Here is a 72,089-nt window from a genome sequence, read left to right as displayed (position 1 = left end):
TCTATCTGTTTTAGCCTAGAGAGAGAAAAATATTCTAGAGAGAGAATATTCAGATTTTGAATATTTTTGGATAGAAAAATATCTCTTCTAATTCAGATGAGTTCCCCTGAAACAGAAATTCAAAAAGAATTTTCCAATGTGCAATTGGAATTAATTGAAAATAGCTATAAAGAACCTTAGCTTAAGGGTCTAGATTTTCAGAAATCTTTAGACTATGGTCCAATTAAGGTTCCTATGGACCAATAGCATCAATCCATGTGTAGGGAGGAGATAAATCCAACTTGTAAAAAGAAAATACCCAAAAATGAGTAAATGCTCACATGAGGTGAAGAGTTGAAAATGTACAAGGTTTATTAGTAAAAAATTATGAGCAATATTAAAAGTATGACATATGTAAGGAAGAGGAGTTCTTTAAAGGAGGTGCATATTTCACATAAGATGAAGAGTTGAAAATGTACAAGGTTTATTAATAAAAAATTATGAGCAATATTAAAAGTATGACATATGTAAGGAAGGGGAGTTCTTTAAAGGAGGTGCATATTTCACATAAGATGAAGAGTTGAAAATGTACAAGGTTTATTAATAAAAAATTATGAGCAATATTAAAAGTATGACATATGTAAGGAAGGGGAGTTCTTTAAAGGAGGTGCATATTTCACATGCTTGAATGAGTTTTAAACTCATAAAAATTGAGATATTTCATCTCTCCTCTCTCCTCATTCAAGTCTAGTTCCAAAAAGTTAGCTTAACTGACCTAAAAATGATCAAATATTGACCAAACTGATTTAGAAAATTCTAGAATCAGTTTGTTTGGTTAGGAGCTCAATTTTTCCTATAAATAGAAGCCTCACCCTTGTTGAAAAATATATAGTGTTTATGCATCGTTACTCTACTCCACCTAAGCCAAGAACTGTGAATTCATTTAATAATTCACTAGTTTTTGGAGCTTCCCTCTTTCTTCAATCCCCATTAGTGGCTCCATCAACATACTTAACCAATTGATTGGTTGGGGGCCTCTACCGTGAACAAAGAATCAAGCAACTTGTAAGGTAATTAGTGAATATTCATCTTTCTATAATTTCTCAATGTTTCTCTCTTCTCAACCCCTCTCAAGCTTGAGAAGTTTAATTGGTATGGTTTTTTTAAATGCTATTGAAGTTTGAATAGTAGTGAAGAGTTACATAATTTAATAAATGCTATTGAAGTTAATTTTCATTTATGTTTAAATTCTAATGATTCTTATGTAAATTCTCTCTCTCACTCAAGAAATGGTCATACTCATGACCCATTCTCAATCCAAATCAAGCTTTTCATAAAGCTTTTCCTTAACCCAAGATAAAGCTATGCTTCAGGCCAAATTAATAGCTTTTTCTTATGCTTTTAGTTTATGTATATTGATGATTCAATCCATTATGGATTAAGGATCCAATTAGAGAATCATTTTAATTATTTTCTTAATGATAAGCTTTATCCCTTAGAAAAATTGAGATTTATCAGTCATAGCAGCGGAGCTATGGCAAAATTTTTATAAAAATTATGCATAAAAAATTTTCATTCAAAGCATAAAAAGAGGACTTCCTACCATATTCTAGGAATCATCATCCTAGATTAATTGAAAGAATTTCATTATAATCATGGAGAAATTGAATTTTAATATTATGCATAAAGGATAAATTTTTATATCAAAAGTGTTATTTTTACCATTTTTATTTTCATGCATAGAAGTATGCATAATGGATAAATTTTTATATCAAAAGTGTTACTTTTATCATTTTTATTTCATACATAAAAGTATGCATAAAAGAAAATTTTTATATCAAAAGTGTTACTTTTATCATTTTTAAATTTCATGCATAGAAGTATGCATAAAGGAAAATTTTTATATCAAAAGTGTTACTTTTATCATTTTTAATTTTCATGCATAGAAGTATGTATAAAGGAAAATTTTTATATCAAAAGTGTTACTTTTATCATTTTTAATTTTCATGCATAGAAGTATGCATAAAGGAAAAATTTTTATATCAAAAGTGTTACTTTTATCATATTGGATTTCATGCATATAGGTATGCATAAAAGATATTCTTTTTATACTAAAAGTATGATTTTCCTCATAAATGGATTTTATGCTTAACTTAGATGCATAAGAGAAATTCTTTTATTCTAAAAGTATAATTCCCTACCAAATTGAAATCATGCATAAGAAGATGCATAAAAGATTGATTTTAATTTCGAAAGTGTTAGTCTCCTTAAATGGAATTTATGTATAAATAAATGTGTAGAGAAATCTTATATCAAATAAAAGAATTCTCTTTTAAAAAAAAAAAAGATATGAAATGTGATAAGATGTGATAAGAGGTGTATGAGATGTGATAAGAATTGATAAGATGCGTATGGAAAGTGATAGGATGTGATAAGAGGTGTGATAAGAGGTGATAAGATGCTTATGAAATAAGTTAGGATGTGATAAGATGAATTAAGATGTGTATGGGGGGATGAGGTAAGAAGTGTATGTGATAGGATAAGATGTATATGGGTTGTGATAGGGCGAGAATGGATGTGATGTAAAAGATTAGATGTGAAAGTATATGGGGTTATATAAATGGGAATGTGAAAATGGATGTATGTATGTGGATGTGTGGATATGGAGATGGGAGTGTGGATGTATGAACATGAAAATGGATATATGCATGAAGATGTATATGCATAGATGTAAATGTGGATGTAGATGTGGATGTAGATGTGAATGTGGAATGTGGATGTATAGATGTGGATGTATGGGAATGTGGATGTGGATGTATGTGAATGTGAATGTAGATGTGGATGTATAGATGTGAATGTGAAATGTGGATGTGGATGTATGTATGTATGTGGATGTAGATGTGGATGTATGGATGTGTATGTATGAATGTGGATATGGGATGTGGATGTATAAATGAGGATGTGAAAATGGAGGTAAGCATGTAGATGTGGATGCATGTATGTGAATGTGAATGTAGATGTGAATGTGGAATGTGGATGTATAGATGTGGATGTATGGGAATGTGGATGTGGATGTATGTGAATGTGAATGTAGATGTGGATGTATAGATGTGAATGTGGAATGTGGATGTGGATGTATGTATGTATGTGGATGTAGATGTGGATATATGGATGTGTATGTATGAATGTGGATATGGGATGTAGATGTATAAATGAGGATGTGAAAATGGAGATAAGCATGTAGATGTGGATGTATGGATGTGAATGTGGATGTGGATGTGGATGTATGGATGTGGATATGGATGTGAATATATGATATGTGATGTGAAGGAATCTGAAGTGAAGAGATGGAAAAGGAGGTGATTGGATGAGTACACATATACATGGAATGTGGAATAAGTAATGTGGATTAATGAGGGATAATGTGGAAAAATGAGAGTTAATATAGAAACTGTATTTGTAAACTGTTTGTAAATGCTGTTTGTAAATGGCTGTTTTATGTCAAGAATGCTGGGGAAGCATTTTGACCGTCTTGTGATTAAGGTCGTGGAGACCTAACTGATAAAGTTGCAACTGCTGACGGAGAGTCAATGGAGGACGTCTCGCGTAGCAAGGTCGACCGAGGTCTTGACCAGCCTCGGTTCGATTAAAATGGTGAGCTTCCGGTACGGTGGATGAGGGACCAAGGAAGCGGCCTATGAGTGAAGCGCTAGGTCACCTGCGAAGGATCCTAGAGGGTGCTGACCATACGGTGCTCGGGCTCTGGGTCGCCTAGGATACCCACGCGTGCGTCGAGGAAGATATTGGAACAAGGAGTATGAGTTGTTTTCTGGAACCGGGCATGGATCTGGTTGACTGACCTTGCTGGTCCTCAACGGATGAGTCCATGGCTCTTTTATATGGATCTGTTGGTTGATCTTGCTGATCTTCAACGAGAGTCCATCTTGATAAGTGATTATATTGTTGAGTATTATGGGCTAGGAACTATTGAAACGGCCCCTGTGTGGACAGGTGGTGAGCGTTCTAGTTGCCAATGATGCCATAGATACTCTGATGAAGGAATGATGGGAAATTATGAATCAACTGGATAAATTGGGAGATTGTGATCAGTGGTACTATGGTTTCATTAAAGGATTGTTTTAAAGTTAGCTGATGCTAAGAAAAAGGCAATTTTCATATTGGGTGTGTAAGTGGTGTGGCTAGTTTTATGTTTGCATGAAATTCCGGCTAGGGAGCCTTGGAACTCTTTTCCTTGGTACCCGGGACAAAACCTAACCAAATTCCAAATTGGATCCCATCACTACAGTGGTTGGGCGGTTGGCTAACCCATGGGATCGGATGGGGTTAGGCTGGACTGATGGATCCGTAAATTGAGACTCAATTTCTGTTATTACGATAGATAAAGTAAATCCCGGATAGTAATTGTTCTATGGATAGGAATCAACGGCTGTGCCTCCTTGGTGGGGAAAAAAGCGTTGATCCCAATGATCCAAGTGCAAGTTTCTTCCTTGATCTTACCAAGTATCTTTATAGATACAGTCGGATCTGTTTGATCAGTAAGGGTTTTGACTACGTTAGAGTAAAAATTATCCTGGTGGAATCGCCCGTGCTTTCCGGATAAGGGAAGTTTTTCCGGGTCTGGTTTTGGAAAAACCGACAGATTAGTCTTTTGTCCGGATATCCGTGGACGAGGCCCCGAGTGTGGGACCCTACCTTGCGCAAGAAGTGCTACTTCCGCTGCTAGTACCCCGAATCCGTTGCGCGGTGGGAACAGGGATCTCACAATTTTAAAGACAAGTGCAGGTTGGTTGCAAAAGGCAACAGAGTGGGCAGAATGTTTACGTTGAATGTAGACATGCCTGAAATGAGTGCTGCAATGTTTGCAAATGGTTCAGGAGTTGTTGCAGACACAGACATATGGCATAAAAGAATTGGACATGTAAATGTGCAGAGATTGAAGTCTATGCAGACAAAAGGAATTGTGACAGGGCTGCCAAAATTTAAAGTGGAAGGTATGCAGAAAATATGTGAAGCATGCCAATTTGGGAAGCAAACAAAGCATGTGTTTCCACGTAACAGATATGTGAGCAGAAATACACTAGATCTTGTGCATTCAGATGTATGGGGTCCTACGAAGACCATATCTATGGGAGGCTGCAGATACTATGTCCTTTTCATTGATGACCACACAAGGAAAGTGTGGGTATATTTCATGAAAGAGAAGAGTGAGGTGTTCACTCACTTTCAGAATTTCAGAGTTTTGGTTGAAAAGCAAACAGGGAAATATGTAAAGTGCCTAAGATCAGATGGAGGGGGAGAGTACTTCTCCAATGAGTTCTCTGAATTTTTGAAGAAGAATGGTATTCGGAGACAGTTTACATGCAGATACACTCCGCAGCAAAATGGAGTTGCTGAGCGGAAAAACAGGCACATTGCTGAGATTGCACGAGCATTGATGGAAGAGAAGAATATGCCGCATTGCTATTGGGCTGAGGCTGTTTCTACAGCAGTATACATCATGAACAGGACTCCAACTGCAGCCATACATGATGTAACTCCAGAGGAGAGGTTTACTGGCAGAAAACCAGATTTATCTCATCTGAAAGTCTTTGGATGCATTGCATATGTGCATGTGCCAGATGAGCTGAGAACTAAGCTGGATCCGAAAGCTGAAAAATGTGTGTTTATTGGATATTCCCTTGAGCAAAAGGGATACAGGTGTTATAACCCTGCTACACGTGAGTTGAGGGTAAGCAGGGATGTTGTATTTGATGAGATGAGCAGTTGGTATGCTGCTGAAAAAGAAGCTGTTGGGGCTGATTTGAGTGGAAGTGTGGTTGCACAGAATGCAGGTCAGCAATCACAGTCTTTGAGTGGACCAGGAGAGTCCTCATCTAGTGGGTCTGTTGATAGACCATGGAGTGGCAGGCTGCGTCATAATACCAGTCCTGCAAATGTGATTAGTAAATCACATAAAGGCAAAGAGAAAGTGATTGAGCCCCTTAGTATGCCTTACATTTCTGTAGGGCATTCTCATGTTGATGGAGAGTCTAGTGGCTCAGAGATGAGCCTTGATGGGATCTTGGGATACCAGCTATGAGAACACCTGTGGTGTAAAGAAGGCTATGGAAGCCATGAATGAAAAGCTGCGAAGATCAGGGAGAGTGAAGAACCCTGTGCAGAGATTTACATATGATGGTTATGTGGCACATCACTATGCATATATGGCAAAGGTTGTGCAGGTTGTTGAGCCCACATGCATTGATGAGGCTGTTGGAAATGTGTGTTGGGAGAAAGCTATGGATGAGGAGATGGATGCACTATATGGAAATGAAACTTGGGATTTAGTACAATTGCCTGAAGCTCAAGCTCTCTTCCCCCCTGCATCTTTTCAATTCTCCACCTATAAAAGGAGCCCTCCTCTCCATTTCAAATCAATGAATGAAGCCTCCTCAATTGAGCATTTTGTGTCATTGCCATTCTCTTATCTTCAAACCCTGATTCAAACACTCTCTTTACATGTGAATTTCTCATTTAGCATTAGCTCCTCATGCTTAACCCAATTTTGGACCTCTTTGATGATTCATGATAAGTGGGATAAGAAGTTATTATCTTGGTGGGGCTGTGACTTCTCAAGGTAGCCCTTGCCTTATTGTCGCCCTCTTTTGGAGGTACCACTGGTTTTAGCGGTAATGAGCATGTGGAAAGACTTTGGGGACCATAGGTAAATCTTTACGATTGTCCACAGCAATGTTAACCCTTACCCTCTAGCTTGAATCATGAAGGAGATGAGAGGCAAGAGGCTATGTGAAAATTGAGGTTTCATGCAGAGAGGGAAGTGCAGTTTTTGTGGTCTAATACCCAGATTTCAACCAGTAATTACTCATCACTCGAGTATTGGTTTCTAAAATTGATCATATGGCTAGGAATCTCTTTATATGCACTTTCCACTCATGTAACTAATTTCTTAATTATTTACTTCATTGATGATCAGAATTTCTCCCAAAGTTGCTAACTTTCTCCCATGTGTCTTATCCTCTTGTAAGTGATTGCTATATTCTTTTACTTTAATATGTTCCGTCCAAATCACCCAATTCGAACGGATGAACCTTACCAACATTCATTAGGAATTTTTGAGGTCATTTTTGGGCCTTGTAAGGAAGTTTGACCGGAATATTCCCTCCGAAAAGGGGCATCGGATAAAATTTTTACAAACGAACTCCAAATTTGTCGGACCTCACATATTTAGATTCTACTCTTCAAAAGCTATCCATTGAGATATAACACGATAGGGTTCGGAGAAGGGACAAGATAGATACCTAGAAGATTCCTTTTTACCTGGGGAAGATTCACGTAACATCCATTGAGATATAACACGATAGGGTTCGGAGAAGGGACAAGATAGATACCTAGAAGATTCCTTTTTGCCTGGGGAAGATTCATGTTAGACTCTTCAAAAGCTTTCCATTGAGATATAACACGATAGGGTTCCGAGAAGGGACAAGATAGATACCTAGAAGATTCCTTTTTGCCTGGGGAAGATTCACGTAACGTGAATCTTCCCCAGGCAAAAAGGAATCTTCTAGGTATCTATCTTGTCCCTTCTCGGAACCCTATCGTGTTATATCTCAATGGAAAGCTTTTGAAGAGTAGAATCTAAATATGTGAGGTCTGACAAATTTAGAGTTCGTTTGCAAAAAATTTATCCGCCGGTGCTCCTTTTTGGAGGGAATATTCGGGTCAAACTTCCTTACAAGGCCCAAAAATGACCTCAAGAAATTCCTAATGCCCCATATGTTTCCGTTCACATAATCCTGAGTCGGAAGATTTTCTTCCAACAAAGAATTGCCCTCTTGTTTGGAGCTGCAAGACTGGTAGAAATTCTTGCTTCTCCTGAGCCTTTCATCTTTCCTTCCATGAATTATGATCTCACCTTTGATGTGTTTATCTTTATCTTAACCTAGGGAGAGAAAGGGAGGTGAGGAGACTGTAAGGTTTTATACAAGTGTGTTTTGATTCTAAGAAGTGACCCAAGTCAAAACCCCAACTTTGTGTCACAATGTGAATGGATAAGATGTGATGTGGATAGAAATGGATGGGAATGAATGGATGGATGTGAATGAATGTGATGAGATATGGATGGATGTAAATAGATGTGATGTGATGAGAGGTAAATGGATGTGAATGTGATGTGATGAGATGTGAATGGATGAGATGTGATGTGATGAGATGTGGATTTGAATGAATATAAATGGATGTGATGTGATGTGAATGGATGGATGAGATGTAAATGGATGTGAATGTGATGTGATGAGATGTGAATGGATGAGATGTGATGTGATGAGATGTGGATTTGAATGAATATAAATGGATGTGATGTGATGTGAATGGATGGATGAGATGTAATGTGAATGGATGGATGAAATGTAATGTGGATGAATGTGATGTGGATTTAGGTAGATGTGAATGAATGAGATGTGATGTGGACAAATGTGATGTGATGTGATGTGGACCTGGATAGATGTGAATGGATGAGATGTGCTGTGGACGTGGATAGATGTGAATGGATGAGATGTGCTGTGGATGGATGTGACGTGATGTAATGAGGATAGATATGGATGTAATGAGATGTAATATGATGTGATTGGATAAGAATGGATGAAGGACGATGGGAATAGATATGAGTGGATATGGAATAAGCAATGTGAGTTGATGTGGAATAATGTGGAATAATGAGAAATGATGTGGAACAATGTGGAAAGATGAGAGTTCGATAGAAACTGTATTTATGAAACCTATTTTTATAAGACTGTTTTATGTCAAGAATGCTGGGGAAGTATTTTGACTATCGACGATTATGGTCATGAGTGACGACCTAAGTGAAAGTTACAAACAGCTGACGAACGGAGAGTCAGTGGAGGACGTCTCGCGTGGCAAGGTCAGCCGAGGTCTTGACCAACCTCGGTTCGATTTAAATGGTGAACTTCTAGTACAGTGGATGGGGGACCAAGGAAGCAGCCTATGAGTGAAGCGCTAGGTGACCTGCGAAGGAGCCTAGAGGGTGCTAACCATATGGTGCTCGAGCTCTGGGTCGCTAAAGATACCCATGCGTCCGTCGAGGAAGAAAATGGAACAAGGAGTTATAGTTATTTTTTGAACACGGGCATGGATCTGGTTGATTGACCTTGCTGGTCTTCAATGGATGAATGCATGGCTCTTTTATATGGATCTGTTGGTTGATCTTGCTAATCTTTAATGGAGAGTCCATCTGGATTTTCTTATGTGATTATATTTTCGGGTACTATGAGCTAGGAACTATTGAAAAGGCTCCTGAGTCAGCAAGTGGTGAAAGCATTCTGGTTGCCAATGATGCCATAGGTACACCGATGAAGGAATGATTGGAAATTAGAATTCAAGCTAGATATTTTGGAGGATTATGATTAGTGATACTATGGTTTCATTAAAAGATTGTTTTAAAGACAGTTGAATTTGTGAAAAAGGTAATTTCATATTGGGTGTGTAAGTGGTGTGACTATCTTAAAATTTGCTTGAAGCGCCGGCTAAGGAGCCTGGGAACTCTTTTCCCTGGTACCCGAGGCAAAACATAACCAAATTTCTAAATGGATCCTATCAATACAATGGTTGGTGGGCGGTTGTCTAACCCATGGGATCGGATAGGGTTAGGCTGGACTGATGGATCCCTAAAATAAGACTCAATTCTGTTAAGTTATGCTAGTTGAAGTAAATCCCAAATAATCCTTGTTCTATGGAAAAGAATCAACGGCTGTGCCTCTCTTGATGAGGAAAAAAGCGTTGGTCTCCTATGATCCAAGTGCAAGTCTCTTCCTTGATCTGACCATAGGACTTACAGGTTTGGTCGGATCAGTTTGGTTAGTTAAGACCTTGACTCGTTAGATTAATTCTCACGTTAGATGATTTTTATGGTGGAATTGCCCATGCTTCCTGGCGAGGGAAGTTTTTTCTGGGTTCGGTTTTGGAAAAATCGAGGGATTAGTCTCTTGTTGTCCAGATATTCCTGGGCGAGGAAAGTTTTTTCTGGGTTCGGTTTTGGAAGAATCGAGGAATTAGTCTCTTGTGCGGATATTCCTAGGCGAGGCCCCGATGGGAGACTCTGCCACCTTGCGCAAGAAGTGCTACTTCCGCTGGTAGCACCCCCGAATTCGAGTGGGGGAAGGGATCTTTCAGAGGCTCTAAAAGAAGATTTCAAGGTAAGGTACTCTCGTCAAGGTACCGAATGGAGCCCTATTGAAAAGCTCAATAATGGCAAATAGAATGAGGGTGAGACCATCAGAGATTACTCAAATAGAGTTAGATATCTCCACTCACGGTGTAATACCACAGTTAGATATCTCCACTCATGCTGTAATACTCAAACAGAGTTAGATATCTCCACTCACGGTGTAATACTCAAACAGAGTTAGATATCTCCACTCACGCTATAATACCATAGAAAACTTCTCTGATGAGAGACTAATTATTGGGAGATTTTTGGAAGGACTGGAAGATATTCCCCTACACAACTCCTTATTCTCTTTGGGTCACACCTCTTTTGAACAATGCTACAGGAGTGCTCTAAAGTTTGAGGACAAATTTAAGCGAACACATTCTCGACAGCTCCACGAAGGTGCATCAAAAGCCTCCTTCAAGACCACCAGCACAAAGTCTCGTGAAAGGGTAAGGAATCCACTTTTGGACAAAGTGTGGAGCAACTAGCCACCACTCTAATGAAATAGATGACCCAGTAATGGAGAATCAACCACCAAGGCCGGGATCGAGAGGGCCATCCACATAACTATCCTAGAAGGGAACTCGTATGGTGCCCGACCTGTTGAGAAAACCATACTGGCACTGAATGCCCTCACATCTGATACCCTGCCCAAGCCTCTATTATACCTACTGTGTGAAATGGATCAACCACGAGATCTCTAATTGCTACCATCACAAAGGTGCCTTGGCTCGAGCAATGCCTCATGTACTACCTTCAAACCCTAGGCAACCGCTGGCTTTGCCAGCCCCTGCACACATCACAACTGACCCCAACCTGCGGCCCCCAACCTGGCCACAAAGTGGCCCAAAGAGGAATCCTGAGAGTCCCTGAGATGCCCCTACCACCCCTAGTTCTCCCACCACAGCCTCTGTTACCCAGAGTTGCACCAGTTTCTCAGATAACCCTGACAGAACTCTTCGAGGATGGGAACAAGGGAGAAATCTTAGAGACTCCCACCTATGAAACCCAAGAGCCCATGAGTCCACCCTCACAAATTCTCAGTCACACTATGTTATGGAGGGGGATCAAATGTATCCAATATACCTTGCAACCTTGATATCGCGAGCTAGGGATATGAATTAAACAATAAAAAGACTGCCCATAAAGTGTTATAATTGTGGTGGACCTCACCGAGAGTGGTAGAGTGTCCCAATAGGAATAGAGCAGCGAGTGCCCGATCAGGTGCCCCAGCCTTGACACCCACTGTGCATTGGATGTGGTATCAACCATATGTACAAAGATTGCTCGCTAAGACCCACAACAACACAAAAGGATCATAAAGCAAATCCCAGCACGAGCCTTAACCTGATGAGTGTGAGAGATGGTTTCATTTAAGCGGTCCCCCTGAATGTAGTAACCAAATTACAGAATAAGCAAAGGGATGCAGCACATGGTGCTTTGCAAAGGCATCAACCTCTCGAAGTCAGGACCAACAATCTTTGAACAAGCCTGAATATCTCAGCCCTCACGGAAGAAGGCCACCAAGGTTGGGAAGGGAGAGAGCCGATTGATTATCAAAAGCGGTTCTGACTCAAGCACAAAAACTCATCCTTCGACTTCTTCATCTAAAGAAGAAGATTTGCTACATGCAGTCGCCTGCACCACCCGAGAACCCATTGACCATTGGTGAATAGTAGTGAAGAGTTACATAATTTAATAAATGCTATTGAAGTTAATTTCCATTTATGTTTAACCGTGACCTATCTAAAAAAAGCTTAAGGATTATCCAAATCCTATTGAGGTAAAAAGAGAGGCTCCAAGCCGCCCAAGAGTTAGTTCGTGAGTGCCAAGCTTAGATGGAAGCTGACCCCCCTACTGCTGCCTACCTTGAACCATGCCTATCAGCCTCAAGCCAGAAACCTGTGCAGCATGAGGCGGCTCAAGTTTATCCTTGTGAGCTTCTAGACCAAGATCTCCCGCTAGAGCTTACAAAAGAAGAAGCTACCTCCCAACTAAAAGAAAGGGTGGCAGAATATATTGGAGGCCTAGGAGATGAACACCATAGGAGAACTAAAGCAAAAATCTGTGTTCCCATCCCATACACCTCAAAAAGCTGAAGACAATGCAGACCTAACCTTCCTCTCACAGGACGGCCTTTGCCCCAACAGACATTACAAGCCTCTCTTTATTCCTCTCTTCTTAGGTCCAGATCCCAATCTACACCTTGCTTCCAGGGTAGCCTAAGCTTATGGAATGACCTGAAAGACTCGATGGAAGGACGTCTCAGGGCAGGCAGGCATGAGACCATGGAGCCTGATAGCTTTGATGAATTTGAGAAAGAAGAATTTCACATACCTCTTAAGGTAAAAGGGACTCCTACCGTTTGGGTGAACAAGCTCGGATAATACTTTGAAGGCGATGAACTTCATGGAGCCTTGCCAATAGCCTTTGATGGCCACCAAGTTACAACAATCTTGGATGGAGGAGCTGGAGTGAGCATTGTGACTAAACAATGCTAGGAAAAATGGGGAGCACCTGCCTTGGACAACACCAAATTATTAGTTAAACTCGCTGATGGAGCCACCGCTAGACCCATTGGTCTATTTAAGCATCTTAAAATTAGGATTCTGGGAACCACCTACCGCCACACCTTTGTGGTGAATGAATTTTAGACGTCAACCAGTTTCATACGACTGCATCCTTGGAAGACCCTTTATGCAAGATTCCAAAATGATCCATAACTAGGATACTCACCATATCTACATTTGGAGAAAAGATCTCACCTTCAAGATAAATCTACACACATGGCAAGTGCACCCCATGAGTAGCAAACCATTTTCAAAGGACTCAGTCACAACTACATAAACTACAAAAGTCTGTCTATGCTAGACATGCCATAAAACATTGGAAGATGAAAAGGAGAGTGAGGATTATGCACCACTCCTAGAGTCGAAAGACTTTAAGAACTGGATGCATATCCTCGCTACACTGAACATCTTGCCTAGAAAACCTGGTACGCGATTTGCCATGGCAAATGGGCAAGAGCTTTCATCGTTATATATGCTTAGTTCAGCATATTTTCCCAGTATAGCCATGCAAGAGTTGGATCAGGTTGTTCTAGCTAAGCCATCAAGGAGTACACACTCACATAAGACTCACAGGGGCCGAAAGGATTTCTTAGGTCAGAGTGGTACATCTTCCTAGACAGCTCTGAAACACATTGGTTGAAATATGTGGGAGCCATGGAATCCCATGAGCATTTTAATGACATATGGCAAATAGAGTTTACAAACAACTCTCTTCTGGTACACTACTATCCCACAACCGGTTGAACCCACTCAACTAGAACCAATCTCTAAAAATCTTTACCTCTCCGCAAAGCACATAAGAAAAAGTTAGCACTCGCCAAAAAAGAAGCCAAAAGGCTAATTGATGAGGAAAGTGCTAAAGCAGAAGAAACACGGCAGGTGCCCAAGCACTTTAAGACCTTCAAAATGAAGGACCGTTTTGTTTTAATATGATTTGGCTCAAAGGTCTAATAGTGGGCAACCTGGGACCTCATATGAAGGTCCAACCAAGGTTAAGGAAGTAAACTTGTTGGCAGGCCGAGGCGAAGACCCGAGGCCCGTGTGTTCATTTTAGAAGACATTACAAAGGAGAAGAAGAAGCAGAGAGCTCATTGCTCTTCTAAGTGAATTCCAGGACTGCTTTGCTACTGGGAAGTACACAGATATGAAGGGCGTACCTCCAGAAGTGGTACAACACACCATTCCCATGGTTGATGGAGCTAGGCCATTCAAGAAACGAGCTTATCCAATGAACCACCCCAAATATTCTAAGATGGTCTATCAAGAGATTGAACGACTCATTGACGCTGGATTCATCTATGAAATTGAACATACAAAGTGGGTATCACCGATTGTGATAGTACCTAAGAAAAACGAAAAAGCCAGGGTGTGCACGTCGACCTCAAAAAGGTCAATGCCACCACCACCATAAGGGACCACTATCCTTTCCCATTCACTGAACACTTGGTAGAAAGAGTAGCGGGAAAGGAAGCCTATAGCTTCCTAGATGGATTCTCAGGATACAACCAGGTGTTGATTGACCCTAAAGATCAACACAAAACTGCTTTTGCTACATACAAAGTCATTCCCTTTGGATTGACCAATGCCCCTGGAACCTTCCAACTCTTAATGTGTATGGCTTACAAGGAATATCTCTGGAAATTCGTAGAAATATTCATGGACAACCTATGTGTCAATACTTCTTGGAAGGAGCACCTCGCATGTTTTCATAGATGCGATACAAACTGTATCGCATCTCGCTGAACCCTCTTAAATGCAATTTTAGGGTTCGACATAGAGTGATCCTCAGACACATCATCTCAAGAAATGGAATATCAAAACTGATGACAGCAAGGTGCGGCTCATTCTCAAGCTACCACCACATACCAACTTCAAAGGCGTCCAATGCTTCATGGGACATGTCGGCTATTATCAGCAATTCATTTTTATGTAATATGCTGATATTTCTAGACCCCTTTATGGACTCCTTATAATTTTTAGTGTGGATAGAAGAATGCCACAGAGCTTACACTACACTCAAACAATCCTTGGCCAGAGATCCAATCCTTAGATCCCCCAACTGGGATCTCATCTTCCATGTCCATGTTGACGCCTCAGCATTTGCCATAGGGTGCGTGCTAGCCCCAACCCGGGGAACACAAGATGGACTTCCCCATTAGTTTTGCCAACCGCCAACTCAATGAAGCTGAGAGGAATTACACCATAATAGAGAGAGAAGGATTAGCTATTGTATAGATGGTTAAGAAGTTTCTCCATTATCTTTTGGCGACCAAGTTCGTCTTCTTTGTAGACCATCAAGCCCTCTTGTACCGGGTTAATAAACCATGTACGACATGGCAGAATCACCAGGTGGCTGCTTATCTTACTAGAGTTTTATTTCACCATTATGGTGAGAAAAGGCTCTCAGCATGTTCTAGCATACCACATGTCAAGGATTCCCAATGGCGAATAACAAGTGAGAATAGATGATGATTTACCAGATTCCAACTTATTCCAACTTTGCATAATTCCTAAATGTGGTGAAGAAGTGGCTCACTTTTTAGCCACTAGCTTACCAATTGATCCTCTCCTCTAAATAAGGATCATGCCCGTTGCTTAATCAAAAAAGCAGACCCATACCAACTAATCACACGTCAACTTTACAAGCAGGGTAAGGACAAAATCCTAAGATGTTGCATTCAAGAAGACGAATATGTCTTCCTCCTTAAATAGGCTCACTCTCCCTGTGCTGGTGGGTACTTTGCCGCAGACATCACTACTCTTGCAAGATTCTCATAGCTGGGCTATGGTGGCCCGCCTTAATGGCTGAGTACATGCCTGAGTATGTCAAACGATTTGATAAATGCTAACGCATAGAAATCCCTTGTTTTAAGGAACACATGCCCCTCAACCCCATTGTGTCCTTATAGCCATTTGAAAAATGGGCATAGACTTCATAGGACCCATCAATTTGGCAGCCAAATACACTCAAGCCAAATATATAATTGCTGCCATGGACTACTTCTCCAAGTGGGTAGAGGCTCGCACCACCCGCAAGGTCGATGCTTGATCAACGGCCAAATTTCTCTATGAGTCTATAATCACACGCTTTCGGTGTCCTCTCGAGCTTGTAAGCGACAATGGAATGCATTTCATCAATGAAGTAATCAAATTCCTTCTACAAGAGTTCCTTGTTACCCACAAGAAGTCCTCCCCTTAATATCCTCAAGCGAATGGCTAAGCCAAAAGTACAAACAAAATCCTATGTGCCATTCTCATCAAAACAGTGGAGGCAATGATTGGGAACAAAAATATCTGGCTACACTTTGGGCTTACAGAACTTCATATAAGGCAACTAACGCTACCCCCTCAGTTTAACCTATGACATTGAAGTAGTCATGCCCATGGAGTTCTTAGTACCAAGCCTACGTGTTGTAGTGCACAAAAAACTCACCAAAAATGTTTTAAGTTGTTTCCTCTATTCGAGCTTGAAATACTTGATGAATGTAAGATCCCTGTTCCCACCGAGCAACGGATTCCGGGTACTGGCAGCGGAAGTAGCGCTTCTCGCACGGGACAGGGGTCCCACACTCGGGGCCTCGCCCACGGATATCCGGATAAGAGACTAATCCGTCGGTTGTTCCAAAACCGAACCCAGAAAAACTTCCTCTACCGGAAAGCACGGGCGATTCCACCAGGATAACTTTTTACTCTAACGTAGTCAAGATCATTTCTGATCGAGATGATCCGATTACATCTATAAGATACTTAGTCAGTTCAAGGAAGAAACTTGCACTTGGATCATTGGGATCAACGCTTTTTTCCCCATTCAAGAGGCACAGCCGTTGATTCCTATCCATAGAACAGTTTCTGTCCGGGATTTATTTTTTTTTTCTATCGTAAAAACAAAAGTTTGAGTCTCGATTTACGGATCCATCAGTCCAGCCTAACCCCATCCAATCCCATGGGTTAGCCAACCGCCCAACCACTGTAGTGATGGGATCCAATTAAAAATTTGGTTAGGTTTTGTCCCGGGTACCAAGGAAAAGAGTTCCAAGGCCCCCTAGCCGGATGTTCATGCAAAATAAAACTAGTCACACCACTCACACACCCAATATGAAATTGCCTTTTTCAACCAGATTCAACCAGTTTAAAACAATCCTTTAATAAAACCATAGTATCATTGATCACCATCTTCTAATTTATCCAATTGATTCTTAATTTCCCATCATTCCTTCATCAGAGTATCTATGGCATCATTGGCAACTAGAACGCTCAGGAGCCGTTTCGATAGTTCCTAGCCCATAATACTTGGCAATATAATCACTTAACAAGATGGACTCTCGTTGAAGATCAGCAAGATCAACCAACAGATCCATATAAGGAGCCATGGACTCATCCATTGAAGACCAGCAAGGTCAATCAACCAGATCCATGCTCGATTTCAGAAAACAACTCCAACTCTGTTCCAATGTCTTCCTCGACGCACGCGTGGGTATCCTAGGCGACCCAGAGCCCGAGCACCGTATGGTCAGCACCCTCTAGGATCCTTCGCAGGTAACCTAGCGCTTCACGCATAGGCCGCTTCCTTGGCCCCTCATCCACCGTACCGGAAGCTCACCATTTTAATCGCACCGAGGCTGGTCAAGACCTCGGCCGACCTTGCTACGCGAGACGTCCTTCATTGACTCCCCGGCAGCAGTTGCAACTTTCTCATCACGACCTTAATCACAAGACGGTCAAAATGCTCCCCCCAGCATTCTTGACATAAAACAATCATTTACAGACAGCATTTACAAACAGTTTACAATACAATTTCTATTTTAACCTTCATTTTTCCACATTATCCCTCCTCAATCTACATTACTTATTCCATATTCCATTTATATGTATACTCATCCCATCACATCATTTCCATCTCATCACTTCAGCTTCCCTCACATCACAATCGTATATTCACATCCATACATCCACAACTATATGCGTACATTCACATCTACATGCATACATCTACATCCCTATGCATACATCCACATCCACATTCACATTCACCTCCATACATCTACATCTACATGCATACATCCACTCCACATTCACATCCACATCTATACATCTACATCTACATGCATACATCCACCTCTACATCCACATCTACGTCTATACACCTACATCTACATGCATACATCCCCATCCACATCCACATCTACATCTATACATCTACATCTACATGTATACATATACATCTCCATTCACAACTACATCTACATGCATACATCCATATCTCCATTCCCATCTACATCTATACATCTACATCTACATGCATCCATCCACCTCCACATCCACATCTACATCTATACATCTACATCTACATGTATACATCCACATCTCCATTCACATCTACATCTATACCTCTACATCTACATGCATCCTTCCACATCTCCATTTACATCCTCATCTACACATCTATTTCTACATGCATACATCCACGTCCCATGCATACATCCACCTCCACATTCACACTCACATCCATACATCTACATCTACATGCAACACCCACATCTCCATGCATAATAAAATTCTTTTAATTAATCTAGGATGATAGTTCCTAGAATATGGTAGGAATTCCTCTTTTTATACTTTGAATGAATTTATTTTATGCGTAATTTCTATAAAAATTTTGCCATAGCTCCGCTACTATGACTGATAAATCTCAATTTTTTTCTAAGCGATAAAGCTCATTATTAAAGAAATATTTAGAATGGTCTCTAATTGGATCATCAATCCATAATGGTCTCTAATTGGATCATTAAGAAAACAATTAGAATGGTCTCTAATTGGGTCATCAATCCATAATGGATTGAATCATCAATGTGCATAAACTAAAAGCATAGCAAAAAGCCATTAATTTGGCCTCAAGCATAGCTTAATCTTGGATTAAGGAAAGGCTTTATGAAAAGCTTCATTTGGATTGAGAATGGTTCATGAGTATGACCATTTCTTGAGTGAGAGAGAGAAATTACATAAAAACTATTAGAATTTAAACATAAATGGAAATTAACTTCTATAGCATTTATTAAATTATGTAACTCTTCACTACTATTCACCAATTAACTTCAATAGCATTTAAAAAACCATACCAATTAAACTTCTCAAGCTTGAGAGGGGTTGAGAAGAGAGAATCATTGAGAAATTATAGAAAGATCAAAATTCAATATACTTACCTTATAATTTGCTTGATTCTTTATTCACGGTAGAGGCCCCCAACCAATCAATTGGTTTAGTATGTTGATGGAGCCACCAATGGGGATTGAAGAAAGAGAGAAGTGTCAAAAACTAGTGAATTATTAAAGAATTCACAGTTCTTGGCTTAGGTGGAGTAACAAGGCATAAGACACTATATATTTTGGCTTAGATGGAGTAGAGTAACAAAGCATAAGACACTATATATTTTAGCTTAGGTGGAGTAGAGTAACAAGGCATAAGACTCTATATTTTTTTCAACAAGGGGAGGCTTCTATTTATAGGAAAAATTGAGCTCCTAACCAAACAAACTGATTCTAGAATTTTCCAAGTCAGTTTGGTTGAATTTGGACTAGATTTAGACCTAGTTTGGTTACTTTTTGATTCGGTTTGGTTCCATTTTGATTTGGTTTGGTTCAAGAGAGATGAGAGATAAAAATATCACATTATTTTTGAGTTTAAAACTCATTCAAGCATGTGAAATATGCACCTCCTTTAAAGAATTCCCCTTCCTTACATATGTGTCAAAATTTTATTGCTCATAGTTTTTTACTAATAAACCTTGTACATTTTCAACTCTTCATCTTATGTGAGCATTTACTCATTTTTGGGTATCTTCTTTTACAAATTGGATTTATCTCCTCCCTACACATGGATTGATGCTATTGGCCCATAGGAACCTTAATTGGACCATAATCTAAAAATTTCTGAAAATCTAGACCCTTAGACTAAGGTTCTTTATACTTATTTCCAATTAATTCCAATTGCACATTGGAAAATTCTTTTTGAATTTTTGTTTCAGGGGAACTTATTTTAATAAGATGAGTTATTTTTCTATCCAAAAATATTCATAATCTGAATATTCTCTCTCTAGCATATTTTTCTCTCTCTAGGCTAAAACAGTTAGAACAAGGCCTTTATATTTCTGAAGAGGGATTGATTACAGGGGAAGATACTAGACATCAAAAAGGGGTTGGGGGAGGAATCTTACATTCTACCCCACTTAAAAAAACGCGAGATGTCCTCATCTCGCAACTTGGAATAATTTCGCAAGATGCACGAATATGAGACTTAGAGAAAAATTTTAATCACGATTAACCACCAAGAAAAGTCTTAAAGAGAGCAAGATTCAAAATAAGAACAAGATTTAAACTTTATTCATTCTCGGAACTTATACAGTAAAGATAGAGAAACTCTTTACACTTCCATAAGCCCGTCCATCATAAGGTCACAAAAGCAGTCTTCACAAGCTGCACAAGTATAGGGTAACTCATCTATGGGAATGATTCTGCTGGTTATTGCCGCACCTATCTCAGTGGTATGAGGTGATCTAACAAAAGGACCTCTGAGAGGCAAGCCAAAAACGGGGTAAAGGCATATCTTCTCATGAGGAAGAAAACATGCCAGTAAGAAGACCCGCTCAGAAAACCCAAGATGCCTTGATCTCATGAAACAGTAGTATCGGGGACCCAAACCCAAAGCTTCAATAACCATGGCCAAGCGGACATTGTTACGAAAGTGTTGCTGACCCCAGGGTGTTACCCTAGTTATGTTTTGATAGGTCCGCCATTTGGTCTGCGCTACAGAAGTTCCTCGGTGAGGAAAAAGTGAGCGCTCATACTGTTCTATAAAGTCTTTCTTCACAGACTCTCTTGCGTCTTGAAGGTGAGACATCATCAGGGATAAAACTAATTCCTGTTGCCAAGCCATGAAGGAGATTAAGAAAGAAAGGAGATTGATGGGAGTAAGATTACTGTGAGCGACAAGTAAAAGTTACGACTTATATAAAGGGAGGAGCTAGCGTAACCTAGAAGCCAACGGTAACTTGCCACTGAAGTTTTACCGTCTTTCCATGATTTGTGTTTGACACATTTTTTTTATAGAAGGCATTTAGAATTTTGAGATGAGGAGATAAAAGAAACTTGTAGGCTAAGTCACCTACTTTCATTGAATTCAGATATAAGGATCACAATATCTGGGGGATAACTTCTTATACTCCCCAAGAGATAAAGAACTTCTTTTGGGCCGTACTCGAATGAAAACCAAAACCTTGGTATCCAAAACACCGATTCTCACTTCTAAACTCATTGTTCTAAATCCTTAAAATAGGCGTGACTCCTGAGAAGTATTCTAGGAAAAGGGTCTTCCTTTTTTAAACAGAAATTTTCTTTTATTTTAGAGAGGGAATAATTATAAGATCAGAAAGGAAGATTCTTATTCCAGTATACCTCGAAGGTTGGGGAGGAATCTTACATTCTACCCCACTTAAAAAGTGCGAGATGTCCTCATCTCGCAAGGTAGAGGACAGCTCTTTTCTTAAGATCCAATTTTATTATGGGTTCCTTATATTCTGGTCAACCCAACAGAACACTGGGATAAATATCCCTTATATAGAACTCATCATTAAATAACAATTCATTCAGATCATATCATTCATATCTTTAACATGATAAAGGTCCATTAGATCGAAAAGTTTCCTTCGGAACATTCCTTCCCACGGAAATTTTAGTCAAGCAAGTTCTCAGTTTGACATCCCTTAACTTGATCTATCGGTCAAGTATTAACAGTAGCAATCTGACAGCACAATCCACTAATCTCATAGTGATTTGCTGAATTCGTTATCATCATTCTTGTTATGAATATCATCACAGGGACTCGTCCCATTCCCCCTCATTGTGGTTTCATTATATTTCAACTAATTTTTAAAAATCAACATTTTTTTTTCAATCACCATTTTCAATCAGAATCCAAATCAATTCATCAATTCTCAAACAGAATTAAAAATCATATCAATCACATTCGAAATCATCATCTGGATAGCATTAACGCTTATAATTTCAAGTCTTAGATTTACTCGTATATACTGTCAGTAAAGAGCTGCAGTATACTCTCGGTATATACGTGTAGTCACGGCCCTTGGAATTATAAGGTAAATACTATCATGTCTAGGCCTCAAGCAAGTCAGGGATTCTATATAATTGCGGTACTTCCATCTAAAGAACCAATTACCAAATTATGAATTTCAGTTTGAATATCAAATTGTATGAATTATATCACACAATTATAACCTTTTGGTGTTTCTTGATAATTTTTTGACATATTTGTCTTCTCAGTTGATCTTTATTAACCGCTCTGATACCAACTGTAAGATCCCTGTTCCCACCGAGCAACGGATTCCGGGTACTGGCAGCGGAAGTAGCGCTTCTCGTGCGGGACAGGGGTCCCACACTCGGGGCCTCGCCCACGGATATCCGGATAAGAGACTAATCCGTCGGTTGTTCCAAAACCGAACCCAGAAAAACTTCCTCTACCGGAAAGCACGGGCGATTCCACCAGGATAACTTTTTACTCTAACGTAGTCAAGATCATTTCTGATCGAGATGATCCGATTACATCTATAAGATACTTAGTCAGTTCAAGGAAGAAACTTGCACTTGGATCATTGGGATCAACGCTTTTTTCCCCATTCAAGAGGCACAGCCGTTGATTCCTATCCATAGAACAGTTTCTGTCCGGGATTTATTTTTTTTTTCTATCGTAAAAACAAAAGTTTGAGTCTCGATTTACGGATCCATCAGTCCAGCCTAACCCCATCCAATCCCATGGGTTAGCCAACCGCCCAACCACTGTAGTGATGGGATCCAATTAAAAATTTGGTTAGGTTTTGTCCCGGGTACCAAGGAAAAGAGTTCCAAGGCTCCCTAGCCGGATGTTCATGCAAAATAAAACTAGTCACACCACTCACACACCCAATATGAAATTGCCTTTTTCAACCAGATTCAACCAGTTTAAAACAATCCTTTAATAAAACCATAGTATCATTGATCACCATCTTCCAATTTATCCAATTGATTCTTAATTTCCCATCATTCCTTCATCAGAGTATCTATGGCATCATTGGCAACTAGAACGCTCAGGAGCCGTTTCGATAGTTCCTAGCCCATAATACTTGGCAATATAATCACTTAACAAGATGGACTCTCGTTGAAGATCAGCAAGATCAACCAACAGATCCATATAAGGAGCCATGGACTCATCCATTGAAGACCAGCAAGGTCAATCAACCAGATCCATGCTCGATTTCAGAAAACAACTCCAACTCTGTTCCAATGTCTTCCTCGACGCACGCGTGGGTATCCTAGGCGACCCAGAGCCCGAGCACCGTATGGTCAGCACCCTCTAGGATCCTTCGCAGGTAACCTAGCGCTTCACGCATAGGCCGCTTCCTTGGCCCCTCATCCACCGTACCGGAAGCTCACCATTTTAATCGCACCGAGGCTGGTCAAGACCTCGGCCGACCTTGCTACGCGAGACGTCCTTCATTGACTCCCCGTCAGCAGTTGCAACTTTCTCATCACGACCTTAATCACAAGACGGTCAAAATGCTCCCCCCAGCATTCTTGACATAAAACAATCATTTACAGACAGCATTTACAAACAGTTTACAATACAATTTCTATTTTAACCTTCATTTTTCCACATTATCCCTCCTCAATCTACATTACTTATTCCATATTCCATTTATATGTATACTCATCCCATCACATCATTTCCATCTCATCACTTCAGCTTCCCTCACATCACAATCGTATATTCACATCCATACATCCACAACTATATGCGTACATTCACATCTACATGCATACATCTACATCCCTATGCATACATCCACATCCACATTCACATTCACCTCCATACATCTACATCTACATGCATACATCCACTCCACATTCACATCCACATCTATACATCTACATCTACATGCATACATCCACCTCTACATCCACATCTACGTCTATACACCTACATCTACATGCATACATCCCCATCCACATCCACATCTACATCTATACATCTACATCTACATGTATACATATACATCTCCATTCACAACTACATCTACATGCATACATCCATATCTCCATTCCCATCTACATCTATACATCTACATCTACATGCATCCATCCACCTCCACATCCACATCTACATCTATACATCTACATCTACATGTATACATCCACATCTCCATTCACATCTACATCTATACCTCTACATCTACATGCATCCTTCCACATCTCCATTTACATCCTCATCTACACATCTATTTCTACATGCATACATCCACGTCCCATGCATACATCCACCTCCACATTCACACTCACATCCATACATCTACATCTACATGCAACACCCACATCTCCATGCATAATAAAATTCTTTTAATTAATCTAGGATGATAGTTCCTAGAATATGGTAGGAATTCCTCTTTTTATACTTTGAATGAATTTATTTTATGCGTAATTTCTATAAAAATTTTGCCATAGCTCCGCTACTATGACTGATAAATCTCAATTTTTTTCTAAGCGATAAAGCTCATTATTAAAGAAATATTTAGAATGGTCTCTAATTGGATCATCAATCCATAATGGTCTCTAATTGGATCATTAAGAAAACAATTAGAATGGTCTCTAATTGGGTCATCAATCCATAATGGATTGAATCATCAATGTGCATAAACTAAAAGCATAGCAAAAAGCCATTAATTTGGCCTCAAGCATAGCTTAATCTTGGATTAAGGAAAGGCTTTATGAAAAGCTTCATTTGGATTGAGAATGGTTCATGAGTATGACCATTTCTTGAGTGAGAGAGAGAAATTACATAAAAACTATTAGAATTTAAACATAAATGGAAATTAACTTCTATAGCATTTATTAAATTATGTAACTCTTCACTACTATTCACCAATTAACTTCAATAGCATTTAAAAAACCATACCAATTAAACTTCTCAAGCTTGAGAGGGGTTGAGAAGAGAGAATCATTGAGAAATTATAGAAAGATCAAAATTCAATATACTTACCTTATAATTTGCTTGATTCTTTATTCACGGTAGAGGCCCCCAACCAATCAATTGGTTTAGTATGTTGATGGAGCCACCAATGGGGATTGAAGAAAGAGAGAAGTGTCAAAAACTAGTGAATTATTAAAGAATTCACAGTTCTTGGCTTAGGTGGAGTAACAAGGCATAAGACACTATATATTTTGGCTTAGATGGAGTAGAGTAACAAAGCATAAGACACTATATATTTTAGCTTAGGTGGAGTAGAGTAACAAGGCATAAGACTCTATATTTTTTTCAACAAGGGGAGGCTTCTATTTATAGGAAAAATTGAGCTCCTAACCAAACAAACTGATTCTAGAATTTTCCAAGTCAGTTTGGTTGAATTTGGACTAGATTTAGACCTAGTTTGGTTACTTTTTGATTCGGTTTGGTTCCATTTTGATTTGGTTTGGTTCAAGAGAGATGAGAGATAAAAATATCACATTATTTTTGAGTTTAAAACTCATTCAAGCATGTGAAATATGCACCTCCTTTAAAGAATTCCCCTTCCTTACATATGTGTCAAAATTTTATTGCTCATAGTTTTTTACTAATAAACCTTGTACATTTTCAACTCTTCATCTTATGTGAGCATTTACTCATTTTTGGGTATCTTCTTTTACAAATTGGATTTATCTCCTCCCTACACATGGATTGATGCTATTGGCCCATAGGAACCTTAATTGGACCATAATCTAAAAATTTCTGAAAATCTAGACCCTTAGACTAAGGTTCTTTATACTTATTTCCAATTAATTCCAATTGCACATTGGAAAATTCTTTTTGAATTTCTGTTTCAGGGGAACTTATTTTAATAAGATGAGTTATTTTTCTATCCAAAAATATTCATAATCTGAATATTCTCTCTCTAGCATATTTTTCTCTCTCTAGGCTAAAACAGTTAGAACAAGGCCTTTATATTTCTGAAGAGGGATTGATCACAGGGGAAGATACTAGACATCAAAAAGGGGTTGGGAGAGGAATCTTACAATGAAACCCACCTCCTTGTAGTCTACATCATGATTGTCAAAAGCTTAGGTGTAAACAGTGGTTTTACAACCATCTTAAGGAACAATCTAACCATTGGAGCTAGAAAGTTAGAAGCATTATTGTCAATCTAACCACACTGGAGCTAGAATCAGTTATGAGATACCATGAAAGTACACCTTCGTGAAAGGTTTTGTCCTCTAGGATTTAATGAACGAATTTTTGGAGCTAACCCAAGAAGGAAAAACCCTAAAAGAATACCACCAAACTTTTGTTACACTTCTCCGATTTACTCCAGAGATGGATGAGGTAACTCTTCTCCATCGATTCAATTGGAAGCTTAATCTACCTTTGAATAACCTCATCATAAGAATGTAAAACTATCCTCTATTTTAGAAGCCATAATTATAGCCAGAGACTGTGATAAAGTTTTTTGTATAGAAAGTGTCAAGAAGGACATGAGTCCTTCCATGTTAATCAAGAAGAGGTCTCCTAATTCAAGAGGAACGTCAAGCCCATCCCTGGCTACAAGGAATCATGAGCTAGAGCAAAAATTAGGTCAAGAAATAGGGATAGCAGGGTTAAAGATAATCAAATTCAACAAGTATTTCTATGAGTAAATAGAAGAGGATTGGTGCAAGATTCATGTGAAGTAATATGCATGATGAATAGAGGTATTCTACAAGACGATACTAAGATTATGAAATTGCTATCATAGGTTAGATTGCATAAAGGATCGATTCCCTTATGTTTCTCCATGATAATTTATTAAGTACCATACTACATGGGGGTATAGAATAAGGAATTCGAAGGTTCATATCATATGAGAGGTATATGGATGCATGAAATTAGGATAATAAGGCCAATTAACTTTAGAATAATAAAGACCTTTTGGAGACACAATAAAACGAGCCAAGCACATGAAATAAAAGACTCTTTATTTAAGAACAATGTTTAGATAAAAGAAGATTTTTACCTAGCGGTGGGGACACCAATTTGAAAGAGACAGGAGGATTTACTTAGATACTACCCCAGCTCGCGAGATGAGGACATCTCGAATCTTTTAAGTGGGGGAGATTGTAAGGTCCCTCCCAAGCCATGTATGTATGTGTCTCTTTTAATATAGATTTCAATAAGAAAAGAGAGTGTAATTAGAAAGAGTGAGACAATAAGGCTAGAAACATTAGAAAAGTGTTAGAATAAAAATATTAGCTCCAAAAATCCTAAAAGAAATAAGAACATAAGAATAGTTCTATTAAGAGATAAGTATCCCTAAAAATAGAATTTCGATTTTAGGTGATAAGAGGTCATATTTAGAGTACTTTTACACATTTAGAGTCCATGCATACTAAAAATGTGGAAAAACAACGTGTTTCCAAAGATGGTGCGTTTGTGGCTATATACGAACGTTTTTGCCTATTCTCACTGCGTTGGCTTGTAGACCAGATGCCTTCCCGTTCTTTTGACTGGTTATATGACTATATTCTGAGTTTCTATAAGAGAGTTAAGGCTGAAACAATTTGCTGTTTCTGTCAGGGTCTTTACATAGAGAAAACTGTGAGAAGACAGCAAGTAGCCTCAAGGTAATCCTAGAGTTTGAGATGCATATATCCCTTCATTCTTATCTAATATCTCAGAAAAGAAGCTTAGATTGCTATAGTCTTTCGGAGGAAGAAACCAAAACTCCATAGCTTTTCTTTTAGAGAAAGAATAGTATGCCGTAGCCCTGTAAGAGAAAGCTATTTTGCCATAGATCTTAGAAAGAGAGAAGAGTCACAGTATGAGTAAGAGGAGATAAAGCTTGGAGATGATTGGATGATTTCAATCATAAGAGAAGGTATTAGAAAACTCTATTTTCTAAAGCTCTTGTTAATAACGAGCAAAGGCAACGATAAACGACAAATTTCTATGAGGTATATACATATTTTGTTTTTCAATTATATATCATTCTTAGGGGTTGAGGTATGGCCTCGGCTTCTCTATTAATTGTTAATAGTGATCTATTTGATTGATTTACTATTTAAAGTTTGTATTCTTTTAAGCAATAGCATATGCCTTAATAAAGAATGTCTTATCGAAATCTCAAGTTGAAATGCTAAAATCTTTGTGAAAAAGATTGTTTTCTTAAAGAAGGTGACATGGATCCTAGTCATATGGTTTAGTGAGTAAATGGATTGTTATCTTGGTTAAATTAAGGTACAGGTACAACTTCTCCCTGCCTTGACGCTGCCCCGTTCTTGTGCTTGTGTAGCCGGACGGCGGAGACGTTAGTAAGGCCCGGAGTTGGCCCATGGTATCCCTCATACCATTGGGAGAATGAGGTTTGCCGATTGAGGCAAGTGATTGTGATGATGCTGCCTAGTTCTGAGGGCCCAGGCTAGTGCGGTAAATTAGCCCACCCTAGTGCGTAGACATCCCTCTGAGGGGCGGGATAATCGAGTGATGGAGCCTGAGAGGGCGACAGGCCGGCTTGAGTCCTCGCCAGCGGCCGACGATGAGGTGTATGGTCCCATAGGGTTTTGCCCAGCATGTGGAGGCTGGAAGGCCGAATTCTAGATCATCGACGGTATAAAGGAAAAGAATAAGAGAGCCACTTTGGCTTGTATGAAATTGATTCATGTTTAACTATGTTTTTATAAATATTATCTTTGGTATGATTGTATTGTAGAAAAAGGCTGTTTTAACAAACCTTGTGAAAAGGGTCTTAATTAAGGAACATGTTTGTTTATGTCAAACAGTGTGGTAGGATTAATTAGACAACAAATTGACGCGTGAGTAGGGTGGAAAGTGGGAGGATGGAATGCCCCAACGGCACTATCCTATGGATGGGTGGACCCGATTAGTCGGGTAGCTTTCCAACATATTAAGTGAAAGCCCTACGTTAGATAAATAGGTTCTCGGCAATTCTATTCTAGAAGACTAGGCCAACAGCTGTGCCTTGCATGGATGAGGAAAAAAGCGTTGCCTCTAGATCTTGTAGTTGCCCAATTTATGATCAATTACCCTATGGGTGATTTGATTTTTAGAAGACCACGCTCCCCCTGCGGGATAGAATTAGGTCTTACCTATGAATCGTATCCTTGAATCTCTGCATGGTCAAGGTGTCGATGAGTAGGAAATTTTCTCCAAGTTAAGACTTAGTGGACTATCTAAAGTGTTTCTCCTATTTGTGGAAGGGGGAACCTTACAGTGAGATCATGGGTGATATGCGGCCAGTGGGATGATAGGCTGTGTGACATAGTTATAGCGTCAGCTCATTTTAGTTGGGTTCCCACTATCATAGTTATAGCATCAGCTCATTTTAGTTGGGTTCCCACTATAGAGAACCCTAGTATGTATTTGGTTGAGTACCTTTTCATATTGTGTGTACTCTTATCTTTGTATATGGTTTGTTGAGTGTTGTGTGAAGAAGAAGAAGATTTTCAGCCTCACCTTGTGTGTTCTCTTTTAGAGTGTGTGTGTGCTTACAAGAACTCAAGCTCTCTTTTGCCCTGCATCTTTTCATGGTATCAGAGCCTAGTTCATGTTAAGGGCTGAGCTACAAGCAAGAGAAGCACAAGAAGCAGTACGAGGGTAAGAGCTTCATCTACTCTTCCCTATTTGTGTTGGCGACTACACCCTTGTCGGGAGCTCTTTGGGAGGCACCGAGAAACGATCTCTGATTGAGGAGCTTTCTTCGCAGAAGTAAAGCTATAGGGTAACTATACTGTCCTATCGGACAGACTATCCTATCGGACTGTCTGTCCTATCAGACTATTTGTCCTGTTGTTTGTCCTGTCGGACTGAATTTTTTGAGCCAAAAATGCATTTCGGGCCTGTTAGGACCTCCATTTTTCAGAAAGTAGGTGATTTCGAGCATTGCGGGTAGGTCATCGATTCTATGCAGAACTCTTTTTTAAGAAGTGCAGGAAGACAGATTGGTTGTGCACACATTGTGTGTGCTGCAAGGAGGTAAATAGTTGCCACCATTGGGTGTATGTATGCACATTGAGGTCACTGGTTGTGACATTTGAGTGTAGTACAGTACTGCTACAGAAACAGTTTGTGCAGGACACAAACCAGAGTGCTATTTCTGGTAAATTTGTGTGTCTGGCAAGATGTCAAATGATGGCATAAACTAGATTGTTGCTGAGAATCTTGACAAGAACAACTTCTATGCTTGGAGGTTCAGATGGGGGAAAGGGTTACTGCTAGGACTACATAGAAGGTGAGCATGAAGAGGCACCAGAGATACCGGAGATCAATCTGACTGCTGCAAATGTGAAAGAGTTCAAGGATTGGAACCAAGGAGCCAGAAAAGTTATGTATTGGCTCTCTATCAGTATACAGGACACCATGATTGGGCACATACAGGATGCCAAGTCCCCCAAGGAGGCATGGGAGACATTGGTAAAACTCTATGAAACGAATACCAAGGCACAAAAGATACAGTTGAAGAATGAACGTCATACTGTGGAGAAAAAGAGAGTGTCTGTGAATGACTATGCATTGAAGATCAAGGGTATTGTGGAATCCCTTGCATCTATTGGTGTTTCAGTAGATGATGATGATAAGGTGGAAGTCTGTCTACGTGGTCTCGGGCCACAATACAAGGTGTTCAAGACGTCTATTTAGACTCGGGAAAACATTCCCAATTTCACAGATTTGGTGTCTATGTTGACTATAGAAGAGAAGAACTTGGGTGAAGACCAACAGTCTTCACTCACAAAACAAAAACAATTCAGATTAACAGGACTTCTACACAAGTTCAGGAAGAGGATGAGGTAGAGGAGGCCATGGACACGGCCAAGGAGGTGGCCGAACAGGTAATCAGAATTATGGCCAGCAGCAGCAGCAACAACAACAGTCCCAGAATTCACAACAACAACAACACGCGGGTGGAAGAGGACAATTCAAAGGCAAGGGGAGTCAAAGAGGTCATGGAAATTGGCAAAGGCAGTATAATGATACACGTGGATGCTTTTATTGTGGTAAGCTTGGACATGTGCAGGCAGATTATTATAAGAAGCAGGTTGACATGCAAAATGGGAAATTGCAGCAAAACAACTATGCATCCTCGAGCAAAAACAGTGAGGATAATGAAAGGTTGTTTGTTATGCAGCATGTATTAATGCCATGTCTAAAAATGTTGAAGCAGCAGATGATGTATGGTACGTTGATTCAGGTGCTTCAAACCATATGACAAGTCATGGGGAGTGGTTCAAGGAGATAAAAAACCTTGAAAGACTAGGTTTTGTGGAAACAGGGGATGACACTGCTCATCCAATTGCCCATGTTAGAGATACGCCATTGTCTATGCAAGATGGCAAAGTGAAGTACCACTTGTAGATGTACTTCATGTTCTTAACATAACAAAGAATCTGGTTTCAGTTGGCCAGATGATTGAGCAGGGTTTGCAGGTTCGGTTTAACCCTGATGGCTGTTATGTTGAAGACTTTAAAGACAAGTGCAGGTTGGTTGCAAAAGGCAACAGAGTGGGCAGAATGTTTACATTGAATGTAAACAAGCCTGAAGTGAGTGTTGCGATGTTTGCAAATGGTTCAGGAATTGTTGCAGACACAGACATTTGGCATAAAAGAATTGGACATGTGAATGTGTAGAGAATGAAGTCTATGTAGACTAAAGGAATTGTGACAGGGCTGCCAAAGTTTAAAGTTGAAGGTATGAAGAAAATATGTGAAGCATGCCAATTTGGAAAGCAAACAAAGCATTCCACGTGATAGAAATGTGAGCAGAAATGCACTAGATGTTGTGAATTCAAATGTATGGGGTCCTACAAAGACCATGTCTATGGGAGGCTGCAGGTATTATGTTACATTTATTAATAACCACACAAGGAAAGTGTGGGTGGAGAAGAGTGAGGTGTTCACTCATTTTCAAAATTTTAGAGTTATGGTTGAAAAGATAACACGGAAACATGTAAAGTGCCTAAGGTCAGATGGAGGGGGAGAGTACTTCACCAATGAGTTCTCTGAAAGAATGGTATTTAGAGAAAGTTTACATGCAGATACACTTCGTAGCAAAATGGAGTTTCTGAGTGGAAAAATAGGCACATAGCTATTGGGCTGAGGTTGTTTTTACACCAGTTTACATCATGAACAGGGCTCCCCAACTGCAGCCATATATGATGTAACTCCAGAGGAGAGGTCTGCTGAAAAAGAAGCTATTGGGGCTGATGTGAGTGGAAATGTGGTTGCACAGAATGCAAGTCAACAATCACAGTCTTTGAGTGGACCAAGAGAGTCCTCATCTAGTGGTTCAGTTGATAGACCATGGAGTGGTAGGCTACGTCATAATACCAGTCCTGCAAATGTGATTAGTACATCACATAAAGGCAAAGAGAAAGTGATTGAGCCCCTTAGTATGCCTTACATTTCTGAAGGGCATTCTCATGTTGATGGAGAGTCTAGTGGCTCAGAGATGAGCCTTGATGGGATCTTGGGATACCAGCTATGAGAACACCTGGTGTAAAGAAGGCTATGGAAGCCATGAATGCAAAGCTGCGAAGATCTGGGGGGAGAGTGAAGAATTCTGTGCAGAGGTTTACCTATGATGGTTATGTGGCACATCACTATGCATACATGGCAAAAGTTGTGTAGGTTGTAGAGCCTCGGGGGGGTCACTATATGTAAATCCTCTATATCACGTGCGTTCAAGGCCTATTTAAAAAGTCCCTTATCTGTGAATTTTTTAGTGAATATAATGTATCCTTTCCTATTCAAATTTGTAAATTTTTTTAAAATACAATAAATAAATCCCCTCTGTAAATATATTTCTGTAAGTTTTAAATATTTAAAATGTCCTTCTGTTGAACCCACGTGATACTTACATATTTATACGAGTGACCCCCCCCGAGTGTAGAGCCCACATGCATTGATGAGGCTATTGGAAATGTGTGTTGGGAGAAAGCTATGGATGAGGAGATGGATGCACTATATGGAAATGAGACTTGGGATTTAGTGCAATTGCGTGAAGGAAAGAAAGCCATTGGATGCAAGTGGGTGTACAAAGTAAAACATAACAGTTATGGAAGCATAAGCAGGTACAAGGCTAGATTGGTAGCCAAAGGATATGCGCAGACATATGGCATTGATTATGAGGAAACTTTCAGCCCAGTTGCCAAGATGGCAACACTGAGAGTTGTGAGTGGCTGCATCAAATCAATGGTCTTTACATCAGATGGATGTAAAGAATGCATTCTTGCATGGGGATTTGCAAGAAGATGTGTATATGTTGCAGCCACACCTGGTTATGAGGATGTGAGTCACCCCGAGCATGTTTGCAGGTTGAAGAAAGCCTTGTATGGCTTAAAACAAGCACCAAGAGCATGGCCTGAGAAGATTTCTGAATATCTTGTCACTATTGGCTTTCATGTAGCCAATGCAGATTTCTCGCTGTATGTGAGACACAGTGATAGAGGGGTTGTGCTTGTTGTCATCTATGTAGATGACTTGATCATTACGAGGGACCATGATGCAGAGATTTTTGATATAAAGATCTTGCTTAGATAGAAGTTTGAGATGAAGGATCTGGGGGAGCTCACATATTTCTTGGGCATTGAGGTGATTAGGTCACCACATGGTATTGGATTACTGCAGAGATAGTATGGCTTGGACGTGTTGTCTAAGTATGGTATGACAGGCTGTAAGCCTATCTCAGTGCCATTGGATTAGAATGGCAAGTTGAGTGTGCAGATTCACGAGAGATTTTGGAGGATCCTACTATGTATAGGCGCATAGTAGGAAGCTTGATCTACATGACGATCACCGCGCCAGATTTGAGCTATGCTATTGGGTTGGTGAGTCAGTTTATGTAGGTTCCTCGGAAGCCACATTTGGATGCATACTAAGGTATGTGAGGTCTACTTTGCATTGTAGACTATTTTATGAAACTAGGATAGAGATATGTGTACATGGGTACACAGATGCTGATTGGGCTGGTAGTATCTTAGATAGAAGATCTACTAGTGGCTTCATGTTTTCTTTGGGGAGTGCTGCTATGACTTGGAGCAGCAAGAAGCAGCCTACGGTTGCTTTATCTAATACACAGAGGCCGAGTACAGAGGTGCTGCTATGGCAGCATGTGAGGTAGCTTGGTTGAGAAAGCTACTTGTTGCAGATTTGGGTCTATTACTGGATAGACAAGTCATTTTCAATGACAACATTAGCAGTATACAGTTGGCCAGGAATCTATTTTTTCATGCTCGCACAAAGCATATAGAGGTCCACTACCATTTTGTTAGAGAGAGAAGGTTTTGGTAGGAGACGTTGACCTTGTTTATGTCAGCACACAAGATCAGGTCACTGTTATCCTCACCAAAACATTGGGTACAGAGAAGCTCCGCAGATTCAGGGCTTCGCTTTTGGTGTACATGAGATGGAGTTGAGCTCGAGGGGGAGTGTTGAGATATCGAGCTCATCTAGTGAGGCGGTGGACACTGATGATGGGGGATAGGCCCCACACTTGCACCACTGGCATGGTTGGTGAGATCATGGGTGATATGCGGCCAGTGGGATGACTATGTGACAGCCATTCTAGAGACTGGCATAGTTATAGCGCCAGCTCATTTTAGTTAGGTTCCCAATATAGAGAACCCTAGTATGTATTTGGTTGAGTACCTTTTCATATTGTGTGTACTCTTATCTTTGTATATGGTGTGTTGAGTGTTGTGTGAAATAGAAGAAGACTTTCAGCCTCTCACCTTGTGTGTTCTCTTTTAGGGTTTTGTGAGTGTGTGTGTGTGCTTGCAAGAGCTCAAGCTCTCTTCTCCCCTGCATCTTTTCACCCACCCCCTGACAGGTTCACCAAAATTCCACCTCATGATCAAGCAGGGCCCTCCTTGCCCCAGTGACACCCAAAACACCATCAACACTCTTCGGTGGGCCTGCGGTGGCAGTTTCAACTCTGGCCAAAATTATGCAAAAAACATCCATGCGGCCCGAGGAGAAGTGCCCAATTTTGTCTAGAATTTTACTAACATGGCCCAAGAGCTCATCCAATAGATAACTGACTGCATCTCTCAGCAACAGGAAGTGGCCCAAATTTCATAGAGGGAAATGTTATCAGCCAAAGCCCAGGAGCTCATGCAATAGATAACTGACTGCATCTCTCAGCAACAGGAAGTGGCCCAAATTTCATAAAGGGAAATGTTATTAGCCAAAGCCCAGAGGAGCACACCGTGTCTGAGGAGATATACCAGATAAACGTGGTGTTTATGGAGCTCCAAACAAACTTCCAGTGCCCTTCTCTTCACACACACAAACACACACACAGCTTCACCAACACTTTACCACAGGGTGCTTATTCAGATTATTTGCCAAACTTTCAAGATTCTCCACCATCCTCCAACATTTCCATGCACTTGCTACCTTAACGTCCCATGCACAAGTAAACTTCACCTCAAATATCTCCTTCACACCACTTCTTTATGGTAGCCTTCACATCACTAAGGCCTAATTCCAAGGACAACCTTTAAAAACACCCATCTACCTACTATGCTAGAACCAAGCTAACTCTTTTTGTGCTTAGAAAGTCACAAGCATTAAACTAAAACCTAACTATCCAGCAATTCCAAATGAGAAGACAGAGCAAATGAGAAGGGTAGAGAGACAGACAGGGAGAGGATAGAGAGAGTGAGTAGAGAGAATGATAGAGAGAGTGAGACAGGCAGAGGACAGAGAGAGCTACAAAAGAGAGAGAAGGATAGAGAGAGTGAGAAAAGAGAGAGAGAGAGAGAGAGAGAGAGAGAGAGAGAGAGAGAGCCAAGAGAAGGATATACAGAGAGGGGGGGAGGATAGAGAGAGTGAGTAAATAAAAGGATAGAGAGAGTGAGATAGGGAGGATACAGAGAGTGAGAAAAGAAAAGGATAGAGAGAGTGAAAGGGGGAGAATAGAGAGAGTTAGCAAAGAGAGAGTTAGCGAGGGAGGATAGAGTGAGAAGGAGAAAAGCGATGGATAGAGAGAGAGAGGAGGAAAAAGAGAGCGAGAGAGAGAGAGAGAGAGAGAGAGAGAGAGAGAGAGAGAAGGAGGATAAGAGGTAAGAGAAGGATAGAGAGAGAGAGAGACAGAGGGAGAGGGAGGATAGAGAGAGGGATGGTAGATAGAGAGAGTGAGCAAAGAGACAAATATAGAGAGAAAGGAGAAACAAAAAGACTTGAATGTTGGTTGGAGAGAGGAAAGGAGAGGAAGGGACAATGGTAATAGATAGAGAGAGAAAGGAAGGAGCAAGGTTGGTGGTGGAGGGGACTGGGCTGGGTTGGGCTGGGTTAGGCGGTGGTGGGATGAGATGGTGGTGTGAATAGTTAGAGAGAGAAAAAACAACTAGAGAGAGGGGGCAGCCAGAAAAGCTCCCTCCACCAAGCTCCCTCAAAAATCACACTCCCCCACCCAGCATATCTCCTTGAAAACCTCTTTCCAATAGTCCATAATGCCTTGAGTAAAAGGGGATCCTACAGGGGAAAGTAATAAGCTAGTCTCTCCAAATGAGTCCTACTTGCTAGGAAATCCTTTCAATTAGGAAATGAGGTCTTCCATGATATAGAACCATGGCTAACCATCATCGATGGATAGCAAGAGCTTTGGGTAATTTCCATCTATGCATAAAAACATCTTAGCCACCAACTCCTTAGTATTTATAAAACCAATGGTATATACAGAGTTCTCCCTTGTACTTTCAGGTACATACTTGGGGCCATGGAATGATAGTCCATCTCTTGTGCTGAGATGAGAACCACATGAAAATTTTGAACAAGTTCTCAACCTTGTTCCATCCAATTTTGCTGAAAACGTAGATTGAAGAGGAGAGAACGTCCATAGAAAGGTGTGTTGAGTTTCAAACTATCAGCCTAGGTGTAAGATTCCTCCCTCCAACTTTTGAGGTGTGCAGGTATAAGAACCTCCCCTTCTGATCTTATAATTATTCCCCTCTCTGAAATAAAAGAAAGATCTTGTTTTACCCTATTTTGGCATGGAGAGAGAAAATGTCTAGAGGGAGGTAATTCAAAATTAAGATATTTTTGGATATAAAAATCTTCCTAGTATCTAAAATGGGTTCCCTTGAAACAGAAATTCAAAAAGAACCTTCCAATGTGCAATTGGAATTAATTGAAAATAGGTAAAAAGGACCTTAGCCAAAGGGTCCAGATTTTTAGAAATTTTTGGATTATGGTCCAATTAAGGTTCCTATGGACCAATAAGATTAATCCAAATGTAGGGAGGAGATAAATTGAAGAATAAAAGAAAAACCCTCCAAAAATGAGTAAATGCTCACATAAGATGAAGAGTTGACTAAGTACAAGGTTTATTAGTTAAAAATTAAGAGATTGGTGTTTATGCACTACTATTACTCTACTCCTACCCAGAGCCATTTACATTGAATTTTCTTCATAATTCAATTGTTTTTGGCTTAATCCTCTCCAAAGTAATTGGTGGCCACTCTTGTTTCAAACAAGAGTAGAACCCTCAATCGCTCAAGCCAAAGGAAAGCTTACAACTCTATGTAGGCTAAATTTTTCTTACTTTTTAACTATAAATCTATGGTTTTCTTGATTTTCTTGTTTTATAGTTGGATGAAGTAAATTCTAATGCTATGCCTTGATGAAAAGGCCATCCCCCTTCTCTTCTTTACAATTCAACCCTTCTTTATCCTAGAATGATTAACAAAAAGATTACTTAAACGTTTCTTATTGTTTACTCTCTTGGAAATTGAAAATTGTGTAGATTAGAGTCCTTCATATCTATTGGGGTCAATTTAAGTTGATAATAGAATGATAAAAATGAGAAATGGTCAGCCATACAAAGGAGGTTATGGCAAAATTTTCTAGAATTTTATGGAAAAGAAAGTTTATTTTTATGATTATTCCAAAAGAGTAATTTCCACCGTTTGTACATTCTAAAAGAAATATTCTAATTTACTCCATGTACATATTCACCTATGAATTTGCATGGATATCACTGATATTAATTATTAAAATTAATTTCTATGCATAGAAAGATGCATAATGAAAATTTTTATTATAAAAGTGTTGTTTTCATTGAATTGAATTTCTATGTATAGAAAGATGCATAATGGAATTTTTTTAAAAGTGTTATTTTCATTGAATTTAATTTCTATGCATAGAAAGATGCATAATAGGAATTTTTATTATAAAAGTGTTGTTTTCATTGAATTTAATTTCTATGCATAGAAAGATGCATAATGAAAATTTTTATTATAAAAGTGTTATTTTCATTGAATTTAATTTCTATGCATAGAAAGATTCATAATGAAAATTTTTATTATAAAAGTGTTGTTTTCATTGAATTTAATTTCTATGCATAATGGAAATTTTTATTATAAAAGTGTTGTTTTCATTGAATTTGATTTCTATGCATAGAAAGATTCATAATGGAAATTTTTATTATAAAAGTGTTATTTCCATTGAATTTAATTTCTATGCATAGAAAGATGCATAATGGAAAATTTTTTATTATAAAAGTGTTATTTTCATTAAATTTGATTTTATGCATAGAAAGATGCATAAAGGATTTATTTTTATTTCAAAAGTGTTATTCTCATTAAATTTTATTTTATGCATAGAAAGATGCATAAAGGATTTATTTTTATTTCAAAAGTGTTATTCTCATTAAATTTGATTTTATGCATAGAAAGATGCATAAAGGATTTATTTTTAATTCAAAAGTGTTATTCTCATTAAAGTTGATTTTTATACATAAATAGATACATAAAAGGATTTTTATAAAAGTGTTATTCTCACTGAAGTTGATTTTTATGCGCATAAATAGATGCATAAAGAATCTTTATATCAAAATTAGAATTCTCTTAAATTCTATGTTTAAATTCTATGAAATTGATGTGAATCGAGGTGATGAGATGTGAGGTGAATAGATGTGATGAGATGTGATGTGAATCAGATAGATGTGAATGAACGGATGGACGGATGTGATGTGAATAAAGGTGATGATATGTGAGGTGAATAGATGTGATGAGATGTGATGTGAATTAGATAGATATGAATGATGTGATGTGAATAGAGGTGATGAGATGTGAGGTGAATAGATATGAATGAATGGATGGATGGATGTGATGTGAATAGAGGTGATGAGATGTGAGGTGAATAGATGTGAATGAATGGATGGATGGATGGATGGACGGATGGATGGATGGATGTCATGTGAATAGAGGTGAATAGATGTGAGGTGAATAGATGTGATGAGATGTGAGGTGAATAGATGTGATGAGATGTGATGTGAATCAGATAGATGTGAATGAATGGATGGATGGATGTGATGTGAATAGAGGTGATGAGATGTGAGGTGAATAGATGTGATAAGATGAGATGTGAATCAGATGGATGTGATGTGAATAGAGGTGATGAGATGTGATGTGAATGAATGAATGAGATGTGATGTCATGTGAATTAGGATGCAAATGAATGATATGGGATGTGAGTGGATGTATGTGAAAGAATGGATATGAATGTGTATGTGAAGAATGGATGTGGATATGGATGTGGATGTAAGTGAAAGAATGGATGTTGATGTGTATGTGAAAGAATGTGATGTGGATGTGTATGTGAAAGAATGTGATGTGATGAAAAGAGATGTGATGTGACATGAATATATGTGGATGTGAAGTGATAGATATGAATGTATGAATAGATGTGGGTAGTCGTATAGGTGAACGATTGGATGGATGTAGATGAATGAGATGAGATGTGTATAAATGAGATATGATGTGATGGGATGGATGGATGTAGATGAATGAGATATGGATGTGTATGAATGAGATATGATGTGATGTGATGTAATGTGATGTTATGTTGTGATGGGATGGTGATGAGAATGAATGTGATGGATATGAGTGAATGTGATGTGAATAAATGAGATGTGATGTCATGTGAATTGGGATAGATGTGAATGAATGAGATGTGAGGTGAAATAGATGTGATGTGGATCGAGGTAGTTATGAATGGATGAGATGTGAATGAATGTGATGTGATGAGATGTGGAGATGGGTAGATACGAGTGGATAAGATCTGATGAGGATAAATGAGGAAAGATATGATGAGATGAAAATGATGTGATTGGATGAGAATGGGAATACATATGAAATGGATGTGATTTAAATCAAGTGTATTGATGTGGAACAATGTGGAAAGACGAGAGTTCGCTATAGAAACTGTATTTATGACATGTTTTTGAATGACTATTTTATGTCAAGAATGCTGGGGAAGCATTTTGAGCATCTTGTGAATGAGGTTGTGGAGAGCTAATCTGATAAAGTTGCAACAGTTGACGAAGAGTCAATGGAGGACGTCTCGCGTAGCAAGGTCGGTCGAGGTCTTGACCAGCCTTGGTTCGATTAAAATGGTGAGCTTCCGGTATGGTGGATGAGGGACCACAAGGAAGCAGCCAAAGATACCCACACGTGCATCATGGTGTGCATCATGGAAGATATTACAAGGAGTGAGAGTTGTTTTCTGAATTTGGGCATGGATCTGGTTGATTGACCTTGCTGGTCCTCAACGGATGAGTCCATGGCTCTTTTATATGGATCTGTTGGTTGATCTTGCTGATCTTAAACGGAGATTCCATTTTGATCTCATTTTGATCTTTATAAGTGAAATATTGCCGGTTACTATGAGCTAGGAACTATCGAAAAGGCCCTTGAGTTGACAGGTGGTGAGCGTTTTGGTTGCCAACAATGCCATAGGTACACCAATGAAGGAAAAATTGGAAATTAGGATTCAACTGGATATTTTGGAGGTTTATGATCAGAGATACTATAGTTTCATTAAAAGATTGTTTTAAAGATAAACATCATATTAGGGAATATGGGAATTTTCCATAAGTTTGGGACATGTGGTCAAATCTTTGGATTAATCATAACTTGAATATCGTTGCTCCAAATTGAGCGCTCTATAGCTCACCAGATCCCACTTTCAAAGCGCTTTCCAATGATAGGTCACATGATAGGGTTTTGAGAAACTTATAGGCACGTTATCCGCATCCCATCTTTTTACTATTTAAAAATGGGAATTGGGAAATTCCCAAACTCACAAATATAGTGTTGATAGCTGAATCTGTGAAAAAGGCAATTTCATATTGGGTGTGTAAGTGGTGTGATTAGTTTTAAGTTCGCATGAATATCCGGCTAGGGGGCCTGGGAACTCTTTTCCCTAGTACTCGGGACAAAACCTAACCAAATTCTTACTTGGATCCCATCACTACAGTGGTTGGGTGGTTGGCTAACCCATGGGACTGGATGGGGTTAGTAGGCTGGACTGATGGATCCCTAGAATGAGACTCAATTCTGTTATGGTATGATAGATGAAGTATGTTCTATGGAAAAGAATCAACGGCTGTGAGGAAAAAAGCATTTGTCTCTATGATCCAAGTGCAATCTTTTCCTTGATCCGACTATGGGACTTACGGGTTCGGTCAGATCAGTTCAGTTAGTTAAGGCTTTTGACTACGTTAGAGTGACTTTTGTCTTGGAGAAATCGCCCGTGCTTTCCGAGCGAGGGAGTTTTTTTGAGTTCGGTTTTAGAAGAACCGATGGATTAGTCTCTTGTTCGGATATCCATGGGCAAGGCCCCGAGTGAGGGACCCTGCCTCACGCAAGAAGTACTACTTCCGCTGCTAGCACCCGTGAATTCATTGCGCGGAGGGGAGAGGGATCTTTCATTAGGCTACATCTTCTCAAAGAACTAGTCAAATCTTTGCTTAGCTCTATGAATTTAGCACCACTAGAGAAACCAAGCATCCTAATCACACTTCCATGCTTTAATACATAATTCTAATCAAGTCATGGCTTGGGATCAACTGAATATAGCAATAGTAATGCTTCAAATTTTGCTAGACTATTGATCAAGCCAAAAAGCTCACAAAATTCATCGACTACTTGGAGTCAACATTTATCTTAGTATATTCCGTAATAATACTCTTATGATCTACAAATAATTATGTGATTATTTTAATAGAGGTTCCAAGGAGCTTACTAGGACCTTTAATGGGTCTCCTCTCCTAGTAGTATCTCACACTTTCTAGAAGAGACTCAATCACTAGAGCAAAGATGAGTAGGGAAAGGGGATACCCCTACCTTTACTGACCTATCTAGCTTGAAGGAGACTACTATCACAAGCACAGTGGTATGAGAATTATCCAAGAAGGCTTAAACCATTCTACATAATTTGGGTCCAAATCTAAGCCTCTCAATGATTGCTAGCATAAAGTCCCATCTCACATCGTATGTTTTGTGAAGGTAAAGGTTCAAAAGCATGTAGGAGGCATTCTGGACCAAGGCCCACGTTCAACATTAAGGATGGCTTCATGAATTTGGTTGCCTTATACAAACCCAAAATGGTTAAGGTCAACAATTTTAGAGAGAATGTACTTAATTTGAAGAGCCATAGCTTTAGCATATAGTTTTTATGAGTTGTTGAGAAATATGAGGGGTCTCCAGTCTCTTGGGTGTAGTCTATTGGCTCTCTTGGGTATAATCTTGATGGCTTCCTTGTTCATTTCATCTCAAAGGCTCCCATTTTGAAGATGTTGTATTAATAATGTCACATAGGTCTCTCCTTGTGATAAGCTCCCATAAGTGTTAATATAAATCTGTTAGCATGCCATCAGACCTTGGAGATTTTTCTTTGCCCATTCTGGTAGCTACAACTTTCAATTTATCCTCATAGAAGACCCCCCCAATAAGGTAAACCCTTTCACTCAAAATCTGTTTATCTAACTCCCTACAATATTTCTTGGCATCCTTTCCTAACTAGGGCATGTCAACCACTAATAGCAAACAAGTGGCTAACAAATCAAGATTATATATTGTGAGGGACATACAGGTTCTATATCATGTGAGGGACCTCTAGATTCCTACTCTCAGGGTCAAATACTTTAGTAATGGACTCTCTCTTACTCTATTTTCCTTGAGATATCTAAAGAAACACCTGGAAGGGAAATTTCCTTCTTTTATCCATCTTGTCTTAGATCTAATTATGGCTCCTTCCATCCTCAGCATTTCTCCTTCCCTTATCTTTTCTACTACCACTAGGTGTTCTTCAAGGGAAGAGAGCAAGGCTTGACTACTTATCGTATAGAGGTTCTTCATCAACTACCATAACCCACCATGAGTCTTCCTTCTATGCTTGTTCTTAGTTCTACCAAATTATTTATAAAAGTTTAAAACATATGTGATGTATCAGTCCCACCGGTCCTAAGGAGATCCTTCCACAATAACTTGCACATGCTGAAGCATGTTTGAGCCCCTAAATCACTAAGTTTCTTACATCTAGAATATAAGGCATAGGAGTTCCTAAACTATGCTTCCAACATTGGAACTCACATTGAAGGATAAGAGGTAGATGGTTCAAAATAGCAATGTCTAAGGATAACCTTACATCTAGAGGGGATGGATCCACCATTTGCTAACAAGTAAGATACGAATATCCAATCTAACAGCCCACCATGTGACTTGATATTTTCATCTAAAGTTGATTAGGGTGTGTATAAATCAATTAATATCAACATCTTAGCATGATAGAAAGAAAGAAAGAGATTGACACTAATGATAATGCTAAAAATCAAAGTAAAGCATTATCAAAAAAGGTAAGAGGTTTAGCTCAAAATCTCATATATTCGATTCACTAGATAGAGTGCCTTTTTATGGGCTAGAGTACATCTCCACTAGCCATTGCTCATGACCCATAAGGTTGATTAAGCTCACCCTAAATTTTCTATATTTGAGCATCATTTCCCTTGAAGTAAGCCCCCACCATTTTACATCCTTTTCCACTTCTTCTTGTCAGCGCCTACTTTTGGCCTTCACATGGGCTAGCCATTCCACATTTACTTCATACTTTAGGAACCCTTTTGATCCTTTTAAGTTATGCATCTCTTATAAATGTTTGAGGGTCACATACCACTCCCCCTTTCTTAAAACATTTATCCCACATCACTTGTGTTTTCAACACTCCCCCTCAAGTGATGGAATACTGCCACCAAACACAAACAGTGAATCTACACTTTTATTTATTTTCTAGAGAGTTCTATCACAGGTGCCTCATGCTATAATGTTGGCTTAGAGCCTATAGTGTTACACAAGGGTAGAAATACAATGAGTTGGTATATAAAAACACAAGGTGAGAGGGATTCCCTCTTCCATTAACTAGAAGAGCCTTTTCGTTGATTGGCCTCCTTCCTAGGAAGACCCTTCATTTGGCTCTTCTTCTATCATGATGTTTGAATAATTGTTGCTTAGAGTCTTCTTCTTACTCTAACAATCTTTTTCTCTGTGACTTGGCCTCCTTCCTAGGAAGCCCCTTCATTTGGCTCTTCTTCTATCATGATGTTTGAATAATTGTTGTTTAGAGTCTTCTTCTTACTCTAACAATCTTTTTCTCTGTGACTTGGCTTGTCACACAAGTTACACTTAACTCTAGCTCTTAGTTCTTTGGTGAAGAATTCCTTCTCCTCTTCGTGTGATTGATGATTCACCTACTTTGATCAAGCAGGTTCTTCAAGGTAGCCACCAATAGGGTCAATGTTTCCAAGGTCATGTTCTTGAGAAGGATTGTCCTCTTCCACGAGAGATGGAACACATCCAAGTTGTTACATAACACTTTTACTTTAATTTAGATGTGCTTGGAGTGACACTATCTTTGATGTACAACCCAAAAAACTAAAATTTTAGACTTATTGTGGAGTTCTTATTTTTTTGGCACAAAATAGTTTCCCTAGTTCATCCCTTGATCTTTAGAGTTATCTTTTGATGCAATGTGATGGATGAAACTGTCTAGCCCAAATGAAATGGTGGCTAAAGCTCTCTCATCTTTTCCCAACCAAAATCTTTTATCTTCCCCTTTCTAAACTGAGACATTTCTCCCCTTCGCTTAGTTAATCCTATCTTAAAAACATTCAAAATTATATATATAAAAACATTCAAAATAGGTTGGCGAATGTTTTTATATATAAACCTAAAACTTTATAAACTTGGATGAATCTTTGAAATTTTCTATCTTATATGGTAGTATGTAGTTTACTTTTTGCAAATTTGTCTCCATAACCCACTAACTAGAAAATTTTGGGAGATCTATCCTTAAAAGTTTGTGGTGAAATAGACCAACACACAGACATTGCATGTAACCAAATGGATATTATCACATCTTACCTCTTACCTCTTCAACCACATATGTCTTTTCACTGTATTAGCATATATACTGCAACTTCCATCTACTCAAAAAGGTAGTATCTTTCCTTGGCATAGATATTGCATACAACCAAACGGATATTATCATATCTTACCTCTGTAAACCACATATTTCTCTTCACTATATTAGCATATATACTGCAATTCCCATTTATCTCTATCAAAATAGTACCTCCACCTCACTAAAATAACCAAAAGTTCCACCCCTGAGATGAGATCAGTGTACATAACTTCTCTAATTTTTAAGTCATAGAAAGTCCAAGTCTTTATTCCATAATGTATAGCATTATCTTCTCTTGGACTATGAGACCTAGGGGATTCACTCACAATAAAGGGGGATGTCACTTGCATCATGAACCTCAAGAAAAACCCCTATATATGATGCTCATAAGATGATAACACCCCCCTATTTAAGCTTCTAAGGATATCTTAAAAAATGACTATGTTACCCCCTTCCTTATATCTATGTTTTTTTCTCTAGCATTTACACACCCCCTCTCCCTAGATTAAAGTATGTTAGTTTTAACCTTATTGAGGGAACATAAGTACTTCATACATGCTACCAAGAAATAGATGTTAAGTACTAGGATTTTTTGCAAGATAGGATTGATGCAAAAATGTAATTACCTTAAAAGCATGGATTCTGTCAAAAACTGCAGTTCCCCCACAATCATGTATGTGAGGGGTGTACACTCTTCGGAAAGATGCATCGTTAGTACTTCTTGAAAGATGGCATTGTTCATGCTACTTGCCCATTTCAACTAGTTCATAGTGATCTTTATGGTCCTATACAGGCTCCCTCTTTTGGTGGACATTTGTACTTCATGACTTTATTGATGACTATACACACGGTTCTGCTAGGTGTATGGTTTAAAAGTCAAATCAAATGCCTTCTTCACTTTCCATCAGTTTCTTCCTCTTGTTCTAAAAAACGCTTGCAAAATCGTAAGTTGTTGACATTACGTACTGACAGAGGGGGGGGTGATATTTGTCACATGAGTTTACTTCTTTCATGTTGTCCCATGGCATTTCTCATCAGTGCACTACTCCTTATACACCACAGTATAATGGTGTAGCTAAACATCAGAATCAAACACTCATGGGGAAATGGCAAGATGTATGCTCAAAAGAAAGGATTTGCGTTCTAGATTTTGGCTTAAAGTGGCCATGTGTGCCAATTATGTATTGAACCACCACTTTCCAATTAAAGCCTTGAAATCTATGACAACTTATGAAGCTTCGAATGACAGAAATCCAATCATCACTCATATGTGTGTATTCGGTTATCTGGCTTATTTTAATGTACTAGCATGACACAAATATAAGCTTGAAGCAAAGGTTTTGAAATGTATTTTCATGGGGTGGTATAGTAGTGAAAGCAAAGAATATCGGTTGTATGTTCCATCGAGTCAAAACCTGATTGTATCCAAAGATGTCACCTTTGATAAATTTGCATCTCAACCCATGCTTTCATGTAGGCTACATCCATTAATTGATGTTGCAGTTGTATTTGATACATTACTGCCTTTGTACTAGTGTGTTGACTCTTTTGAGCCTGCCTTTGTTTGGTGCTGGTGTGTTGACTCTTTTGAGCCTGCCTTTGTTCGGTACTGGTGTGCTAACTCTTTTGAGCCTACTTAGCTCTGACTTAGCTACATGCCACTACAGCTCATTAGCAAATTCAGCAGTTCAAATTTATCCTTATTGCTCCAGATCAGCAAACCCTTTAATTCAGATGCTTGGGTGATGCATTAATTAAAGAGGATGCTATTATTTATGGTTCTCAGTGGATTCTGCACTAGCTTCAGGCTACTTTGTGTGACAACAAACTGCCTGAACCTTTGCCAAGAAGGACACGAGCTACCTCTAAACATGCATCTCATTTTGTTGACACAGCCCTTGTCACTACTACACTGAATGAGGAACTGATTTCTCACTTTGATGCTTTGGAGGATGACAATTGGGTTTCAGTCCCATGTATTCAGAATTGGATTCCATTGCCAAAAATGATACATGGGAGCTATGTGATTTGCTTGCCGCCCTGCTAGGAAATGTGCTATAGGCCCATTTTGTGCTATAGGTACAAAATGGGCCTTTCATCTGAAAACGGAGTCTTGACAAGTCCATTGATCACTATAAGGCTTGACTAGTCACCAAGGGTTATGTCAAGAGCAAAGGCATTGACTATGATGAGACTTTTGAACCTACATCATATATGGCAGCCATTCGAACTCTCATTGCATTCGGTGGACATAAAGGTTGGAACGTGCATCAGTTGGATGTCAAAAATTGTATGTCTAAATTGTGATCTATAGAAAGAGCTTTATGTCACACACCCTCCTAGCTTTGTTCAGTATGGTGAATAGAATCAAGTACACAAATTGTGCAAAAGCACTATAAGGCCTTAAACAGGCTCCTCGTGTGCTTGGTATCAGAAGATACATGCATACTTACTCTCTTGCCTATTTTAGAATAGCCCCACTAAAAGCACTCTTTGTGTCCACACGGAAATGGATCATCTCTTTATATTCAATCTTTATGTGGACAATCTGCTTGTGATAGGCCCTAACGAGGGGCACATTGTAGCTTTCATCGCTCGCTGACCTACAGAATACATTTGACATTTTTGACATGGGTCTTTTGCATTATTATTTGGGCATCCATGTTCTAAATGAGGGGAGCATCATGTTATCTCAAAGAAGATACATTCAAAAAGCTCTTGGAATGCTTTCAAATGATAGATTGCAAACCTGTTTCTACTTCTATGGAATTTGGTCAATGCCTGCCAATTGAGGATTCTTTTGAGCCTTTTAATGTAGCCGCCTATCAGTAAGCTGTCAGGTGCCTTATATATCTGTGCAACATCCGTCTAGATGTTCAGTATGTAGTGTCATAATTGAGTAGGTTTATGCATTTTTCCCGCACTTGGAATTGGTAGGTAGTGAGATGTGTCTTTCGCTACCTTCAAGGCACTTAGCACTATGCATTGTTTTACAGTAATGAGTCTTCTTTATGCTTGTCTTTCTACACACACAATGTATTAGGAAACCTTTGGAGATATTTTGGGCCCTTTGCTAACGACCTTCAATAGCACTGGACCAATAGGAAGAGAGGAGTGTGCACATTTGGTCTCCTCCAAAAGTAGGGGGCAATTAGGCTTGTCTCCCTCATTTTACTACATTTGTGGGGTTCAAAACGTAGGGAGTGGCGTTCATAAATTAGGGAGACGGAGTGCAAAAAGTAGGAGGTTGCCACATAAAGCAAGGGGATAGCTTCTAAAAAGTAGAGGGCTCCATCAATTTCAACCCCATCATTCTCGTGGGTCAAAAAACCCTTTAAAAATAGGATTTTAAAAAAAATCAGTAGTGCACTTTTCCCTCTCAAAACCCAACCCAAACCATGTTATATAAAAAAACTTCTTTTTTCACCTCAAATTTCTCTCCCTAATACATTATTCTTCTCTCCAACATCATCCTCTTTACCCGAAACCTTAAATCTCCATAGCTCATTCTCTCTCTATTGTGCAACTCTCTCTCTCTCTCTCTCTCTCTCTCTCTCTCTCTCTCTCTCACACACACACACACACACACACACACACACTCTCTCTCTCTCTCTCTCTCTATATATATATATATATATATATACATATATATATATATACTGTGAGTAGATCTTCAACCTATCTCTCTACTATGCAACCCTCTCTCTCTCTCTCTCTCTCTCTCTCTCTCTCTCTCTCTCTCTCCCTCCCTTTCTTCTCTCTACTGTGCTCAAATTGCAGCGTTCTCGATCTCTATCACGCGTGCGTGCACACATTTAAATCTCCTCACACCCACAACTACCTCCCTATCCCCAACAACCTCTAATTTGTACTGTGCAACCTTCTTTCTCTCTCTCTCTCTCTCTCTCTCTCCCCCCCAAAAACCTTTCTAGCAGAACACACTATGGAGGGTAGTGCATCTTTTTCAAGGAGAAGGCCAAGGGATGAGGTTGGGGCTCTGCTCATGCACAATACCAGGGATGAACATGGTGCTTGGGTTGAAAAATAATTTCAAAACGGATCAGCCCAGTGCCACTGGATCGCATTAAGTTCGGCATCGAGATTGTAAGATTCCTCCCCCAACCCTTTTTGATGTCTAGCATATTCCCCTGTAATCAATTCCTTTTCTGAAATATAAGAGATCTTGTTTGTGGCTGTTTTAACCTAGAGAGAGAAAATATTCTAGAGAGAGAATATTCAGATTTTTAATATTTTTGGATAGAAAAATATCTCACCTTATTAAAATGAATTCCCTTGAAATAGAAATTCAGAAAGAATTTTCCAATATGCAATTGGAATTAATTGGAAATAGGTATAAAGAACCTTAGTCTAAGGGTCTAGATTTTCAGAAATTTTTGGATTATGGTCCAATTAAGGTTCCTATGGGCCAATAGCATCAATCCATGTGTAGGGAGGAGATAAATCCAATTTGTAAAAGAAGATACCCAAAAATGAGTAAATGCTCACATAAGATGAAGAGTTGAAAATGTACAAGGTTTATTAGTAAAAAACTATGAGCAATAAAATTTTGACACATATGTAAGGAAGGGGAGTTCTTTAAAGAAGGTGCATATTTCACATAAGATGAAGAGTTGAAAATGTACAAGGTTTATTAGTAAAAAACTACGAGCAATAAAATTTTGACACATATGTAAGGAAGGGGAGTTCTTTAAAGGAGGTGCATATTTCACATAAGATGAAGAGTTGAAAATGTACATGGTTTATTAGTAAAAAACTATGAGCAATAAAATTTTGACGCATATTTAAGGAAGGGGAGTTCTTTAAAGAAGGTGCATATTTCACATAAGATGAAGAGTTGAAAATGTACAAGGTTTATTAGTAAAAAAAAACTATGACCAATAAAATTTTGACACATGTAAGGAAGGGGAGTCTTTAAAGGAGGTGCATATTTCACATGCTTGAATGAGTTTTAAACTAAAAAATAATGTGATATTTTTATCTCTCATCTCTCTTGAACCAAACCAAATCAAAATGGAACCAAATCGAATCAAAAAGTAACCAAACTAGGTCCAAATCTAGTCCAAATTTAACCAAACTGACTTGGAAAATTCTAGAATCAGTTTGTTTGGTTAGGAGCTCAATTTTTCCTATAAATAGAAGCCTTCCCTTGTTGAAAAATATATAGTGTCTTATGCATTGTTACTCTACTCCACCTAAGCCAAGAACTGTGAATTCTTTAATAATTCACTAGTTTTTTGACACTTCTCTCTTTCTTAAATACCTATTGGTGGCTCCATCAACATACTAAACCAATTGATTGGTTGGGGGCCTCTACCGTGAACAAAGAATCAAGCAAATTATAAGATAAGTATAGTGAATTTTGATCTTTTCTATAATTTCTCAATGATTCTCTCTTCTCAACCCCTCTCAAGCTTGAGAAGCTTATTTGGTATGGTTTTTTGAAATGCTATTGAAGTTAAGAAATTAATGATAGTAAAGAATTACATAAAATTCTATTTATATTTAATTCTAATGGCTTTTCTCTCTCTCACTTAAGAAATGGTCTTACTCATGACCCTTTTCAATCCAAATGAAGCTTTTCATAAGGCTTTTCCTTAATCCAAGATTAAGCTATGCTTGAGGCCAAATTAATGGTTTTTTTTCTATGCTTTTAGTTTATGTATATTGATGATTCAATCCATTATGGATTGATGATCCAATTAGAGACCATTCTAATTATTTCCTTAATGATAAGCTTTATCTCTTAGAAAAAAATTGAGATTTATCAGTCATAGTAGCGGAGCTATGGTAAAATTTTTATAGAAATTACGCATAAAATAATTTCATTCAAAGCATAAAAAGAGGACTTCCTACCATATTCTAGGAACTATCATCCTAGATTAATTAAAAGAATTTTATTATGCATGGAAATGTAGATGTTTGCATGTAGATGTAGATGTATGGATGTGAGTGTGAATGTGGAGGTGGATGTATGCATGGAGATGTGGATGTATGCATGTAGAAGTAGATGTATAGATGAGGATGTAAATGGAGATGTGGATGGATGCATGTAGATGTAGATGTATAGATGTGGATGTGAATGGAGATGTGGATGTATGCATGTAGATGTAGATGTATAGATGTGGATGTGGATGTGGAGGTGGATGTATGCATGTAGATGTAGATGTATAGATGTAGATGTGAATGGAGATGTGGATGTATGCATGTAGATGTAGATGTATAGATGTGGATGTGGATGTGGAGGTGGATGTATGCATGTAGATGTAGATGTGGATGTGGATGTGGAGGTGGATGTATGCATGTAGATGTAGATGTATAGATGTGGATGTGAATGTGGAGGTGGATGTATGCATGTAGATGTAGATGTATGGAGGTGAATGTAAATGTGGATGTGGATGTATGCATGTAGATGTGAATGTACGCATATAGATGTGGATGCATGGATGTGAATGTGCATGTAGATGTGGATGTTTGGATGTGGATGCATGAATGTGCATGTAGATGTGGATGTGAAAATAGATGTATGGATGTAGATGTGGATGTATGGATGTGAATGTGGATGTGGATGTGGATATATGTATGGATGTGAATATATGATATGTGATGTGAAGGAATCTGAAGTGATGAGATGGAAAATGATGTGATGGGATGAGTATACATATAAATGGAATATGGAATAAGTAATGTGGATTGATGATAATGTGGAAAAATGAAAGTTAAAATAGAAACTGTATTGTAAAATGTTTGTAAATGACTGTTTTATGTCAAGAATGCTGGGGGAGCATTTTGACCATCTTGTGATTAAGGTCGTGGAGACCTAACTGATAAAGTTGCAACTGCTGACGGAGAGTCAATGAAGGACGTCTCGCGTAGCAAGGTCGGCCGAGGTCTTGACCAGCCTCGGTGCAAGCGATTAAAATGGTGAGCTTCCGGTACGGGTGGATGAGGGGCCAAGGAAACGGCCTATGAGTGAAGCGCTAGGTCACCTGCGAAGGATCATAGAGGGTGCTGACCATACGGTGCTCGGGCTCTGGGTCGCCTAGGATACCCACGCGTTCGTCGAGGAAGATATTGGAACAAGAGTAGGAGTTGTTTTCTGAAATCGGGCATGGATCTGGTTGATTGACCTTGCTGGTCTTCAATGGATGAGTCCATGGCTCTTTATATGGATCTGTTGGTTGATCTTGCTGATCTTCAACGAGAGTCCATCTTGATAAGTGATTATATTGCCGAGTATTATGGGCTAGGAACTAGGAAACGGCCCCTGAGTGGACAGGTGGTGAGCGTCCTAGTTGCCAATGATGCCATAGATACTCTGATGAAGGAATGATGGGAAAATTAAGAATCAACTGGATAAATTGGAAGATGGTGATCAGTGATACTATGGTTTTATTAAAGGATTGTTTTAAACTGGTTGAATCTGTGAAAAGGCAATTTCATATTGGGGTGTGTGAGTGGTGTGACTAGTTTTATTTTTGCATGAACATCCAGCTAGGGGGCCTTGGAACTCTTTTCCTTGGTACCCGGGACAAAACCTAACCAAATTCTTAATTGGATCCCATCACTACAGTGGTTGGGCGATTGGCTAACCCATGGGATCGGATGGGGTTAGGCTGGACTGATGGATCCGTAAATCGAGACTCAAATTTTTGTTTTTACGATAGATAAAATAAATCCCGGACAGTAACTGTTCTATGGATAGGAATCAACGGCTGTGCCTCTTGAATGGGAAAAAAAGCGTTGATCCCAATGATCCAAGTGCAAGTTTCTTTCTTGATCTGACCAAGTATCTTATAGATGTAATTGATCAGCTTGATCAGAAATGATCTTGACTACGTTAGAGTAAAAAGTTATCCTGGTGGAATCGCCCGTGCTTTCCGGTAAAGGAAGTTTTTCCGGGTTCGGTTTTGGAACAACCGACGGATTAGTCATTAAATCAAATAAACAATAGGAAGATATAATACACATCAAAAATTCATTAATATCAAAAGTTGATATATACATCATTGAACACTCCTCCTTTTTGGTTCCCCTTTTCCCCCCGCGAATACGGCGGGCCAATTCCACATCCTTTACCATTATGGTGACCCTCTTTGCATGGATGGCGCACACGTTGGTGTCCTCAAATATATTAAAAAGATATGCTTCAGTGGCGTCCTGCAAGGCCTCAAGGGCAACCGACTGCATCCCACATTCCATCTTGTATTTGTTGAGATTACAAGCTCGATGATAGCTAGACCTAGGCACGATATGTGCTGGCATGGTAGATAAAAGCATGTGTGTGACAATAAATGGCCACGTCCAGCTGGCCACAGTGTGTGGACATTAGATAGGGTTATTTGGTGTGTGAACACAACACACTTAGTGTGTGGTGTGTAGTTCTCTTCTATCATGCATTGTGTGAGTGTGGATATGGCTTCCCTCTTTGGTTAGGGTTACAATAATGTATTAGGGTTTGCTCTCTTGTGTGTGTGCTCTCTCTTTTTTAGTCTTTTATCATGGTATCACAGCCTGGTGCACTCTATAAGGGTTTTGTGAATGAGTAAAGAAGAGGGAAAAAATCTGTTTTGGAGCTATCCATTGGAGCTTGGAGCAGCTTAGAGAAAAGAGAATCTTGGAGCACACCCCACTCAACAGATCTGAAAGATAAGGACTATAGGTAAGCAAAGCTAAACACCCTTGAGCGGAGTGTAGGTGATTTGACACAAGCAAAGCAAGATTTGAGTTGCCCAAAGCAAGTGAAAATTCTGGTTTTTTGCAAGCTTTAATGGAAATCTTGAGAGCTTGATTGGAAGAGGAAAATGCATGTATTAGTTGAAGGGCACATGTATCTAGCATTGATGAATGGAATAGAAATGCATATGAAATCCCTTGCTTGATTTTGGAGCAAATCTATGTGATTAAAGAGGTCAAATTTTGATTTTTTGAGCTACACAAGAATATAGGATGTATGCAAGAAATTGGAGCCATTGGAGGGTTAACCTATGCACATTGGTGTGATTAGGGTATAGCGCAAGGTCCCATATCTCATCCCACATGCTTACCACACTCAACCATGCCATTGTGGAGTAATTAAACCATCAACAAAGGGGTTTATCTTTTAATAGAACCTACAACCACTAATTTGGGTGCAATGATGCAAAAAAAGCTGGATTAAATAGGTATAGTAGAGTTGTTAACTAAGATTAGTGATGAACAGAGTTTCACTAAATTAGCAATTACTCTCCTCTTTCAAAATTGGACTAATTCCTCGCATATGGAGTTAGAGAACATTGATACAAAGCCAATGAATGCTTGGGCCTAAGATTCGGATGCATATCGAGTGAATTAGAAGTGGATTAGTGTCCGTAATCAACAGTTTACAGGTTCTCGAGACCAAAATAAAGAGCTATTTTTGGCATGTACTTGGCACTTTATGAGCTCAAATGATGTTTATATGCTACATGGAGGATGTATGGATGTTAATGCATATCTTCCACACTTGATTTGATCATTTCCCATTGTTTTGGAAGGCTCGAAAAAACCCGTCACAACAAGGCAAAGTGGATTGTTTGTAAATAATTGAGCTCAAATGCTATGTGGATGATCTTGTATGCATAATACGAGCAAATTAAAGGTTTTTGCAAAGTGGAGGACTGTTTTGGATGCATTTCTTAGAATCTGTGGCTGCGCGCCAGGTTGTTTTCAGTATTTGTAGACAATGTTTTTGAGTTCAAGATGTTATCGCCACATAAAACTTTTGGGCTGTGTGGATAGCATTGGTGTCGAGGTTTATATGTGTATGTGCATGTTTGAGTTGATTATTAGAAATCCTCAGTGAACATCATGGTTAATAAAATGAGTGACAATCCAGATAAAATTGTTGGTCAGCAGACGCTTGACAAGCAACACTTCCGTATTTGGAAGTATCGTATGACAAATTTTCTCAAAGGCAAAGGCCTATGGAACTTGGTGACAGGCGATGAGGTGGAGCCAAGGGTTCCCCCAATGAATGCAACACCTGCCCAGCTTACAGCACATCGAAATTGGACAGAGAGAGCCTTCAAAGTGTTGAATTACTTCTCGATATGTGTTACAAATACCATATTATGCCATATACACGACACACAAAATCCCAAGGACGCATAGGATACTTTGGCAAAGTTGTACGATATGACTACAGCACCAAAGAAGATGCAATTGAAGTAGAAGATTCCTGATGTAACTCGAAAGCAATAGAAGTGAAAATGATTATGTGCAAGAGATAAAAGAATGTGCTAATGCACTAGCATCTTTTAGTGCTCCTATGGATGATGATGACTTGGTAGCCATTACATTGAATAGCTTGGGTAAAGAGTACAAGGCATTTCAAACCTCTATCAGGGTTAGAGGTGGAGACCCCCCAGACTTTGATGAGCTGATTTCATTGCTTATTGTGGAAGAGATGAAACTTGGAATAGGTGCCTCATCTAGCACAAATAAAAATTCAAGGGATCAAGCATTTTTCACTTATCGTGGTGCTAGAGGCAGGGGGAGATTCAGCCCCCCAAGAGGACGTGCAGGTGGCCATGGCTCTGATAGGATCAACCACAGTCTCAACAGAATTTTCAGCCATCATTTGGTGCTAGAGGTGGTCATGGTTTTTACCCTCATTGAAGAGGAAGATCTGTAGCTAGAGGTAGAGGAAGATAGCAAACATGGCAACAGAATGCTAGTAGCATTTGAGTGTCACTATTGTGGTAAAATGGGACATATGGCTAGAGACTGCTATAAAATGAAGAATGACTTCCGTGGGTGGAAGAGTGCAGCATGGCAATTATGCATCATCTAGTAATGCAGAACATGAGGAGCACTTGTTTGCCATGAAGCATGTAATAAGTACTATAACATCACAAAGGGAGAGTGATGATATTTGGTATATGTATTCTGGAGCGTCAAACCACATAACATGCCATGGGGAGTGGTTTGATAGGATGACGCCTACACATCAGGGCTATGTTGTACTAGGGATGACACTCAACACCCTATTACACATGTTGGTAGTGTGCTATTGCGTATGCATGATGGTAGAGTAAAAACCATGTCAGATGTGTTGTATGTGCCATCAATTACAAAGAGTCTTGCATCTTTTGGTCAAATAGTGGATTAAGGAAATTATGCAAGTCAGGTTCAATCAACATGGCTGTTTTGTTGAGGACTTCAAAAATGGTTGCAAGTTAATTGCAAAGGGGGAGAAAAAAGGTAGATTGTTCAAATTGAGTGCAAGAATTCTAGAGTTGAAGTCTGCCATGTTTTCAAAAAGTCAAGGGGTTGTGCCAGACATTGATATTTGGGCATGTGAATATTCAAAAGCTAAAATCTATTCAAGCAAAAGGTATAGTTGGTGGTTTGCCCAGGTTCAAATATGATGGTAGTAATCATATATGTGAAGCATGTAGATTTGGGAAGCAGGAAAGGTTTCGATTTTCAAAAGATGGTTAAATCAGCACAAGACCATTGGAAAGGGTCCAGCATAGACTCCAACTATCAATGGTTGCAGGTATTATGTCACATTTATTAATGATTACAACAGGATGACTTGGATTTACTTCTTGAAAGAGAAGAGTGAAGCACTTGGGAATTTCATTGACTTCAAAGAATTGGTGAAAAAATAGTATGGTCAATGGATCAAGTGTTTAAGGAGGACAGATGGTGGTGGTGAGTACACATCACATACATTTGATGCCTTCTTTTGAGAGAGCATGGAATAAGAAGACAAATTACATGCAAGTACACACCTCAGTAGAGTTGCTGAGAGGAAAAACAGGATCATTGGTGAGATTACAAGAGCTATGCTTAATGATAAGTCTATGCCAAATTATTTTTGGGTAGAAGCATGTGATACTGTAGTGTACTTGTTGAATAGGACTCCTACGTAGCTATACATGAATAGGACTCCTACGTAGCTATACATGTGATACTGTAGTGTACTTGTTGAATAGGACTCCTACGTAGCTATACATGAGAGTACATATATTATGAGGATGACAGGATTTAGGCCAAATATTGATCACTTGAAAGTCTTTGGATGTGTTTCATATGTTTATGTACCAGATGAGAGAAGAAGGAAATTGGATCCAAAAGCTGAAAATGTGTTTTCATTGGGTATGTGCAAAAGAGAGAAAAGCATACAAATGCTATAATCCAGTGACAAAATAGGTTGTCATTATAGCAGAGATGCGATCTTTCATGAGATAGGAAGTTGGTACAAAGAAAGTGAGCATGTCATAGTTGATGACATAGATGCAAATGAGGATGTGAATCTTCCTATGTAGGAATCTACGAGTATGAGTGGACCACTTGAGTCATCCAGTGATAATGTGAGTCCATGGTCAGGAAGATTGAGACATAATGTGAGCACTGAGAATAGTGCTGTGGAGAAAGGAAAGAAGAAAATGGAAGATATTGGCATTGGTATAACAAGTTATGATTCATCAAGCTCAGAAAGCCTTGATGAAGAATTGGGGATTCCAAAAATAAGAACTCTAGGTGTTAGAAATGACAGGTATGTGCCACCACATGCTAGAGCACATGAAGCTCGTAGTAGTGAGCCACAACTAGTGAGGAGATCATAGAGCGTGAGATACCCAATATAGAGGTTGACATACAAGGGTTATGCTATGCATTATGCATATATGACATCAGTGCTAAAGCATGTAGAGCCTTCATGTTTTGAAGAGGCTATTGGCAAGGAGACATGGGATAGAGCCATGGATGAGGAGATGGATGCCTTGGTGCATAATGACACATGGGATTTGGTAGATTTGCCAGATGGCAAGAATGTGATTGGTTGTAAATTGGTTTACAAAGTGAAGTGTAAATTAGATGGTTCAATAGAGAGGCATAAAGCAAGGTTGGTTGCAAAAGGATATGCACAGACACATGGTTTGGATTATGATGAGACATTTAGCCCAGTGGCTAAGATGGCTATATTTAGGTCTATGATATCTATGGCTACTTCTCGTGGGATGGAATTTGTTTCAAATGGATGTGAAAAATGCCTTCCTCAATGGTGAACTACAAGAGGAAGTATTTATGGATCACCCAGAGGGGTATGTACACCCTAATTATCCCACACGTTGTCGTGACGTGGACGGTGTCGCTGGGAAAGTACAAGACTTCTAGCTGTGAGAGTAGGTACCAAATTTGACAAGGAAGCTCACACACAAAATTCTCCAAGGAGCATAGGATATATCCATTTTTTTAATGACATATACATGTGTCAATTCACCTCAATACATCCTTGAATTCATCCTGATGATTGCACAAAATTGTGTACCAAGTGCTTGTCCCTTTCCAATCATAGATTCACTGGCTCCTTTTTCCAAATCCTTCAAGCCAATCACATGTAGGCATAACATAACCTTCAAATAATTCCAACATACATGTAACCATTTTCATTTCATACATCCAGTGTCTCCAATCCCATCATCTCATGATGTTCTTTATCACCTGAAAACCTGCCTATAAATTCCAACAACTCACAAACACAAGGCGATATATGGCATAACTATAACATGCTCACATGATTTTAAGAAATTCCAAGGCTTGCATTCCAGATCCACTAGGGTAGAAACAAAATCAAGTTTACCAGAATCCTTGCTGTGTTTTTTGATACTTTGATTCCACGATTTTTTTTTGATGCATTAGTATCACAACTCTTCATATCAAGTTCCTCTTGATTTACAAAACCTTTAAAGGTTTTTAGACTCCACGAATTTTCAAATCGTGGGTAGGTAGGATAGTGAAACAAAAATAAATTAAATTAACACTTATCTGAAGTGAAAGGCGGATTCCACATGATTTTTGTAAAATTCCAAACGGCGCTTCGCTGTAGGCCATGAAAGACAGAAAACATATATTTATTAAAAATCCTATCACTAGATAGCACACGATTTACTCATCAATTATAACTCCTACAAGCGTTGAACAATAGCCGCCACTTAGGATTTTTAGCCTCTGGTCAAAGGCGCACTGGTTCTCTCCATTTTTCTGCAGACTTCCTTCTCCTCTGCGCACCTCTCCACTTCTCTGATTTTTCTACACTTTCCCGCAAGGAGTTCGGCGCTTCCCCCACCTTTTGCAGCTATCTTCACGCATTTTCCTTCTTCCAAAATACTCATGCGCCACCTTTCCATTTCTAATGCTTTCGATTATTTATCCTTTTAATGCCACGCAAGCTGCCCTCTTAATATCCCTTATTATAATCTACATTCAATAAAGTGTGTGATGCTCCTAACCTTGGCATCAAGGCAAGCTTTCCAATACAAAGTTGATCATCCAATTGTGTCTCCCGCATTCGATAAAGACTTCGGCACTCTAATGCCCCATTGGATCTCCATTGCTCTTGATGCCTCCATGGTTTATAATGTCATCATATCGACCATGTGATTTGTAGAATCCCCCAATTGTTCACTCAAATATATCTCCGTGTCTTCATAAATGCATTCCCTTGTGCATTGGCATGCCCTCATGTTTGCACTCCCATAAGAGGTATTCACTAACTCGACCCATCGATACCATAAAGAAGCTACTACACATTATGCACATGGGAAGCCATTAACATCATTAACATATCCCTTTGGCGAGCCACTCATACCATCATATATAACTGGATGTTTCCAACTTACCCATGAGCTCTGAGTAACAGCAGAACCATCACCCGCCACACTCATATACAAAAACTCCTAGATCTGGCTCAGCCTCAGCTCGTCTTATTGAACCTCATTTACAATATGAACATATGTACATGGCATCATATAATGACTCGTCATGGCACTTAACCCATGCATCTGGATTTGCATTTGATGGCCTCACATGCATGGTTTCACACCATAGACGTGCCATGGCACGACATCCATGCCCTCTAAGCCTGCACATCCTCTGGTATGTGCCAAATCATCATCAAGATCCACATATATCTGGATGTCGTCCTCATCTTCCACATTATTAGGAAAATCATTCTCTTCCTCTTCAGCCATATCCATGTTATCATTATCAAGCCTCTTATCCTGAGTTCCTTGTGAATCAAAAGGATCATTGTCAAGCCTTCTTTTGAACATCTTGATCCTTTTGCCTGCTACAAGATTCTTTACCTCTGTTCCATCAAGCTCACACAGAGTATACGTGGCATTTCCATGCACATGCTTGACAATGTAAGGGCCAAACCATCTTTTTGCAAACTTCCTTTGAACAGTGAACTGGTTGTCAAGGCTACTATCATACATTAGAACCCAATCACCTTCTTCAATAGGTTTTGACCGGAGTCTGTGTCTTCTATCAAATCTTTCTTTATTTTTCAACCTTGCATCTTTCAAGCGAGCTTTAGCAAGCTCTACATCTTCTGGCCTTCTCTCCAGTTGCCTTATTCGCAATGCAAGGAGGTCTTCCTTGCTCAATCCTTCCATCCAGGGCAAAACATTCCAAGTTGGAACTACTTCTTCAACTGGCATTACTGGCTTTTGACCATACATTAATTCTGCAGGCATGTATCCGGTCGCTGAGCTATGAGTTGTACGGTCAGCCCACAAGGCATATGGTAGCGGCCTTGGCCACTCTCGCATTCTTTCTCTGCATGCCTTAGCCAAAGCTTTAATGATTGGAGGATGTCCTCGCTCACTTTTACCATTGCCCTCAGGATTGTAAGCACATGTTAGGGACAGTTTGATGCCAATTCTAGAGAAGAATTCCCTTGCTTCTTCAAAATCTATCAGCTGTTATTTTCCCAACACAACCATACCGACAAATCACATCTTCCAAGAGAAATTTGCATACTGTTTCCGTACTCTTTGTTCTAAGAGCACGCCCCTCTACTTGATTTGTCAAATCTTCTCTTGCAAGTGCTATGTACCGCATCTGCCAAATTCCCAAAGGCATTGTAACTAGATCCACTACCCATTTGTAGTGCATGGCAGGTGGGTAGGTTGGTTGCAAGCCATCACGATGTCGCACATTTGAGTACATTTGACATATCATGCATGTTTCCACATATTGGGAAATATCCTTGTACATTCCTTTCCACCAATATTTTTCCTTTATTTTGGTAAAAGTGGCCCACACACTTCGATGTCCAGTCCAGAGACTCTCATGGAATTCTTTCACAAGCTTCCCTTGAGTCTCTTTATCACATATAACTCTCTGTGGCATAGCATTCCCGTGCTTAGGATGCTTCCAGAGGTACCCATCCTTTAGAAAATAACCATATGCTTTTCTGCGGATCCTCTTAAATTCTGAGTCAGACCAATTTTCCTATCTTGTCAGAGTACTCAAATATTGACCAATAAGCAACCAATCTCCTTCATACATTTCCTCAATAAAAGACTCAAGTGCATTTGATAGGCAAATATGGTCCCCTTTTGCATATGCTGTAGTGTAGAACTTTGTACCCACATCATCAATGTCACTAATCATCTCTTTTTCATCTTCATATCTGGCTCTTGATAGCATATCTGCTACTGGATTATCTTTTCCTGCAATATGCTCAAACTCAGGATTTAGTGACTTGATATAGGCAATCCACCTAAGCATAGCAATATCTGGAGTGGTACAGCTTGCAATCATCCCAAGAAGTGGCAAGCAATCAGTTTCCACAAGTACAGATGCCCCAATAAGATATTCTTTTTCACATTTTAGAGCAGTAACTATTCCCCATAACTCTCTCTTGATCTGCGGATATTTTCTTTGTCGAATGCTTAATACCTTTGCTCCAAATCTGATTACATACCTGTGTTCATCCTCATCATCTTGCCCTACTGCCCATCCTATTCCAGTAGGACTAGTATCAACTGTAACAATCACAGGCCTGCCACACTCATAATCTGCCTTTCTCAGAGTAGGTGATGATTGGAGCAAACATTTCAGCTTCCGCATAGCTTTAATATGTACTGCACTCCACAGAAATTTTTGGTTTTTCCTCAAAAGTTGATAAAGAGGATCTGCTACATGTGCATAATGTGGGATCCAAATAACATAAAAGACACATGCTCCAAGAAATCTCCTCAGCTCTGTAACATTAATGCATGTCTCTTTCATTCTTTGTATTGCATCTATCTTGGCTAGACAAGGTCGGCGTCCACTAGTACTACAAAGATGTCTCACTATTAGCACTTCACCAACTCCAAACACTGATTTCAGCCCAGATAAAGTAAGATTCACTTCTTCAAGCCTGGATAGAATCATATCACAATCCTTTATATGATTTGCCACAAACTTGCGGCACCCCTTTGAATCCAAATCCCCATCTTTGTCTTTCTCATCACAGTCCTTTATTGGCACATCATCCAAAAATGGCATAGTTATTTGTGGTATGAAGTCTCGTAAGACTTTATTCATTCCATTCATCATATGTGCCACTGAGTTGGTGGCTCCCTGTGGTAAGGTACACATCCTTACTAATCCCAAAGGAGTTCTCATTGTGGTCAAGTCCCTGCTTTGTATATCCAGCTGGAACTGATCATATCCTGAATACAGATCACCCATAGAGTATATAGCTTTCCCTGCAAATGCTTCTGCAAACTCATCCACAATCGGAGCTGCTCCCACATTCCTGATTGTGACTTTGTTTACAGGTTGCATGTCTTGAATAAAGCGCAATGTCCCATTTTTCTTTGGCACAGTAAACCATCTGTTGGAATATGGAGCGCATGATGGCTCCAAGATTCCCATCCTGATCTTTTCTTTTAGTAATTCCATCAGCTTTGGCAAGAGAGCCTTTGGTACTGGAATTGGCCGCAGGTTCCAGGGCACATGTGGAACAGTAAAGATCACCATTGGTGCTGTTACACTTGGATCAACACAGCCTATCTCATGCGGCTGAAAAGCAAAGGCTTTCCCATGTTTTACAAGCATCTCCTCAAAGCATTCCCTTTCAACTGGCAACAGAAAATCCTTCTCACCAATCTTCAGCTCTTTTAGAGTTTCTTAAGTAAACTTATGCCCAATTTTCTTCGGATCTCTAAGATTTGGTTGCATAGAAGCTTCATCTATCTTCTCCTTGCTTCCTGGTGGCAAAGGCAAGGCAACTGGTTTCACCTTCTTTGCAACTGTTTTGTACTTTGTATCAACATGAGCATCCATCTCGCAATTCATGTTTTTACATTCCACCCCCTCAAATTCCTGGATTATATCATACATCTCCACAGATGACACCTCTATCATCTCATTTCCACCCTGTAAGCATGCTCTTCCCATATCAAAAAGCACATCCATAGTATCTACAAATGACACCTCATCAAGCACCCCTGAAATAAACTCATTCTTCTCCAAAAGACCACACTGCTCAAGACTTTTTTGTTCATTTTGTACATGTCTACGCATGCCACGCTTCAAATCCTTGCTTTTTACAAAGACCAGTGACCCATAGCTAGAGAATCCCTGAAAATTTGCTGAAAAGTTATTTACATTGATTGAGTCCCACGAGAACTCATTTTCCCTTGTACCATTGGAATCCCGCTTTACAATGGCACCTGGCCAAAATCCCTCATCTCCCTGTAATTCATGAATTCTCTATTTATCTTTGGGAGTGACTGTGCTCGAAGAGACTCACGATTCCTTTCATGGTTAATGCAAACTGTCAAGAATTGAACAGCTTTCTTGCCATCTTTACTCCTTATTCTCGCATATGCCGAGCCATCATCCAAAACCTTTGTTTCCATCCTTACAGCTGTAATGTAGGGTTGCCCAAGGATAAGGGGATACGATGACATCTCCTGAACAAAGAAGTTCTGATCATCTTTCACATCCCCTATAGTTACCCTTATATTTGGACATGCTGCATAGAGCTCTCCAGATGAGTTATTAGCTGCTTTAATCATCCACCCATGATCCACATCCATTGGCCACTTACATTTGTTGTAGAGATTTTTAGCCATAAGATTTATTTCAGACCCATGATCAATTAGAGCGACATATGGCTCTTCCAAATCACCTATCTTGACAAGGGTTTCAGTAGTTGCTCTTGCCCAATGGCTCCTGGAGTAATGACTCTTTGTAAGAACTTCTTTTTCATCATCCTCTTCCACAAAGCGCACTTGTCGTGCCCCATCAGCAGAGTGATTACATTCCACCACATTTTCTCTCTCTTCCTTTTTTTGTACCTGTACTCCATGAGTCTTGGAAGTGCTTGCTTCCCCTTGTGATGGAATAGATTCAATTATGGACTACCTTTTCCTTCGTATAATATCAATTATCTCATCATGAAATTCTTTCTTTGCAATTCCCAAGACTTCCCCTAGTGTAAATTCCACCCTGCTATTTAGAATCCTCTCTTTAAGCACCTTTTTGAGATCTGTTGCAACTTCAATATCAGATTGAAGCTTGTAGAGTGGACTTTTCCCTTTTCCCTTCTCCTTCTCATGCTTCATTTTTGCTGGCACTTCTTCCATTGATACTTCCTGTGGAGGTCTGCTATGCGGTGGAGGCATATGTGATGGTCCAAGATCCTTCTTTTCACTTCCAGGTGTAACTCTTTTTGATGGCCCTCCTTCCTCATTTTCCCTCTTACGCTTCTCCTCTACCTGTGCCTCATTATTCTGGCATTTAGCAATGTAGGCATGAACAGATAAAGAATCCACAGGCTCCTCCCAGCCAGTCTCAAGACGTATACAGTCACCTGCCTCATGCAAAGCTTGCTTAGATACCTTCTTTGACGCAATTAATTCCATTGTTGATGGCCAAAAATCTTCATTCTCATAATCTTCATCATTCTCAGATCCCTGCTTTGATTGACCAGCCTTTAATCCATAGGTTGCTGCCTCAACCATAGAGATGGCATGACTAGCAGCCATATCCTCAACCAGCTTTTTCATCCCTCCTTTCCCAAAGTTTGTACTCAATGGAAGACCAGTCTCTGTAAGATGGATTTTCCCATCTTTGAAAAACACAAGTTGATTCTTAAGAGCTTCTTTATAGCTAGCACAATCTTTCTTTGCATGTTCTTGGTCATCACACCATATGCATCTGTATGTAAACCCTTCTTTGCTTTGAGGCCTTTGCATAGAAGCCTGCCCCAATGGTAGCCCCTTTTCTTCAATCCTGGACATCTTCAATTTTAGGTCACGCATACCCTTAATAAGCTCATCCATCGGTCCTTCTACCTTTGGGATTGTAGCAGCTGGTTTTGGTAGATTCTCAGGGGTAACAGCAGTTATAGGGGTTGCGGAGCTCATCACCATTTTATCCCTCCTTCGCTGCCGCTTTGCTAGCATGGTGACCGCATCCTCAACATCATTCCAATCACTCTTTAGTCCTTGCTCTGTATCCTTATCCTCAAGGAGGATTTCCAATTTCTCTTGGAGATCTTTCCCAGCTGCTTGTAAGAAGAGCTCTGTTTTTTCTCTGTCCAAAGTTGTGCGCTCTATCCTTGACAGCTGGGCATAGCGCTTCTCAAACTCTCTTAGCAATTCTGTGGCAAAAATTCCCATTTTAGGTTTTGTGACCCATTCCAAAAAAGTTCGTTTGGTCACTCGCTCAGAATCCTCCATGAAATATTCGTCCTTTAAAGCAAGCTTGAACTCCTCCCAATTTCTGCCACCATGTGCTGTCTGCAATCCTCTTATGCGCTCTCTTATTTCAGGAACACATACCAGCTCAAAACTTCGAACCATATCCTCCTCAGTCACCCTGTTTAGCTCCATTTCCTTTATGTAATTGCGCAGGTACTTTGTGATATCCTTTCCATCAAATTGATCCACCTTTTTCACAATTGATTGTAGTGCTTTGGTCGTGGAAATTTGTCCCCTCTCAGCAGCTTGCTGCTGTTGCATGTACATGGTAAACATCTAAAACATCTGCATAACTCTGGGGTCAAAATGAACCCCCTGACCCTCAGAATTCTCAGCCATATCTTCCCTGTGTATTTCACCACACTCTCACCCCAGCACTTTCACGTCGGGTTCACCAAAGAGCTGTCGTGACGTGGACGGTGTCGCTGGGAAAGTACAAGACTTCTAGCTGTGAGAGTAGGTACCAAATTTGACAAGGAAGCTCACACACAAAATTCTCCAAGGAGCATAGGATATATCCATTTTTTTAATGACATATACATGTGTCAATTCACCTCAATACATCCTTGAATTCATCCTGATGATTGCACAAAATTGTGTACCAAGTGCTTGTCCCTTTCCAATCATAGATTCACTGGCTCCTTTTTCCAAATCCTTCAAGCCAATCACATGTAGGCATAACATAACCTTCAAATAATTCCAACATACATGTAACCATTTTCATTTCATACATCAAGTGTCTCCAATCCCATCATCTCATGATGTTCTTTATCACATGAAAACCTGCCTATAAATTCCAACAACTCACAAACACAAGGCGATATATGGCATAACTATAACATGCTCACATGATTTTAAGAAATTCCAAGGCTTGCATTCCAGATCCACTAGGGTAGAAACAAAATCAAGTTTACCAGAATCCTTGCTGTGTTTTCTGATACTTTGATTCCACGTTTTTTTTTTGATGCATTAGTATCACAACTCTTCATATAAAGTTCCTCTTGATTTACAAAACCTTTAAAGGTTTTTAGACTCCACGAATTTTCGAATCGTGGGTAGGTAGGATAGTGAAACAAAAATAAATTAAATTAACACTTATCTGAAGTGAAAGGCGGATTCCACATGATTTTTGTAAAATTCCAAACGGCGCTTCGCTGCAGGCCGTGAAAGGCAGAAAACATATATTTATTAAAAATCCTATCACTAGATAGCACACGATTACTCATCAATTCTAACTCCTACAAGCGTTGAACAGTAGCTGCCACTTAGGATTTTTAGCCTCTGGTCAAAGGCGCACTGGTTCTCTCCATTTTTCTGCAGACTTCCTTCTCCTCTGCGCACCTCTCCACTTCTCTGATTTTTCTACACTTTCCCGCAAGGAGTTCGGCGCTTCCCCCACCTTTTGCAGCTATCTTCACGCATTTTCCTTCTTCCAAAATACTCATGCGCCACCTTTCCATTTCTAATGCTTTCGATTATTTATCCTTTTAATGCCACACAAGCTGCCCTCTTAATATCCCTTATTATAATCTACATTCAATAAAGTGTGTGATGCTCCTAACCTTGGCATCAAGGCAAGCTTTCCAATACAAAGTTGATCATCCAACTGTGTCTCCCGCATTCGATAAAGACTTCGGCACTCTAATGCCCCATTGGATCTCCATTGCTCTTGATGCCTCCATGGTTTATAATGTCATCATATCGACCATGTGATTTGTAGAATCCCCCAATTGTTCATTCAAATATATCTTCGTGTCTTCATAAATGCATTCCCTTGTGCATTGGCATGCCCTCATGTTGGCACTCCCATAAGAGGTATTCACTAACTCGACCCATCGATACCATAAAGAAGCTACTACACATTATGCACATGGGAAGCCATTAACATCATTAACATATCCCTTTGGCGAGCCACTCATACCATCATATATAACTGGATGTTTCCAACTTACCCATGAGCTCTGAGCAACATCAGAACCATCACCCGCCACACTCATATACAAAAACTCCTAGATCTGGCTCAGCCTCAGCTCGTCTTATTGAACCTCATTTACAATATGAACATATGTACATGGCATCATATAATGACTCGTCATGGCACTTAACCCATGCATCTGGATTTGCATTTGATGGCCTCACATGCATGGTTTCACACCATAGACGTGCCATGGCACGACAACGTGTATGTAGATTTAAAAAAGCATTGTATGGTTTAAAGCAGGCACCAAGAGCTTGGAGTGAAAAAATAAGCAAGTATCTTATGAGCATTGGTTTTCATGTGGGAAACTCAGATTCCTGAATTTGTGTGAAGAAGACATAGAATGGATTAGTCATTTATGTGGATAACTTGATTGTGATAGGTGATCATGGGAAAGACATTGAGGATGTGAACACATCTCTAAGCACACAGTTTGATATATTAAGGATTTGGGTGAACTCAGATTCTTTCTTAGTATTGAGGTGATCAGGACATCTCATGGTATATGGCTGGTGTAAAGGCCTTAGACATGGCATGTTGTAAGCCTATGATGACACCTTTGGAGAAAAATATGAAGCTTATCTGATTTGGGTGATGAACTGGAAGATGTCACCATGTACAAGAAAATGGTTGGTATTCTTATCTATTTGACTATTATGAGGCCGGACTTATGTTATGCTATGGGACTAGTGAGTCAGTTTATGCAGAGTCCCAGGAAGCCTCATCTGGATGCTGTCAGGAGGATTATGAGATATGTTAAGACCACTGTCCATTATGGTCTATTTTATGAGTCGGGGAAAGAGTTGAATGTGTATGGTTACACAGATGCAGATTGGGCATGAAGTTCAGAGATCTACTAGTGTTAGCATTGGGAGTGCTGTAGTGAGTTGGAGTAGCAAGAAGCAACCCACAGTTGCCTGTGGCCTTACGCGAGGTGATGTGGCTGAAAACGCTACTTTTGGTGATCTGGGTCAGCATTGTGATGATGGAGTTGTCATACACTGTGACAACATGAGCAGTATACAGCTGGCTAGTAACCCTATCTATCGTGTGAGGACCAAACACATAGAGGTCCATTATCATTTCATCAGGGAGAAAGTGTTGGATGGACGGATGGATTTGTCTTATGTGAAGACAGATGAGCAAGTGGCTGACATATTCACTAAGTCACTAAGGACAAGTTTGAGTACTTTTGAGACAGGCTTGAAGTATGAGAGATGGATATGATGAGCTTGAGGGGGGAGTGTTAATAGCCCAAGCTCATCTTCTTCACCTATGGCTGTATATCATGAGCTTGAGAGAGGCTATTGAGATTACAAGCAAGATGATAGCTAGAGCTAGGCACGATATGTGCTAGCATGGTAGATAGAAGCATGTGTGTGATAAAAAAATGCCGCGTCTAGCTGGCCACAGTGTGTGGACATTAGATAGGGTTATTTGGTGTGTGAACACAACACATTTAATGTGTTAGGGTTTGCTCTCTTGTGTGTGTTCTCTCTCTTTTCCATAAAATTTCTTTGCACATTTGTGAGAAAGGTTCCCTCCAGATAAGAAGCTCTACGAACTTTTGGTAGTTTCATATCTCCTGGAAATCCTTGTACCCTGAGCATCTCCTATGGGTGGGGCCATGAGGAAGACGATCGGCGGGACGTGGTTGTAGCGGGTGAGTCCTGTAATAGGTTGACTTCCTTCTGTTTCTTTTTGGGGCCGGTGCTTCTTCCTCTTGCTCCCCTTGCTACTCTTGCTCTTGATCTTGCTCATATTGTTGCTCTTACTTTTGATGCTCCTCTTGCTCCCCTTGTTGCTCTTGTTGTGTATTGACGTGTGGCAAGGTATTTGCCCCTATAGTTGGGTGTGGGAATCTCCATGTGTGCCCATGTAAGCTCCCCACAATTGATGTCGGTGTCAGTGTTTATTGCGCTGCCATCTTTGGTGCTGTAATCCACCAACTTTACCTATTTTCTTGGTCGGGAGCTGGCTTGCTCTGTCAATTTTTTCTTGAGATTGCGGTTGTAATGCTCCAAATTCTTGTTTGCACTGTCCTTTAATCTTGTGCGTCCTTCTTTGGCCATCTTCTTCACTATTTTCTTTGTCCGTACCATGGTGAGGAGAGTTAAGGGTAAGGATTGGAATGTTGTCGCTGGTAAGGAATGGGCAAAAATAGAGGTCGACCTTTATTTATACAAGAAAATGCCATCATTGCAATAATCCTAAAAAACCCTAATTTTAAGAGGTCACTCACGCATGCAAACAAATTGTACGCATGCTAAATGCATGGGGCATCATTCATATAAGCATTCACTAGAGACTATTGATAAAATCGAGGAAATATTTTATTGGTCCGGAAGGGTACGAAATTAGCCTTTCCAGCCGAATTGGACAGTGAATTTTTGCACCCTTCTGGACACTTATCACAAAGCATCAAAACACATGAATAAGTGTAATAAAAACTTGCATGTTGTATTTCAAAAATCAACACCTTAAGACTTCTTTAAGTATTACAAAGCAACATAAATCTTTGGGATACAATTCAAGTCATCAAAAAAACTATATTTGAAGGTATTACAAAGCTTCCTCACTACCAATCAAACCTAGTAAGGGAAGTATATTAATCTAACAAAATTGGTAATGACACATGACTTCATGGTCCTCAAAACCAAGGGGCACTCCCAAAACCGCAACAGAATTTTCACCATAGATTGTAGGTGATCTGCAATGTTCCTAGCAAACCATGATGCCCTTGTGCGGTCCACTTGTGGTATGGAGGGGCCATTACGTGGCCTCCGGCTCGTCAGCATGGAGAACTGAGCCCTGTTGATGCTACATGCAAAAACAAAATTGTCAATCTGGGTGGAAAGGTTGTGCAAATCCTTGGCTTCTAGCCGCTAGGCTGACACGGCATCCTCATTAGGTTGGATGGGGACCTGGATAGATAATAAGTACCGTGCAAGTTCGAAATCAGTGATTGTACCCATGAGGAGTTGAGTGCTTGTGTGATCTCAAAGTGCTTGTACAAAATGGACAAAAAGAGATAGAGTCCTCATTTATAGTGGCCAATGTAATCATTACACGAAACCCTAGTATTTAGAGAAATGTCACGCACCAAAAAATGGGTTTTTAATCATGAAAGATGACATGGTTCTATATTGGGCAAAAAAGAACCATTTACATTCTCAATTATGATTACATTCAATAGATAATATCCCCATATATCACCTACACATTAACCCTAGATCTCGTTCAAGTCTATAGGGACCCATACCACATGACGTGCAGGTCTTGTTCCTACCCTTCACCTTGCTATTTTTTGACCCTTACTTTTCATTTTGCAATTTGGGCCAATTCGGACGTTCCAGCCCACTCCCTTTTATTCCAAATGTATAATGGAAGAACCAATCAAACATTTCTTTGAGATAGTTAGATCGAGTCCTGCCACCTCCATGTCTTGTGTTCTTGAAATAAACTCTCATTACACGGTAATGACTTTTCTCCATTCTTTGGGTGCTCCACATGTCAAGCGAGCCATCGGCATTCATTGTGATAGTTAGATTGAGTCCTGCCACCTCCATGTCTTGTGTTCTTGAAATAAACTCTCATTACACGGTAATGACTTTTCTCCATTCTTTGGGTGCTCCACATGTCAAGCGAGCCATCGGCATTCATGAAATATGCACCATGAGCATACAAGATGTACTGCAAATACCAAACAAAACCCCCATTCAGGAAAAGTGCATTAGAAGAAGAAATCTGTTTTGCAAAACCTTTAAAAGCATTATATTACCATGTAATGCACAATATTCAATTCACCCCATGTGCAGACCACGGCTTCAATGAAGCTTTGCAACTTTTCTTGAAATTGTTTATTAGCGATTTTTGTCTGTTGTATTGCTTTGACTCATCAACCACACTACCTTATTAAAATTTACCCACACTTGCTCACGTGAAACAACAATGTTTGCATCCAGGAAGTCTGAAGTAGTACAAGTACAAAGGTCTTTTCCACAGCTCCCATTTCTTCTCAAGAACATTTTTAACTTCCTCGACATGTTCCTTGTCTGTATTTCTTTGAACCTTGTCCCGTTTGTTGAAAGGCTTCTGGAGAAACCTTCTTGCCTTGCCTCCACTCATTGAAACCTTTTGAGCAAGCATATGTGAAACTCTAGAGGTCTTTTGGATAACCTGTATCTCCACGTTGTCCCCATCGCAACTAATGTCATTTAAAATCTTCTCCACTCTAGCAATCGCCTCATCCTATCGCGTTTTACCAGTCATAGTGAACGCATAGTCTATGTGTGACACTTTAAGAGGCGGTCAAAGATACACATGAAAGCATGAAAAGTACAAAAGTGAACATTCCTAAGAGGGAAAGGAATTATGGGGTTCTAGCTATTATCCCTTAAGTTCCTATTTGGAGGAGCCAACATAGGTGATAAAAGGACATCATCCTAGTCTCCCTCACAATTTCATGTTTCCTTA

The sequence above is a fragment of the Cibotium barometz genome, chromosome 17, assembly GCF_041138505.1.
Source record: "Cibotium barometz isolate CiBa-2024 chromosome 17, ASM4113850v1, whole genome shotgun sequence".
Taxonomy (NCBI): Eukaryota; Viridiplantae; Streptophyta; class Polypodiopsida; order Cyatheales; family Cibotiaceae; genus Cibotium; species Cibotium barometz.
The sequence above is the reverse complement of the archived record's forward strand: the minus strand, read 5'-3'. Positions refer to the sequence as shown.